This window comes from Magallana gigas, chromosome 3 (assembly GCF_963853765.1).
Source record: "Magallana gigas chromosome 3, xbMagGiga1.1, whole genome shotgun sequence".
NCBI lineage: Eukaryota > Metazoa > Mollusca > Bivalvia > Ostreida > Ostreidae > Magallana > Magallana gigas.
Window position 1 is genome coordinate 48,283,520 of NC_088855.1, and position 52,529 is coordinate 48,336,048.

The 52,529-nt window shown below is 33.4% G+C and overlaps 1 protein-coding gene and 4 long non-coding RNA genes across 8 annotated transcripts; 3 read left to right on the forward strand and 2 right to left on the reverse strand.

Moving 5' to 3' along the window:
- Positions 1-10,057: 10,057 nt before the first annotated feature.
- On the reverse strand, positions 10,058-11,364 carry LOC105343375 (uncharacterized). Its single transcript, XR_902696.4, has 2 exons — positions 10,758-11,364; positions 10,058-10,528 (listed from the first exon to the last, which is right to left on the reverse strand). It is a non-coding gene; the product is annotated as an uncharacterized lncRNA (long non-coding RNA).
- Positions 11,365-11,498: 134 nt separating this feature from the next.
- On the forward strand, positions 11,499-14,440 carry LOC109618889 (uncharacterized). 2 transcript variants are annotated; one of them, XR_010712320.1, is made up of 3 exons: positions 11,499-11,517; positions 12,637-12,738; positions 13,042-14,440. It is a non-coding gene; the product is annotated as an uncharacterized lncRNA (long non-coding RNA). The 2 variants fall into 2 exon arrangements; XR_010712319.1 differs by lacking the exon at positions 11,499-11,517 and having other exon boundaries at positions 12,597-12,738.
- Positions 14,441-15,841: 1,401 nt separating this feature from the next.
- Positions 15,842-18,125, forward strand: LOC117693056 (uncharacterized). Of its 2 annotated transcripts, XR_004604295.2 has the most exons (3): positions 15,842-15,860; positions 17,050-17,152; positions 17,492-18,125. It is a non-coding gene; the product is annotated as an uncharacterized lncRNA (long non-coding RNA). The 2 variants fall into 2 exon arrangements; XR_004604294.2 differs by lacking the exon at positions 15,842-15,860 and having other exon boundaries at positions 15,867-17,152.
- Positions 18,126-21,441: 3,316 nt separating this feature from the next.
- LOC117693058 (uncharacterized) lies at positions 21,442-22,502 on the forward strand. Its single transcript, XR_004604296.2, has 2 exons — positions 21,442-21,580; positions 21,853-22,502. It is a non-coding gene; the product is annotated as an uncharacterized lncRNA (long non-coding RNA).
- Positions 22,503-26,733: 4,231 nt separating this feature from the next.
- On the reverse strand, positions 26,734-43,631 carry LOC105329404 (lysosomal phospholipase A and acyltransferase). Of its 2 annotated transcripts, none has more exons than XM_011430645.4 (9): positions 43,473-43,631; positions 40,562-40,718; positions 40,294-40,412; positions 33,224-33,322; positions 32,788-33,015; positions 32,075-32,365; positions 29,036-31,578; positions 27,642-28,507; positions 26,734-27,146 (listed from the first exon to the last, which is right to left on the reverse strand). In XM_011430645.4, the coding sequence occupies exons 1-7, from the start codon at positions 43,567-43,569 to the stop codon at positions 31,352-31,354; spliced, it is 1,218 nt and encodes a 405-aa protein (XP_011428947.3). In that variant the 5' UTR covers positions 43,570-43,631; the 3' UTR covers positions 26,734-27,146; positions 27,642-28,507; positions 29,036-31,351. The 2 variants fall into 2 exon arrangements, with proteins under 2 accessions (XP_011428947.3, XP_065936173.1); XM_066080101.1 differs by having other exon boundaries at positions 27,642-28,522.
- Between the last annotated feature and the right edge of the window lie 8,898 nt (positions 43,632-52,529).

Below are 52,529 nucleotides of genomic sequence, written 5' to 3' on the forward strand. Positions count from 1 at the left end.
CCGCCTTGATCATGAGCTTTTGTTAATGTTTACTAAATTAAATTTTCGAAAATGTAATTTTTCACCCAAAATTGCACATTTTTTGCCTATTTGATTTTCTTATCCATTATGATATCTATCACAATCAAGTAATTTTCTGCTGATCTGAGAAAATATTTCAAGGTGTAGTGAGCCACCTTAAACTGATACGGCATGATCTCCATCTTCTCCAAGAGGGAAAAGTTAATTAGAGATAAATTAAAAAGTTAACACTTACCTTTATCAACTTTTAAACTGAAGTAGGCTCCAAGTAATCTCGGTATACTATTCGATTCTGTTTTGCCAACAAAGCTGGTTTGCCCCTCTTTATAGTATTGAACGCCCCACGTGGTATTGTTTACAAACATTGACTAGCGGCTTGCCTTGACATACTTATGATTTCAACAGTCATGAGTCATGTATATGATCACGCAGGCATTTTCAAATAAACATTTATAGAATATTTGATTTCACTAATGTTAGTGCAAGTTAATTTTGATTTTTTTTAAAAAGTTCTTTTATTTTCTATTTACAAATACATGTTTCATGTAAACAGTATCCAAAATGTTACAGCCAATGCGTAATTACTATATACAATACATATTTCTATACCAAGTTCTACTTGTATTTATGAAACACGTTTAATAATAATTTTTCAAGCATGCTTTGTAATAAACACAGGAAATTTTATTTTGGGAATACGTTATCCAATAGGAAGGCTCTGGATCATTGTATGTTATGTACTAAAGTTATTTATATAGCTGACAATATCAGATTGTCCGGGGGTTGTATGTATGATATGCTGTTATTAAATATCTCAAATCAATCGTCACAATTTGATTGAAGAATATATTACATCCATAGAATCGAGATAGACATAGATAAACTTATATGTTTTGAGTAAGGATATTACGTAAGTACGGAAGCCCATTTAGGACCTATCAAAAAATATTTTTGAATTTGATATAACGAATTCTTGAATTTGTTAAAACGAATTTAAATCGTTATAACGAATTTTTGAATCCGTTATAACGAATTAAATTTGTTATAACAAATTTTAGGAATTCGTTATAACGAATTTAATCTGTTATAACAAATTCTCTGAATTCGTTATTTCAAATTTTGAAATCTGTTTTAACAAATTAAATTTGAAATAACGAATTCTTGAATTCGTTATTTCAAAGTTTTGATTCGTAATTTCGGTTTTTTAAAATCGGTCATAACCTATTTCATCCAATTTGTGGTAACAAATTTCATGTTATGGGGAACAAATTAAACGGGGTGGACTTCATTTGTTCCATATTGACGTACGACGAAATGTGCCGATCAATTAATCAGCGTTAAACGGCGAAATGGTAAATGAAGTAAACTGGCGTAAAAACAAAAGTGGAGGAATATATTGTCACAGCTGTTGTTGTAACCATGGTAACAGATGTAACAATTCCAAAAATTGTTTAGTCAATGCTATTAATCAATGAGCATGCTGATTTATTAAATGGTACTTGCAGCCAAGCCAATGTCGAACTTATGTCATAGAATTTATTTACCAGAATTTAATGCAAAACCGCACCGAAATAGATGCAAAAATAATGGAGTTACGCCTCTTCAAAGAGCCTATTTTTAAAATTTGCTATTCTAATCGCCTTACCGATGAATACGATATCTTTAAACGCTGGCATGGGCATTACTCATATTTACTTTGGTCGGTGCGTGTTCAAATCCAATAAAGCTTGAAGGGCTTTATGATAGATTTGATATGCACGCTCCATAGGCGTCGGAACCGGGGGGGCTAGGGGGGGCTTAGCCCCCCCACTTTTTTTTGCAAAGTTATACCTAACCATTAGAAACATAGCATGATAGAGGGTTCAGCCCCCCCCCCCCCCACTTTTTCTCGCAGGAAAAATTATTGTTCCCAAATCTACCTTGAAAGATTGAAAAGTTAGATTCAGAAGCATACGAGCCCCCCCCCCCCCCCCCCCCCCCCCCACGGATTAGGAATTTCATGATTTTGGGGAGAAAAAAATTTGGGTAAGTTTTTTTTGGAAGTATAGGTATACTCCCCCCCCCCCCCCCCCCCCCCCCCCCCCCCCCCCCCACGGAATAGGATTTCCATGATTTTGGGAACTACTTTTTTCTCAATATTTCTGAGGATTAGTCTAGCCCCCCCACTTTCAATTTGCTTCCGACGCCTATGCCGGCTCCGACCGAAATTATCACCTAATAATATTCAAAGAATGATGCCTTTTTGCTTATATTTATATTATTTCCAATTTCTACACTTAAAACCAACATTTTAAAACCACTGATTTTTTTTTCATGCATAGAACATGTTATGCATTATTGCAGCAAATACCGTTTCTCGGTTATGCTGTAGGACACGCCCATTTTGTGTCACTCATCTTTTATGAAATTATTGGGCTATTGGTTTCAAAATTGATTTGTAATGTTAGCACAGTGAAGGACATTGAAAAAGGATGTGCGCATGCGTGAACCAACTTTCCATCGGGATTGGTAAACGTTTGGGAGGAAATTCGATAGCTTCTTGGAGGAACTTCGAACTGATGATAAGTGCTAATAAAAAAAAAAAAAAAAAACAAAAAAAAACAAAGAGACAAAAAACCGCGCCTTTTATATTATATAGTCATTAAAAATAATAGGAATGTTATGTACCTTTGGTGTACACTTAAAAAAGATTTAAATATTTGCGAGGACAATAAAGGCAATATTACAGGAAAACAATAGACTAGTAGCTTTAAACGGGTGGGTGCGTGGGGGTGGCAGGGAGGGGCCTTTCCTCATGCAGTTGCCCCCCCCGCCCCCCCTCTTTCCCAGCATTTTCGGAGCATGTAAAAAATTGAAAGTGACTGGGAGAAAATAAACAGTGGAATTCAAATTTGAGGTAAACTTAGCATTTCTATAGCTAACCCAACGGTCTACGATTTTCGAATTTTTGAAAAACATTTTTTTTTGCATGTCAAGAATTGTTTGGCGATTCTCCAACCCCCCCCCCACCCCCCCCCCTTTTTTTCACTTTTTTACGATACCACCTTTCTAAACAAAACATCACAGTTTCCTTACATATACCAGTAAGAGACAATTTGCTTTATATATAAACCAATATTACAGTATCTCATACAATATACCATTCACCAGGTTCTAGGTTTATTGTAAAAAAAAATCCAAGGTTAGGAGGACAGGGGTTATTGGGGAAGGGTATGGGTGGTAAGGACACCGACCCAATGTACCTCTATCCATAACCCCTCACCAAGGTCTGTGTGCCCATCACCAGGGTCTGTATATACCCATCACCAGGGTCACCGTACGTATTACCAGAGTCGGTGTACGTATCACCAGGATCTGTATACGCATAACCCGATTCAGTATACCCATCATCAGGACACCAGGGTCTCAATTCTTATCCTGAGGGTCAATGTTTCTTTGTGCTCATCACCAGGGTCTCAATGCCCACACCAGGGTCAGTGTACGTTTCACTAGGGTCTGTATGCCTATCACTGGGGTCTGTTTACAAGTATTTATTAATAAGGTCAGAGTGCACATCACTAGCGTCTGTATACCCATATCCAGAATCAGTATACCAATCACCAGGGTCAGTTTACCTATAACCAACGTTAGTGTACCCAATTACAAGTGTACATGTATACGCGTAACCAGAGTCAGTATACCCATCACCTGGGTCTCAATACCTTTCACAATATAGGTTTTGAGACCCTGGTAATGGGCACATAGACCCTGGTAATATGTATACTGACCTTGGTGATATGTCTACTGACTTGGTGATGGGCACACAGACCCTGGTGATACGAACACTGACCCTGATGATACGTACACTGACCCAGGTTATTTGTATGCAGACCCAAGTGATGGGCACACATCGTAATATTGACCCAGGTTATTCTGGTGATACGTCCACTATGCTATTAAAACATTTAAAAATCCTAATCCGTGGAGGTAGGGGGTTAGATGAACACTTAACTTCAATTCTACACTTTATTTCCTCCCTTTCGTTTCAGATTTTACCTGGTCCCAAAAACATTGGTGGTGGTGTGGGGGGGGGGGGGCAACTCTTTGTTAATTCACCTTTTATATGTAAATTTAAGAAAAGTGTGCTGAAGGGGGTAGTCTCGTCCCCACTGCCCCTGCGCCACTCCACACACTCCCGTTTGCTGTGCCTGTTGCTTTCCTGTAACATTGTTCTTCATTGTTCTCTCAAATACTAATATTTATTCAACATTTTGGTGTAAATCTAATGTACACAACATTCCTATCACTTTAATAAACATTTATAATGTAAAAAAAGAATTTACCTATACTTTTTGGGAGTTGATTTTAATAAACTCTCCTATGCAGTTACTCTGGCGAACCGAAAGTGAAACAGTGTTTGGACCTAAGCACAAATCAGCATCGCTGAAAAGACATAGATCTTGAAAATAATAGATAAATTCGGTGTACTGTATGCTGTACCATTGTTTTTCAAAAGATACGTATTGATAAATACCTTGAAAATAGTCAGATTTTATATAGTACGAACAATTTAATTGTTTTTTGTAGTTGTATGTATTTCTTACGCCAGAGTTCAATATCGTCTCGTTCAACCAGACGCTCGGCTGTCTCCGTAAATCTCCGACAAGCAGAAGGTCTCTCTTGGTAGTCGGAGATTAACGGAGACAGCCGAGCGTCTGGTTGAACGAGACTGGAGTTCAATATTGCTTGGATCCAGACGTGTACAATTTTTCGATTACTGATACACAGTTTGATGAAATTAATTATGTCGTTAAATATTACACAACATGATTCATATGGGATTTTCTCGAAATTCTTGTGTGCGTAATTCAAATACAGATTAGAAACTACTTGCCAGGCAAAATAACATATCGTTGATTTTAAAATTGATAATAATCAATAAAATCAACTCCCGACAGTACTTCAGTACTTTGATTTAAATTGTTCAAATATCAGTTAGAAGTTCCTCCAAACAGCTTTCGAATTTCCTCCCAAACGTTTACAGAAAATTTGGTACACGCATGCGCACATCTTGGTTATAATGCCTGGCTACGTAATTTAAAATATTATATCTATATTTTTAATTGTCCTTTACTGTGATAACCAAGCCTAAAAAATTTATAAATTATGAGCGACACAAAATGGGCGTGTTTTACAGCATTACCGAAAAACAGTATTGGCTGCGCTACGTAATACATAGCATGTGATATGCATTAAAAAAACAGAGGTTTTAGAATGTTTGTTTAAAGTGTAGAAATTGGGAATAATATAGATATAAGTATTAAAGTAATAAGGAATCATTCTTTGAATGTTATGAGTTGATAATTTCGGTCAGAGCGTGGTAAAATCTATCATAAAGCCCTTCGAGCTTTATTGGTTTTGAACACGTCCCGGCCAAAATCACATGAGACTAGTAAAACTCAAAGAATGATTCCTTATTATTAAATCAATTCTATTCCAGACCGGTATTTTTTTTTTAAATATGGCGTAATCTCACGGTTTGGTGATGAAATGAAAAATGCAGATATATGTTGATAAATCAACATGCCCATTGATTGATAGCATTAATTATATAAACAAATTTTTAGAATTATGCGCAGAAACCCGTCGAAACAAGTCTGTATATATTGTATTTTTGGTGAAAATGCGTCGCTACATACATAGCAGTTCTTGAATATTTTGTTTCTATCTATGTAGGAATTCTAGCAAAGCCGATAAAGTAAGGTGTCTTTTCGAATTATTACATCTGGTACCATGGTTACAGCAACAGCTGTGACAATATGTTCCTCCACTTTTGTTTTTACGCCAGTTTACTTCATCTGCCATTTTGTCGTTTAACGCTGATCAATTGATCGGCGCATTTCGTCGTACGTCGATATGGAACAAATGAAGTCCGCCCCGTTTAATCTGTTCCACAAAACATGAAATTTGTTACCACAAATTAGATGAAATAAGGTATAACCGATTTTAAAAAACCGAAATTACGAATTTAAAACTTTGAAATAACGAATTCAAGAATTCGTTATTTCAAATTTAATTTGTTAGAACAGATTTCAAAATTTGAAATAACGAATTCAGCGAATTTGTTATAACAGATTAAATTCGTTATAACGAATTCCTAAAATTTGTTATAACAAATTTAATTCGTTATAACGGATTCAAAAATTCGTTATAACGATTTAAATTCGTTTTAACAAATTCAAGAATTCGTTATATCAAATTCAAAAATATTTTTTGATAGGTCCTAAATGGGCTTCCGTACGTAAGCAATATTTCATTAGTTTTTATAACGGTATGTTGAGACATGGACATGTTTTGATCTAGCAGAGTTCGTCTAACAGAAAAGTCAAGGTCTTTGTCTGAATATGAATTATTGAATAAGAATCGATTTCTCAAGGTTGTTTTGTACAAAATTATAACTGTTTATGTGCAGGTCGTGAAAATGAAGTAAACACATTTACCGAAGTGCATGGAGTCGAAGCGGTACGAATGTGTCAATTTTAGCTATCTGACACGAAAACATGTTCAGTTTCTATAGACATACAGCGCGGTAACGTTGAAGCGATCTTTTGTACTAAAGTTGAAAACATGTTTGTTTACTGTCAGTAGGGTTTTTAAAATGCATATAATCTGCAAAGCGTAGAAAGTAAAACAAAAGGAAACACATGCAATGGAACAACAATATTTTCCAACAATTTGTTTATTTTGTGCATAGTACGTGAGATTTTAGTAATAACAAATTAAGTCAATAAACACCTTTTTTCCAGGTTTAGACGGTAGCGAGGTTATAGACCATTTCATGTTTTTGTTTGCAGTGTAATGGGGGAGGGGTCTGGTGTTTAGACATTTTAGTCGATTCCGCTGCCATGCAGAATTACATCACACACAGATATCTGTAATCGCTAAGATAAGTTTCTTGTACGCTTAAGTGAAAACATAATGCACAAACTCTAATAATAAAAAATCTGCGGCGAGTTGCTGCGATATCCACAAGAGGCCCATTGGCAACTTCACTCACTTGTTCCACCTCTGGGCAAATCAGTTCAACCCTAGCCAGCATAATCCAATGCAATTCTTGTCTACATTCATGTATTACACAGTTTCTATTTTCTTCATTAGAATTAGAATTTTCGCTTTGAAATTGGACCCCTACATTTGCAGCTTAAAGTGGAGGTTTTTTTTTTTTAAGAAAGACATCCATCCTATTCCCTTTATTTATAAGGATGATTGGTTGTGCTTAGTTTGGTGACGTCGCAGGAGAAAGAGTATTCTTTTTGTGACCCCGTTCTGTTGGTTCGAATCCTCAATTGTTGCCTCTTCTGTTGTGTCTGATATCGTGTGTCGTGCATTCTTTTTCTCGGGATGGAAGTGTTGCGTGTCCACGTCATTCCATAGCTCTTATCCATCCTTTGGAACGGCTAGACTGTCTAATCATGGCAAAGTTTTGCTATGATACGACAGTCCGGGCGTTCCATACTTTCCACGACATGTACATGTATGGTATTAGAGGATATTAAATCAACGAATGATTCAAAGTACACTTAAACATGCATTATTACTTTGGTATTTGTAAAAAAAGTTTTGAATCTTCAGCTATACTGATACTTTGCACTTACTGCATAAGCCTATAATATAGTCTGTCCCAAGATATTTATGAAGGACATTTGGTCGATTTTTAATAAAAATATAAATACATGTGTACCTGTGAAAGAAGTGCAATTAAATTCGATGAAAGGAAAAATTTCCAATATATCTTCATTGACATATTATCATTTTTCACTCTAAAAAAAAATCACAGGATCGAAAATAAGATTTCTTACAAAGATTTAAATTGGGAAATGTTTACATCTTTTCTCCATTCGGAAGTCGATCGGAATACCTCGCGCAATTTTTTAACGTTATCTTCCGGGCTCCCTGCAATACAAAATCCCCGTAGACATCACATTTCTTAGCCTTGTATTGAAACCCGATAAGCTAATGGAGGCGTTTCAAATGAGAATTTTTTGATTTTTTTTCATACTTTTGAATGAACATCGTTTGAACCCTGGGGTATTTATAAATATCGAGTAACGAAACAAAATGTGAATCGAGGATATCTTGGGACAGACTATAAATCAGATTTTCCATTGTGTTTCTAACATTAAACAATGAAGCTTAAAATGTATTGTTGCAAAGGTTTGTATTGGATGTATTTTCTAAATTTCAATAGTGCTACATGTATTACGAGAGGGCAAATGTTTGCTTACATGTATATAGTCAGCAAATAGAGGTTTTTGACCGTTTCTTATTTTTGATGACTACACTCATTTTATCAATTCCATAAAGCCGGTGGCAAAGCCTACGTGATTACTTGCAAGTTTTTTAAGGAGAGATAAACACAATAAAAAAAGACCCTCAAGCTAATTAGAATGTTTATATGGCCTTATTTTATTCACTTAACCTTATTATGAGCTGAGTCGTGACTGTGTATTCGTGTTTGTAAAATCTAACACCTGTTTTAAAATAAATTAGTAAAAAAAAATACATCAGACCTTTTGAGTTTTTTTATTGCAAAATTATTATATCATTGAATATGATAAGATGAAACGCATGTAATCATCCCCGTATTTGTCTGTAATTGCTCACGGTTTTGCTAGTACATTGCAATGTATGTAAACAAAGGTTTAAAAGTGCAGTAGATTGTACAACTTTGAGTGAGTACTTCCGAGTGCAGCAGACAAAGGAGGCCGCTTACGTGACGTAACACAACACCAGCAATTGTACTGTCTATATTCAATGCACAATTCAAATAATGATGCATGCTTTGGTGCAAACAGAATTGTTTTGATAGTGATCATATTACATCATCATCAAGAACATTACTGGTGCATGTATTTTGCCATTTGTCTGACAGTTTTCTATCACAATTCATCACAGTAAACATAGATTGTTTGCACTAGAAACGTTTTCTTTTTTAATGATAAGTACTACTATCTTGTGAGGCACTGTGAATGCTGTTAATCGTTCAATTAATCGTCTGTGTAAAATATGACTCTCGATAGAAGCAAGTATATCCTTATATTGACAGAAAACACACGATCGATCAGCCATTGCTACATCTATTGCTGCAGTCTGCAATAACTTCTCAAGAGACAACTGATAATCGTCTACATTTTCATACGTAAATCTCTTTAAACAAGTTGATATACGTATCCTTTCTTATTTCTCATTTGTAATTTTATCACTAAAAACTCTGCATGCTTTCAGAATACTAATAAATAATATTGCTGTGAATAATACATAAATAGTAAATCATTAGTAAGTTCAACTAGGGTTTACTACGACTTCCTTTAGTATTACATTGTTTTTACTAATTCTCCCTGTGTAGGGAACTTGCTTTGGGCAAATGGTTTCATGTGGACCAAACTGCGTTGATGTATATATAAACGGCATGAATAATAAGTGTTTGCTTTGAATTAACAGGTGAAATATAGGGCCTCAGGTTGTTTGTTGTTGTTTTTGTTGTTGTTGTTTGTCTTTCATTGGTAGATATTTAATGTTTTGCAACATTTGTATTTTAACATGCCAATCTATATTTTGCACTGTTAATGAGAATTACAGTTATAAGTCATCAAAATTGTATTTACTCTGCATTTCTTTTTTGAACTGTCACTTAAACATTCAAACAGCTCAAAATTCGTTTGCTAAAAATTTTGAAAACTTACACATGCTTCCAGCAGTAAGGCACGACATAATTCTCACATGAAGATATTGTAAAACTGTGAATTTGTGAAGAGTACTGTACTGTACTTATATATAGATATCATGGACAGACGGTGAAAAGGCTGTAGTAAATTAAACCATTAGTCCTGCTCTTTCTCACTCGACAGCAACTACTACATGTAGTTTATGAGTTCTAGTGCTTCTAACCTTTATCAACAATAATCAACAGTATTAAAGGTGTTAAATGGGCTATAGTTGTACAAGTAATATGTGTCTGTTTTATATACAAAGATTTTTTTTTTTATAAAACACATAATTAAGGTCTCTTTCCTTTATTCTTTTCTATTGTACATGTAATGTAACATTTAGTTGACATGTTATTTATCAATGCACAATTCATCATAAAATATCATATCTCATTAACTACATGTGTACATTATTATCTTGAGCATTACAGAGCAGCTACAACATTCACAAAACATTAATGTCCAACTGTCAATGCATTTCTTCCTGTAGTTGGGAGAAAGGAACACTCCTTTATCAGTTTTTGTACTGGACACTTTCAATACATTAGTACAAAAGAGCCAGGTTCACACCCATTTGATGAATCGGTAGTGCATCACAGGACGGAAAGGTTCCCTCAGTGGTTGGTTCTTCTCCAACTCGTGTCTGATCTCGTGGATGTGACGTCCATTCTTGTACAGGTCGATGCCGTTGACGACGTTTTTCTCGGGGTGAAAGTGTGGCATGTCCACGTAATTCCTCAGCTCTCGTCTGTCCATGATATCTATATATACGTATAGTGAAAACAGACAAAACTTAATTTTCGCCTTATATACCGGTATTTCAAACATATGCTGTTTCATTTCGTGTAATTGTGATTATTTTGTTTCAATTTTGCGTTAATTAAAATAAATGATAAATTAAAAAAATAACACATTTTGAAAAATATAAAACGTTTACAATTTAAAAAGCTATTTATGAAAGTTAACTAATGAAGAAAAATAACAACTTACTTCAGTGTTTCCAACCTTTAGATCTTGAAGAGAATGGGTGTGCACGCTGGTGTTGACACAATTTGCAGACATCGTATTTATATACATATAAGGGTATGTGGATTGTAAACAGGAGACCAGGAAAAAACCAGATCTGGACGGAGATATCCGTGTTGACTAAGTCGGCGAAAATGAAGTTTTCCGACCTATAATCCCCAGGGGTCGATAACCCATCATTTTATCAGTCAAATCGGGTTCCTAATTAAGATATTGCCTACGTGACTGTCGGCGATGTTTTTAGGATGGAAAACAACAAATGATGCTAATTATTTTATATCAGAAGTTGAAGATACTCTACAATTACACTGTCTTTGAGAATGGAATGAACACTTGGAATTTCTTTATTATTGAAATATAATTGAAGTTTATTCATTGTAAATAAACCTGTATCTAAGATTTGAGAAAATTGACTAAAAGGAAACAATGTTCACCTTTTCTGTTAAATTGCAAAAGCGTTCAGTATTGTCTACATCTTATATACGAATAACTTGTACATATCTGTATGTATAGCTCAGGGATTTTTGAATGAAAATCGTTCGAAGTCGGAAAGTCAATGCCCTGTTCATGTTTGTGTGGAAGAAACAGACTGTCAAGGCCAGCTTATATAGAGTATACAGTACAAACAATTTCTCTGTCTACTGACTCTGCCCCATTCAGAAAATATCAGTGTGCTGGTCATTGACACAGTTATTACAAAGAACAGCCAGAACGCCAACACTACGTGAATAGACCTTTCGCTTCTGAAGTTAATCAATTTCACTCTCTCTTGTAATATAAATGCCATTAATACTTTCAATGTTCTTTATTGTCCCATTAATGTATAATATACAAAAAGTGTCCTTAAGGAATGATTTTTGAATGAATCTTTTCATAATGTTCCGAGGAAAAAAAGATTTGCTTTGAGTCACTATCTGACTCATTCACCGGGTACAGCCGACAACAAAATGAGACTACCTATGGTGACGTGACGAAATGAACGTCAACGCTCTTCTGGTGACTTAGCTTTTGAAAAAGCGGCCATTTACATTGTTTGTAACATCCTCATCCAATAATTGTAGCAATTATTAAACTCAAATTTACTTTTTAAAAAATTGAACCATGCAATATTTCAGAAGCTCTTTTTAAAAATACCGTTATATATCAATCGAACTTTATTTTTCTTTTTTATTTGAAGACATTTCTGCAGAGCATGCACATGACAGTCTCTGTGTATCATTTTCAGAATAAAATGCAAATGGCATCGTTTTTAAAAGGGGGGGGGCTAGACGTATCTGAAATCTTGACCCCCCAAAAAAACTAATCCGCCAATCTCCAAAATCCTAATCCATGGGGGAAGGGGTTAGTACTTCTATTCAGATGTTAATTTTGCGTATAACACTACATTTCTCTATACTCCAAATAAAGTGGGGGAGGAGGCTCCTTCAATATGCGCCCTGCCCCCTCCCCAAAACCCCTCAAAATGTCCGCATTCATGTAATACGTTCAATATTACATGATTTAATTTCGTAATTTTATTATATGTATACGATTTTTTTCAACAATTTACTCTATCTGTTTTTATAAGAATGCAAAGAGCACGGTCCGCAATGAATAGCCATAAATTGAAATCATTTGATTTTTAGAGAATTTTTTTAAAATGATATTGTCTGGGCTTGAGTCTTGAAAAATATAATTTGTCTGCACACGAAGATAGAGGGCAGATGTCATTCTTATTTTTCTTTTGCACTCCATGCAATATGTAAAATAGCAAAAGTAAACATGACCTACATATATTGATATGTTTTTTTTTAAAGCACGTGACAACTAAATAGCGACAGCTGGTGTTTCTCTGTTTTTCTAGACTTAGATTGTTTACAAACACGACATAGTATATATAGGAACGGGCATCGGATAGTAAAACATTCAAAGCTTGACTTATAAAGTGATTCCAGAAGAAAAATAAGTAAGTACATCTATAAACCGATCGTAGAAATAGAGGTATAAATTTGTTTGCATGTATTACAGTTTAAAAATCTTATTTCGTATGATGCATATATTTCTTTGTATAAATCATTTTACATGCATATAGTTGAAATTTTTACTTATGCGGCCATTTTTATTGTTTTAAATACTAGTATTATTAGGGCTCTTTATTTTTTATTGAATACATTTATTATAAAGCTGGTTTTATCTTGAATACAAGAATCAATTTTTCAATAAGTTTTTGAGAATTGGAAACATGTTTATTTTCTTGACTTGTTCGTAGAATAAAACCCTGACATCATGGACAGGCGAGAGCTGAGGAATTACGTGGACATGCCACATTTCCACCCCGAGAAAAACGTCGTCAACGGCATCGACCTGTACAAGAATGGACGACACATCCACGAGATCAGACACGAGTTTGAGAAGAACCAACCACTGAGGATTCGAACCTACAGCACGGGGTCACAAGAGGAAGTCTCCACCCCCGTCGGATCCCCATCCACACCTTCGGGGTCTCTCAGCTCGATATTTCGGTGGACGTAATTGCTATTGAGATCAACGTGAATCGATATTAACTCTATTGAGCTATTTTAAAAGAAGTGAGTGTGATGTACGTAAAGCACGTTTGACGTGGACGCGTAAGACTAGTGTGATCGACGTGAAACGTTATGTATGTGTTTGTGAATGTACAATGAATGGTTCTAGAGATGTGTATGAACAACGAAGTAACAGTCTTGATGACAGTTCGTTCTTGTGATACTAACTATGCAGTCTTTTTGCATTCAGTGTTCTTGCTGGACTTTTGCAATTTATTATTGTTTTAAATTTTTTATATGATTGTTTTGTTATGATATGAATGTATCTTAAAATACACAACATTACGCCTATTGTTATCTCTCTATAACAACATTATCTGTTGGTGTGTCTAGCCACTGAAGGAACGTTTCCTGAAAGTATAATATAAAAATGTATGAATTTATCTTCTGTTAAGTTCATACCGTTTTCGCATATCAGTTTTTAAATTTATTTCTTTGATTAACATATCAATTTCTATATCGTGAGGTTTGATATAAATGCTATTACTATGCAACTTGCAAAGATTCTTTTGAAATAAACAATATATTAATTGAAGAGGTGGTGTGGTCAACAAATTAATAACTCGTAGATCTTCCTTAAATTTTTAAATAAGATAATTTAAGCTATAAACTTTCTTCAAATAAAGAAAAATTCCATATACACTTATCATCTTTTAAATTTGCATATTTTCTTATATCTTTATGCCAAGGTCTTCTTCTTATACCCTAAAAATGGCAACAACCGTCCAGTCCTTTTCATCATGCGTAATAGGGTTAATATAACCTGCACTACGACCAGGAAGGTTTGTTGGAAAGTGCACGTTCAACTTCATCAAATAAATTCATTTCATGAGTATTCAAAAGTCAAGACCAGCGTAAATAAAATGCTGACAATTTTGCTGTCTTTTCTATCTATTATAAAAGGTTGGACACTAGAATAGTTCACATCACAAACGTTCTAAAGGGATTTAGACGTTAATTCCAAATCTATTGCCAACTTTATGTTCTCCAGTTACTCATTGTTGTTTTCAACATTTGCTGTCATCTCTGTCATATATTGCTTGTCAATATGTCTAAATTAATAAAACGATACATTTCCTTAAATAGCTTTCTGTTCACTTATATGTACATGTACATGTCACGTAGTATTTTATTACACTTTAAAATTTCTTTGTATGCTTTTGCAAAATAAATGCCTCTACACGTCAATGACGTGATTCATATACTGTAATTTATCTGCAAAGAAGAGTGATATTGTAACATTTTATAAGGTCCAGATTTACCTAGCAAAATGCATGAATACTAAAATTCCTCTTACAACTTCTTATTGAAAGAAAGTCCAGTGTTATAATTAACTTAGCCTTTCTTGATTATAGGTGAGCTTATTTTGCAGATGTATGAGCTCGTAGTGAGTGTATTATTGTTGACTCGTTCATTAAGAGCAGACGAGAACATAGACATTCAACACAAACAGTTCAAGGTCTTATGGCGTCTCAGCCCGGCTACACATCGCATTGTTTACATGGTTTACTCATATTTCAATCATAGAAAAGTGTCATGCCAGCAAAACGTACTCAATAGATAAATGATGTTGAAGCAACTATCACATTCAGCAGCACATAAAACATCTGAACACTTCATAAACCTGAACGGAGATGGGCTTTTTGATCATGATATAATTTTGTTACATATATCTATTCAAAAATTTTCTATACATTCAAGAAGACCCTGCAAAATGCTTTAGACAAAGTGCCCTTTTAACTAAAGTTATCTATTATGATCGAATAGCAGAGTCAAATGAGTACTCGTTGATTTCATTTAAAACTGGGTGTCTTTTTCTTGCAATATACTAAGTTATGCTACTGTATAAAGCTATATATAAAGCCTGCCTTTTCATCAAAACTTTTAGATATTTTATTATCATAAAACACCTTATGATTAAAATAGGAAATAGTTTTGGTCACCTAATTGCCTTATGTGAATTTATTTAAACGAAACTATGAAAAGTTTTCATCCACATCAAAACACAGATCCATTCTGAAATATGTGAACGGTGATTTTATTTTTGAAAATTTAAATGTTTTTTATCTCGAGGTCAGACAGAGAATTTTCAAAAGAAGTTGCTCTGGTTTTTCGACATTGGTAAAACAATTTGTCTGTGCACACGAAGAGAGAGGGTGGAGGTCATTTTTATTTTCCGTCTGCAATTCATTCAATTGGCAAACAACAGACAAAGAATGGATATGAGGACATGCATACATATTCAGATTATTCTAGCAAAATAAACAAGAGCTTTAAAAAACATGTTTTTTTCATTCACGAGACTACTTTACAGTGAAAGCTGTAGTTTCCCTGTTTTTCTCGAATTAGATTGTTAACAAACATGGCGTGTTTCCTTTAAAAAATGGGAAAAACGGAAACTACATTGAACCCGGAAAGCTATCGAGATATACCCGTTATAAAACTCTTCCAGACAATGAAAGTACCATGGGGTGCCAAACCATTATGACAGTTGCCATAGGAGGTTTTTTTTATCAGTTTTTGTTATAATCCATAGCTGATCCATTTCTCATAAAGAATAAGATTCAGTGATAGACCAAATCGTTGAGTTAAAAGAAAATGAAATGATGATGATGTGACGAAATCAGTATCAATTTGTCTTTTACTAATTAACAATTTTTTTTCAATCGATGAGTTCATAACTAATAATCAGTCACGAAATCATTGACAATCAAAATATTAATTAGTAAAAGACAAATATGTTCACGTCAAGATTTACAGTATGATTCCTCAGATCTAATACAGTTTACCTCAATTCATAAATAGCAAAACCAAAAATATGGTGCAGCAACATTTACAACAACATTCCTTTAAAACTAGAGAGTTAATATATAGTTACTATGGCTCATCACCATTTTGTCTGAAATTCTCGAGTCTTCAGGTTTGTATTGCAAGATAAGTTTCTATGAGCTCATTTTGATTTTATTTCAATCTTAAAAGTTGCTACATGGCTCACTTACTGTGTAGTATATTTTAATCTGCCACTGAGGAATGACTCTATTAAACAAAATGGATACTTCTGTATGTGAGTCAGTTGTTGACTCGTTCAATGAGTGCAGCCGACAACGGGAGAAACAATGGTGACGTGACGGAATGAGCGTCAACACGTATAGCTCAAGGTCTTCTGGTGTCACAGCTTAATTGAAAAACGGTCATTTACATTGTGGGCATTTTCCCTTTTCCTTGAAATTCTAGTATTTTTGCAGCGCATACACATAGTATCTTTTTATCACTTTACTACAAGAAATCCAACATAATACATGCAAGTTTACGTGATTTAATGATCATTTGTCAATTTAGTAGAATATTTTAAATCCTTTATTTTGTCAATTACTTCCAATTACACGTATTTTTTTTTATCAAATCACTTTTAATTTCACATGCTGTTTCTAAAAGGCGCATCGAACAAAGTAGAATGAATCTGCATTAATGATTTGTTGACGGTTTTCAGAGAATTTAACTAATGATTTCATTTGGCCTTGACAATCTCAAAAGTTGAATAGTTTATCCGTGCACACGATGCTATTCTTATTTTTTTTACACCCCATGCAATATGTAAAATAGTAAAAGTAAACATGACCTATATAAATTGATATGTTTTTTAAGCATGTGACTACTTATAACTGACAGCTGGTGTTTCTCTGTTTTTCTAGACTGCGATTGTTTACAAACACGGCATAGTATATATAGGAAGGGGAATGGGATATTTAAACATTCTAAGCTTGACTTATAAAGTGATTCTAGAAGAAAAAATAAGTAAGTACCTGGGTTAAAATATTTAAATTTTGTTTGTGTATAGCAGTTTATAAATCGTAATTCTTTTTATGCTAACATTTTTCTTTGTATGATGCAATTTAGATATAGTTGTTAAAGTTTACAATGTGTGTGTCTGGACTAATGGTAACTTAATATATCCATTAATTGTTTTAATCCAAATTTATATACTATTGCTTCTAATGTATATGCCTCATGATGGTTCTTGCTCTTTAAATATATTGCTGTTTTTACCTTCAACAGACATCAATTTAAAAAATAACTTTTCCTTAAATGCACAAAACGTTGCAAAATCATTTATTTTCTTTATCTTGGTCGTAGAATAAAACACTGACATTATGGACAGACGAGAGTTGAGGAATTACGTGGACATGCCACATTTCCACCCCGAGAAAAACGTCGTCAACGGCATCGACCTGTACAAGAATGGACGTCACATCCACGAGATCAGACACGAGTTTGAGAAGAACCAACCACTGAGGATTCGAACTTATAGCAATGGGTCACAAGAGGAAGTCTCCACCCCCGTCGGATCCCCATCCACACCCTCGGGGTCTCTCAGCTCGATATTTCGGTGGACGTAATCGCTATACTGAGATAGACGTTTAACGCCATTGAGGTGGGTGTGAACCGCTGAAGAAATGAGCGTGATGTACGTAAAGCACGTTTGACGTGGACGCGAAAGATTACTGTGATTGGCGTGAATCGCTATCTATGTGTGTGTGAATGTACAAAGAATGGGTTCTTGGAGATTGTAAACGAACAGCGAAGTAACAGTCTTGATGACAGTTCATTCTTGTGATACTAGCATGCAGTTTTTTTGCATTCTAAATTCAGTGTTCTTGCTGGACTTTTGCAATTTATTATTATTATTATCAATTTTTTACTTAATTGTTTTGTTTACAATGATTTGTTCTGAATGTAACTTAAGTAAAATAAAGTTTTAATACCCACATCACGCCTATGGTTATCTCTCTGTAACAGTATAATCTGTAGGTAACTTAAAAGAAGTTCCTTGAAGGTAAAACATAAATCAACGAATTTCTATATGTGCTCTGATAATTCATACCGTTTTTGCATATAATGTTTAATATTTCTTTGTTTGAAGCATGGTAACATATCAGTTTCTAAATCATTAGGTTTGGCATAAATACTACACACGTACAGATGCCTTGGAGGTAAACAATAAATCAACATAAAGAGGTCCTGTGGTAAACAATTTAACCATCAGATCTTCCTTAAATTTTTAAATAAAATAACTTAAGCTTCTTGTATAAACCTTTATCAAGCAAAGAAAAATTATATTCAAAGAACCGTGAATTACACACTTGCCATGTTAAAAGAGTCTTAATCATCTTAAACGACATCATTAAAATCTTCAGGTTTTGATAAGGATATATAGGAAAATAGAAGAGTATGCAATAGATAGTTTGACATTTGACTATATGAACCTCTTTAAACCAAATAAATCTAAGAATTATTTTTTGATTTTGCGGTTACTGGATCAAATACTGAATTTTTGTTTTCAACATTTGCTGTCATTTTGTCACATGTTGCTTATCAATATGTCTAGTTTAATGACACGATACATTTCCTTAAATTGATTTTTTTTTCACTTATATGTGAAGTTTCTTCTTATGCATTTGCAAATGCCCCCGACGAATCGATGTAATTCATTATTATACTGTACTTTACATGGAACAATGAGTTACTAATATTGTTTAAGATCCACATTTACCTAACAAAATAAATGAAAACGTGAAAAATGTGTCCCTCTGGCAACTTCTTATTGAAAGAAAAATAGTTCAGTGGATCGATAAAACTACCATTTCTTGAATATTGCTGAGCTGTTTTTTGCAGTTGAGTTGGTGCATGTCAGTTGTTGACTCGTTCAATAAGTACATACGACAAGAGCTTTTACACAAACAGATCAAGGTCTTCTGGTGTTTTAGCCAGGCTAACTGTGATTGTTTACAAGGTTGAATTACTGAGATAGAAACATTTAAAAACAAGAGCTTGGACTTTGGGTAGTTGTGTCAAAGAGCAACGTGACGTAGACCTGTCTATTTCATTGCTAGCCACTCAGCCATGGCTTTTTGAAATCATCAACACTTGTCTGGCTTTAGAGCTAAGAATTCGCAATCTATGCATATTTTACTCAAAACAAGCGTCATGTTAACCCGTTTTGGTGCAAGAAAGAGATGTACGTCCTACCGAAAGTCTAAGGTCTTGATAGAATGGTTCTAATTTTATTAGATATATATTGGTTAGTTGTCTAGAACTTTTCCTAGACCATGCAAATTGTTATTGACAATGTGCGGATATAAAGCTGAGTCGAATGAGTACTCAATGAAACTGTGTGCCATTTTTTAGCAAAATTATGCTACTATTACATAAAGTGTGTATTTTTTATATATAAAAAAAGTAAGTAGGTATATTTTTCACAAAAACTTTTTATAAATACTCTAATTTAAAAATATATTTAATATATAAAAATATATAATATTACTCTTGTACGTATATCAATTTGGAAACGTTTATACTTTCAAAATATTAAAACTGCGTATTCATTTAAACAGAAAATGTTCAGTGGAACCACTTTGAACGGTAATTTGTTATTTCGAGGTCAGATATAGACTTTTAAGTAGTGGCAAACAATTTGTCTGTGCACACGGAAAGAGATGGTAGCGGTCATTCTTATTTTCCGCCAGCATTCAACTGGCAAACATCAAAACAAAAATAAATATAATATACATTAATATTCTATTGCATACTTATACTATTAATAAACTATTAATATATTTCATCGCAATATTAACAAGACCTTTCTGTGTTTTTCACGAGATTGCCTTACAATGACATTTCGCGTTTCTCTGTTTTTCTAGAATTTAATTGTTTACAAATACCGTATATTTTTAATAATGAATGAAACCTGAAAGTTTGTTAAAATATACCTGCTATAAAGCGCTTCCAGACAATGAAATTTACAACGGGGCACTGACCCTGAATAAAATCTCCTATGGGGAATCATTTAAAAATTCTCCAACGCTGATTCCTTTCATTGTGAGTCGATAGTGGAGTATTCGTTGAGTTGAAAGAGAAGGAAATCATCACGATGTGACGAGTTCAGCAGCAATTTGTTCAAGTATCTGGCTTCTCAGATCTTTTATAATTTACCTCGCTCACAACTAGAAAGAAAATGTGATAAAGCAACAATTCAACAACATTCTAATGTACCTAGACAAATAGTAACCCTAACGGAGAATCATTTTTATCTGAAATTGTCAAGTTTGAATACTCATATGATTCAATTACAACACCCCTTTAAAAATCATAGACAGGTACTAATAGTAACTCTAACCGAGATTCATAGATCCTCATTTATATCTGAAATTTCTAAGTTTGAATTCTTCATCTTCAGTTTTGCACTGCACAATATGCTGCTATTGTGAACGTTTCTTTGAGCTCGTTTGGACTTGTCCGCCAAAGTTGCTACATAGCTAATAACAATACGTCTCTTACTGTACAGTGATGATATCTAGTACCAGTCAGGAATGGTCTTATTGTATAAAGGGTTTTTACATAAAGTTCCATGCAAAATGGATACTGCTATTTGTGAGTCAGTTGTTGACTCGTTCAATGAGTGCAGCCGACAACGGGTGAAACTATGGTGACGTGACGGAATGAGCGTCAACATGTATAGTTCAAGGTCTTCTGGTGACACAGCTATTGAATAAACGGTCATTTATAATTACATTGTGTGCATCGTTCAAATATAATATACATATGATATACAATAACTATTAATATAGCAACGAACATACTCAGCACTACTTCATGAACCTATATTATACTGTTGATTCTACAGTGAGCTGTATCTTAAAAACAGAATTGAAATAATAGTGATATCCAGCGCATGCACATGGCAGTCTAGATGATTATTTTTCTGTCTATCATTTTACCAAAAGTATTGCAACATGATGCATGCAAAGTTTACGTGATTTAAAAACTGTTTGTCAATTTAGTAGAATAATTTAAATTCTTTACGTTGAATACTTCCAGTCCAAAAAAAAAATAAATTGTGATATATCACCATTCGTTAACAGCAAAATGTGAATCACATTGTTGATTTTTTAATGATTTTCAGAGAATCTAAAAAATGATTTCGTCTGGCCTTGACAATCTCAACAAAAGTTAAATAATTTGTCTGTGCACACGATAAATTGATATAGGTTTTTTTTTAATAAGCACGTGACTACTTATAACTGACAGCTGGCGTTTCTCTGTTTTTCTAGACTGCGATTGTTTACAAACACAGCATAGTTTATATACATGTATAGGACGGGAATGGGGTCGTAAAACAGACTATGATAAGCTTGACTTATAACGTGATTCTAGAAGAAAAATTAAGTAAGCACATATCAAATGATGTAGATATAAACATAAAGATTTTCTTATTGTATTTTAACAGTTGAATTTTTTTTTACTATTCATATATTTCTTTTTATAAATCATTTTACATAAAGTCGTAGAATTTTGCAATGAATAGATCTAGAAAATGTTTATGATTGTGAAGGACTTTTGATTTATGAAAAACCATTCTTTGTATATAGCTGTTTATATGTAAATTTATAAACAATGTTCTCTTGCAAATTTATTTATTTTCATAAATTTGATTTCAGAATAAGATTTCTGACATTATGGACAGACGAGAGCTGAGGAATTACGTGGACATGCCACACTTCCACCCCGAGAAAAACGTCGTCAACGGCATCGACCTGTACAAGAATGGACGTCACATCCACGAGATCAGACACGAGTTTGAGAAGAACCAACCACTGTGGATTCGAACCTACAGCACGGGGTCACAAGAGGAAGTCTCCAACCCTGTCGGATCCCCATCCACATCCTCGGGGTCTCGATATTTCGATGGAAGTAATCGCTTTTGAAATTAACGTAATCGCTAATGAGATCAACGTGAATCGCTATTGACATGAAAATACGCTATTGAGCTATTTTAAAACAAGTTGATGTGATGAACGTGAATGATTGAATGAATGAATGTTTATTTCTCTCAAACCATATCAATGGTACACGAGGTACAAAAAAACCAAAAATATTTACATGTACAAATGTACAAATGCATGGTCAAGTTAGGAAGAGTACAGAGTTAAATAAATCGAGCTAATATTTTTGTATCAAATATGGACAATTTTTTAATGAATCAATGTCATTGGTATTCATAAGGTTCTCACGATTGGTATTCACGATTCTTAGAAAATGTTAATGAACAACGAAGCTAAAGTGTGGAAGTAAATTTGTACTTTTGGTATGCAATATTTTTGTATTCTTTATTCAGTGTTTTTGCTGAACTTTTTTAATATCCCATTATCATGTTGTATTTGTTTGATAAACATGTTATTTTGATATATTAGAACCTTTTAAACAAGACCTTGGATTTTCAGTAGGGTGTAACGATCTATTTCTTGCGTCAAAACAAGTTAAAATGAGCTGGTTTCAATCAAAATATACACCGATTGCATAGTCTTCACTCAAAAGCCAGACAAATCCTGTTATTTCAAAGAGCCATGGCCGAGCGGCCTACAATGAAATAGACAGGCCTACATCCAATGCCGTTTGACACAACCACCCAAAGTCCAAGCTCTTGTTAAAATGGTTCTATAATAAAGTTCCGTTACACAACAACAGTTATTTTTCTAAGAGGACAACATAAGTACGTGTGTCATTGAAAGTTATTTTTGGTGTTCTGTTGAATTTACACCTTATTTGTTAAATAATTCTTTCGTTTGATACCAGGTAAACATATCAATTACTTATTCCTCATTAGAATTATTGGAATTAAGTATATATCAAACTTAAGGAGGAATTGTAAACATTATCATTTATACACGAAGGCATTGGTTAATGGCATTGAAAACGAGTTTCCGTACTACACTGAGTCACTTAAATTTGTATAAAGGTCCAGCTTTCCACACAGCAAAAATATACTGCAATTGTATGCATTTTAGTTTGGGGTGCAGTGCGGTGAGTAACATAGCTCTTTTGGTTATTGTTGGACTGTTTCTGGTTGTGAGTCACTTGTTGACTCGTTCGTTCAGAGCAAACGAGATGAAGGACAGTTCAGGGTTTTTTGGTGTATCAGCGGTTATTTGCTACGTTCGCCAGAACTTCGATCTCAACGTGTGTAATACCAGTGGATTCAATGTAGCTAAATGATACAACACCTATTACTTTCAACATCACATAAAAAAAGATTTAAACACATTTGGGCCCTCCAAAGAAGTACGTTTTGGGGGGAGAGGTTTTTTATTCTCTTTTGAGAAGTGGATGGGCGTAACCTACATTGATCCTGTCCATTTCTCAAAAGAGAATAAGGGGGGTTTGTTTATCAAAAACATATATCTTCCCTCTAACAAAGTAAGTTTTGGGAAAGTTGAACTTTTTATCAGTTTTCTGATATATTTTTGTTAAACATACATTTATTATTACATGTTAAAAAAAAGGTGTCAATTTTACTTGGTTTACTTATTTGAATAATCAGGGGCTTTAAGTGTCCAGAACTTTTGATTTCTTTCAGTTATTGATTTGAGCCAGTGTCCTTTTCTAGAATTAAAATAATGCTACCCTCATATTCAGATATAGATATAAATCTTAAAATTATCATTAGAACCTTTAATGTTAAATATATGGTGTAGTTTCTGTTACTTAATATTTAAGCATTTTTTTAATCTTCCAAACATCAGTTTTTATTGAATAAACATATAAAATATTATCTGAGAACGATTCTTTAAACTATGAAATATTCAAAATACATATATATCCATTTCATAAAAGAAACTTCAGCTTGGACGTTGATTTGACTTTGAACAATTTAAAATTGTTTTAGTACAACAGTGCAGAAAAGTGTAATTTTTTTCTGCAATAATCCCTGCAGCCTGCATGAATTATCAAAGAAAGCATTTATATTTATATACTTTTAAAATAAATCATTGAATTAATCATAAAGAGTAAGTAAAAGTAACTAAATTGTTGTCAATGTACATCAGTACGTTGAATAGAGGAAAAATAGCCAATGTTTCGTTTGAGGCTGACGTCATTTCGTGCAATTCGTAATATTTCATAAGTTGCTGGAGATTTTCCTATGAACTAGAGGTGAAAATGTAAATATAATCGGTTGATCTTTTTAAATTATATATAAATCAGTATTTTGCTTTATTTGATATTTTTTGTTTTCCAATATTTTATATTCATTATAAACTTTTTTTTTAAACAAGACCCCTACTGGCGTGCGACCAATTCTCGCCGAGTACCATTTCTCGCCAGTCATTGTGACGTCATTTTATCAACACATAAAATTATAGACGAAAAATGACGTCACAATGCACCGGCGAGAAATGGTACTCGGCGAGAATTGGTCGCACGCCAGTACAATTATCTTTCTTAACAAGGAATAGAAAATCTTGTAATCTGTTTATATGATACTTTAGTGTGATATTTTATACTTCCACTGCATGAGTAATAATAAAATCGTAATGTATATGTAATAATAAAATGGTAATGTATTCAGCTATACTTAAAAACCGAATCACAACCTAAATATAATCAAAGTACTGAATAACTGACGGGAGTTGATTTTGTCGATGTTTTTTTATCTTAAAATCAATTATATGTTATTTTGCATGACAAGTACATAATTTCAAGGAAAAAACATCCTTGCATTGGTTGTTACATAAGAAATGTTTTAGTTTCTAATTTGTATTTGAATTACGCACATTTTTATAATATGAATTTTTGGACTTTTTCGACAAGAATGTCGAGAAACCCCCATATGAACCATGTTAAATAATATTTAGAGTAAAATTAATTCAATCAAATTATGCATCAGTAATACAAAATATTTCTCGAAAATTGTATGGATCCAAGCAATATTGAACTCTAGTCTCGTTCAACCAAACGCTCGGCTGACACCGTAAATCTCCGACAAGCATTTACGGAGACAGCCGAGCGTCGAGTTGAACGAGACAATATTGAACTCTGGCGTAGGAATACATACGACTACAAAAAATATTTAAATTTTTCGTACCATTTAAAATCTGACTATTTTCAAGGTATTTATAAATAAGTTTCCTTGAAAAACAATCCTTTAGCATACATTACATCGAATTCATCAATCATTTTCAAGAACTAAGTCTTGTCAGCAGCGATGATTTGTGCTGAGGTCCAAACACTGTTTCACTTTCGGTTTGTCTGAGTAACTGCATAGGAGAGTTGATTAAAATCAACTCCCAAAAAGCATTCTCTAAACTTTTTACAACCGCGTTCAATCTCATTATTTAGCTGGGTTTAGTTCATTAAATTAATAGACACAATAAATAATAGCCACGTTTTAAAATGGTGTCTTTTGTTCTACTTTAGATGTTGACTAATGAATATATGTTGATGAATTTATGATGATCTAGACTTTCTCTAAATTGAGAGCTCGGATTGGCGTTATACCTCTAGAATAGGTTGTATTTACCTTCCATCTTCCCAAGAATTGGCTGTTAGTTCTCTTTAACGTAGGGATCGACAATAACCACAATTTACATATTTTACTCACTTTCTACGAGAGAGATTCAGAGAAATGAAAATAAAAATGGTCCTATGCTCTCTTTTGTGGTTCTTTTGGGCTATGAAGGATAGCTATCATTGCAGAAAAAAATCACACGACCCGCTGACACATGTTAATTATGTAATTGTTTTATTCCTTCATACCCACATGAACTACAATCTACCTTTAATTAGATAGTATTTTGTGGGGGAAGGGGTGTTATTAACATACACCTATTTACAAACGTAATTATAATATTAAAATTTTACAAATTTAAATTTCTTTTATCTTAACTGTTAACTTATTTACAAATAAACATACTACAAAGACTTTTTTCAGATGGCGCAGTATAGATGGAGTTTTAAATTCGTACGACGATCGGACTACATAATAAAACATCACATACTTTTAAAATATGCCTTACAATAAGCATTGAAAGATATCCACCTCTGTACTAGCAGATAATTTGAAGGTACTTCACCAATTTAAAAGACATTGGACCGCAGATATGAGAGATTATCTAATAGAAGCGCAAGTATGCCACAAAACTGTAGTAGTAGAACTATTTTAACGAGGCCTTGGACTTTCAGTAGGATGTAACTATCTATTTCTTGTGTCAAAACAAGTTAAAATGACGCTGGTTTCAAGCGAAATATACACTGAGCCATGGCTGAGTGGCCTACAATGAAATAGACAGGCCTACGTCACATTGCCAATTGACACAGCAACACAAAGTCCAAGCTCTTGTTAAAATGGTTCTATTTAAAGATTCTTCGATATAAGTTTTTCACTGCCATTGTAATTTATGTAATAAATTGTGGATGAAATACTTGCGGTTGAACTATATCTTTACATATATGGTTTTTTTTAACATTGATACAAAAAATTGTTATTTATATATTCATGAAATATTCTCGAGATGGCGTTAAATTAATAGGCAAGCAACATCATGAAAGATGAAAAGTTAAATTTATTTCAGAAACCATACACTTCGTGAACACCAAACAGAACATTGTAATAAACATGCAAGAAAAAGAGTCGTACAGATTAACTTTTCTGTCTGTCAACTACTTCATTACGAAGCGCTGAGCACTGGTTGCTCAGTGGTGAAAACTGGGAACACTGGTAGCAGAGGAGGACTGGGAAGCGAAGGAGGCGGAGCCAGCCACCAGATGGGCGGGGTCGACGGGGCTGGAACTGTTCGTCCAGGTGCGGGACACATTTTCTTGACCCATTTTATTCTTGATTTGATTTACAAATCGACCATTTTTGCAGACATCTATTCCATTCACGACGTTTCTTTCGGGATGGAAATGTGTCATTCCAATGTAGCTTCTAAATTCTCTCTGGTCCATGATCAAGTTTCTTTATATAAAGATAATTTAAAAAATTCATTTATAAATGGATTATTCATATTTTCAACAGTTTTGTTAGAATAACAAGATTGCTATGGTAGCATATGACTGTCTCTGCGATCAATATGCAAATTTTTCTTTTTCTTATTATGTCCATGTACAAGGTACTTTGTCGACACACCAAAAACCAAAATACTTATGTACATATGCCAATAACTATGTAAACGTGCAACATAATCAAGTCGACATGTAATTGATGTTATCGACTTCTGTCCCCTGTACATCTAAGTTATCTTACATGTATGCAGACACCGAATGCAATTGAATTATACAATGAAAATGTGCAACTTGCGACTTTCAGAAATCACTTCGATTTTCGGTCGAAAAGCCTAAATAATGATAGTGGCCTAATAATGAATCATTTTACATTTCTACCAAAAATAAACTCCATATCAATGTTAACATTATGCCACCATAGGCACAAATATCGTATAAAAGTACTTACTATATCAACTAGTTAGTACCAATGGAGAAAATACTTTAGGCTATAGTGTTTTGACGCGAATGTTTACGTAAATTGCATCACGGGATCAAAACGGCGGGAAGTTTGCAGGGGAGATAATCATACTTTTTAGTTGTGACGAACGATTTTTAAACGTTTAGAAATCTGAACAAATCCGTTGTCATGCATATTTTCATTTGTTTTTTGCATTTACATGTAAAAAAAAAACTGTTTTGATCCTATTCAAAGACTTCAATACACTTCATCGATTCAAGCACTTCTGTCACAGGAGGGCTTGAAGTCGCTGGACAACTCATGTAACCAATTAAAAATTCAAAATGCTAACGTTAGGTATTTCAATTATTTTTTTAATATCACTTGAATGTCTAATATATATATATATATATAATAAAATGAATTGTGCAACATATGAAATGCTGTAAAAGAGAAGTGTACTGTGAAACAGTTGACAAAGTCACATTGGCATGCAAACCATTCACAATAAATGCACTTTCCTGATGCTTGAAATATTTGAGAGTCAAAATATCCAACACCCCTGACAAAGTTTACATCACAAATCACTAGCATCGTCAGCTCTGATTTTTTTTCGGGAAAGAAAATCCTTTTACGGATCCTGTAACTGGGGAGGGGGATCCAATGGTAGGAGAGGTGGGTTCTCCCTCCGATCCGGCGCTGAGGGTGCGAGGTTTGGCGCTAGGTATCCCGTGTAGCTGTTGGTCAAGTTCGTGCCTGATCTCCTGGATGTGACGTCCATTCTTGTACAAGTCGATGCCGTTGACGACGTTTTTCTCGGGGTGGAAATGTGGCATGTCCACGTAATTCCTCAGCTCTCGTCTGTCCATGATTATCTAAATATGCCGACACTGCATATATAAATTAATTGCAATAGGTGAAACCATGGATAGAAGATGATCTTATAATTATTTAAAATGCAAAATGCATCTATTTACTACCGGATTCTTATTTTAAAAATACATGTATGAGGAATATTTAACAATATTGTTTGATTTTGTAATATCTAATTTGTGAACAGATTCTACATTTCATTTTTTCTCCATAATATTTCCATTTTCCGGTGGGGTTTTTTCTGTGATAGCACTACAAATCAATATTTTTATGTATAGCTAATACCTTTCATCGATGAATATTTTGATATTTAATCGTACAATTGCTGCAAATTGTATAAATATAAGTAATAAGAAACCATTCTTAAATATTATGAGGTGATCAAATACAATCGGGCGTGATCAAATATATCATAAAGCAAAATAAAGTATTCGATCATCCCGACTGTATTTGATAACCTTTTAATACTCAAAGATTCCTTATTTCAAAGAAAAACATTTTCTTCTCTACAATAACCATAAAATACTTACATGTTTACAAGTTCTATATCCCTTGCTTAAACTATCGAAGCCGGTGGGTTGCGGCTTTTTTATGTCTAGGGGCTAATTGGCGGGAGAAAAAAAAAGTTGCGCAAACGCAATCATTTATGGCTCCTAAACTTAACGAACTGTAAATTTTGTTGTGCTAAAAGTATCGGCCAAGGCTAATTTCAAACAAATAATTGTCAGAGCAAGTATTTAACGATGAACGGTCGAGGCTCCTCGAGCTTTTCCCTCGCACATAAAGGTCCACGACCGATTCCATCTGTTTCCCACAAACAAAAGTTTGATTGATGACAATAAGATAAATTGTTGTGCTGTAGAACTATGAATTTAAAGACGAAGATTACTCAGTGATACACAGAACCTCACATAGAGTTTAATGGAGGTTGGAAGCAACTTTCATGACTTTTCCCAACATAAGGAAGTTTTTATTTTTTTTTTACATTGATATACTACTCGTAACAGACAATGATTGTGATGATAGGATGTCAATAAACTCCCAAACGTGATCTGACAATGAAAAAAAATCTAACGATGCGTTTTAATATCATGTTGTTTAATGAACATAAAATGCACAAGACATGGATTTCAGAGTTCAAAATGAGAAATAGAGAATGCTCTGAAACCAGCAACACTCTACAGTATGTCACTTTTTGTAAGCATTGTCACATGACACAGTTGTATGACACAATTTTTTAGGGGAAATATTTCAGTGACAACCAAGAGCAACACTTCTGATACAGAAAGGCACATTGATTCTTTAAAATATACCAAAACAAATCTATTACTATTTTTGGGGTTTGTACCAAAGTTTTTATGAAGATAGTGATATAAATGGATATGTCCCATATCTATCTATTGAGAGAGTAGAGATATGCACCAGCATTTAGACATGTACAGTATGTAGACAATATGCACCAAGAGAAAATAACGCTCAAAGAAAAATTGAGCAAGCAAACATTTCATGTACAGAACAAGTATAATCTTGGGTTAATACAATATTAAATACATTTGAAAGCTCAAACACAAGTATACAGGAATCAATTGTGACATAAACAATCAAAAAGTGAGTTAGAATAAAAATTGTAGGGTGAAAAAACCCATCCCTGTGTGACGCCAATCTGTGACTGGAATGTTACTCTCTACTATCACAACATAACGAGTCCCAGAATCAAGAGCATAGACTTGGGTCAGGATTTCAACACATTTATAAATATCTTATTTACTATAAATGACACATGACACTTTGTAATTACTGGTAACATAAATGAGAAAGTTGTTAGTTTGCTATCTTTACAAAAGTGTACAAATTCTGACAAGTCTCATATCGCTTGCTGATTCTGGGGCTTGAAGAGCCTTTAGTCTGTAAATATTTTAAGAATTGCATCATGTCTAAGAATAAAGCACAATGCTACCTCTCAATAAAAACCGGTTTTCACTGATATTTGTACATATAAATTGCAATTTGGAGTAATCGTGGAGAGTATTATTAATATCCCTAGGAATACTTTTTATTTCCTATATATCTACAACCATTCACAGAAAGATGTAATGCTAAGGTAAAAATAATTGTACCTGCACCAGTAGAGGACTAATCAGACCTTCAATCACACTTAATACTATTCATATTGACATCAATAAATCTAATCATAACACCTCTACATGTACAACTTGTCTTCATTTATCAGAATTGATGAATAGGTAAAGAAGAGAAAATATATACATTCAAAAAAAACGGTATTCTTCATGTAAAGAAATCTCTCCTTCAATACCAGTTAGTGTTTAATGGTATACACAAACATAGTAAACATTATAACAGATCTCTAATCTAAGAAATGTATGACCTTTTCAGTGACAACAATAGGTTAACTTTTAGTTTTGTAAGTTTGATTATGGATTTTATTATGACCAGAACAATAAGGAAATTTTCTAATACATGTACCATATTTCATCATCTCTCTAAAGGTGAGGCATGACATTTTACTGAGGTATATATTTAGACTACAAGTACTTCAAATACACATGTACCTGTTTATACATAACATACATATATCCAATTAAAACATTTTGGCACAAGTGCATGCTTTAGACAGTAGTCTCATTTAAAATTCTGCTTTAAAATTGCCTATAATATATTCAAATTCACTCCCCCTCCCCCATCCTTCAGAAAAAAATTATAAGGTTTAATTAACCTATTGTATAAGTTTCAGATATATCTAATAAAAGATTAATGAATTTTTTTCGAACAATTTTAAGAACAAGGGCAGATTTGTAGATGCAAAAAATAACTCTTGTTAACAATCATCAACTGCCCACTAATACTTGTTTTAGGTATTGTAAAACCCCTGCATCTTTCAGCAAGGTCATGTGATCCACCCCGGGGAATTCCTTGTGGTAGATGGGTTGTTTCTGCTGCTTCTGCCAGTTGAGACAGGCCCGTAGACTACGAACATTCACCGTACCGTCTCCATTGTCTGGGATGATTTTTGGCTGAGAGTCGAACCAACTTGATTTATCATACATTAAGACACCTGAAATTATTGTCATAAGCCACTGAGTTACAATCACTTTAATAAAACCATTCTCATTATTTTGAACAACCCTGAATACATTTTTATATGCAGTGCTTTAGTAAAATAAGACTACTGTAGACTCCTAATTAAATGCGTGGAATTAATATTCACGTAAAATCGCAAAGAGCACATATTGCGGATATTATGATCTCCCTTTTATTTTCAAACAGATGTAAAATAAATGAAACTATGATAAAAAAAATTCCGCATTTTACATTCTAGCGATTTAATACAAAACAATTGAATCAGAATTAAGTACTCAAGTAAAATAAAGAATTTACAGTATCTACAAAAGTCTTTTAAGATACTTTATCCCTTAAATGCATTTGTATGGGATTGTGAATTACACCTTTACCATATAAATGGTATATGTGGTAATGTCATCATTGAAAAATATGTGGGATGCACTTAGATTAACACTTGAGTATTGTGACATTCCAAATTCTGGACAAACCTGGAGTCTTGACGTTGATGCCATGGAGGCAGTGAACTTTGATCCCTGGGGGCGTGAGGTCACGGATTAGATTGACTGTGTCTTGCCTCATGTACCAGCCATCCATGTAGTTAATATCCTGGAAGAACTGCTTGTAGTCGTTGACCGTGTAGTTCCTCTCTGGCTGCATGACCAGAATCTCGTCCGGACCCCACGCCTTGTCAGACGGCATCAACCAGGCGGAACTGGGCATGCTCCGCTGCTCCTCCCGAACCTTGATTGGTTTTACAAATACAACACCAAGACTATCACCTGTAAATACACAGGAAAAGGCTCTCTAAATCTTACTGTAAGTCATTATGACCCCTCAAGGTAGTGATGTAGCTCTGAAAGCAAGTTTCAATTAATGTGATCTATCACCAAGTATTCATTTCCCTTGTTATGGATTGTTAAATGGCAGGACTATTTACATTCAAAGAGAAATAACTCTCAAAAGAATACACTGAATAGATAAAGAAGGCTTCAGAGATAAATCACTCATGTTGAAACATTCTACTTATAACCAATATTTATATACATGTAGTTGAATTATTGGTATTCATAAAAATTATACTGATTGGATTTTCCAAAGAATTCAATACATCAAATAACATAATATGAATCAATTTTTAAAGTTGAAAATTATTTTGTTTTAGTTTAAGCTTTTTTTTTAATGTTAAAATCAGTGTGCATACCCGAAGCAAAGAGGCGGAGTGGTTTGATGGCCCCAACCCAGACCCCGGCCAGACTGATGTGGGCCTCCAGGTACTTGTCCTTCCAGGCCTGGGACATCTGGTTGTAGAAGTAGAGAGAGGTCGGGTTCCCCATACTGTGGGCCAGCAAGATTACCCGCGTGCTGTTGTTAATGCGATATGTATCCTCAATCAATGCCTTCATTTTCTGGTACAGCTCTTTAAACTCATCTTTAAAAATACAGGTATATATATCATTTCATTTAACAATTGTCTTTCTGACAACAGTATCAGCATAAACACAAAACCTAATAGTATGGTTTGTTTATCAATTTAATAGTTTGAAATTTTCCTAAATATAAGACATTAAATTTTGACAGATCTGAAGTTTCTTCATTGCCAGGGAAAACCCTAAAGTCACTGTGAAGACAAATCTCACTTGGTGCTTTCCTGAAGTCGAAGGGGACCCCTCGGACGGATACACCCCTCTTGTACCCCCAGGATACCATGGCATTCACAATGGGGGCAAAGTATGAGGCTGAAGAAGAGAAAAAAAAAATCGTGTTAGCAACTCAAAAGATGACAAAGCAATGGCTACAATTTACTCTGATGAACAGAGACTACATCAAATGTGCAAGTTTCTAAATGTACATGTCGATTGTATAACTAAAGCTCCATTTAAAGGACTATGTGTGGTATGGTCAAATATCTGCCCCCGATTTCAACCAATTTTTAAATAGTATCGTATAAAAATAAAATCTTCACAAATCATTGTATAAAGGATTCCTATAACTTTAATGTTGATTTGAGTCATCATTGCTCATTCGCTGTTTATCTATGACGTCACCTAAATGACCTAATTCTCGGAAATTTGCAAACAAATGAAAATATTCTCATTTTTGCACTATATTTTGCATTTGGAGGTATAGAGCGCAGGTCTGCTCAAGTGCGATTTTAACATATGTTTTTCTTCAGATAGTTATACACGTTATATTAAAAAATGGTACTTGAGCAAGCCTCGATGTTTCCCAGTCGAAAAACCATCGGAAAACACCCATATTTTGCTACAAAACACCAATTTATCAAAATAATGCAATCTTCATGACGTCATTCCTACATTATGACGTCACTGTGGTGATAACCTTTTACACCTTCACTTCCAATATGATTTTAACTATCTTTCACTTTATTTTTAAAGCTCTTTCTAAAACTTTGATTTTGGGGGCAAAAAATGCATAAAACCGCACATAGTCCTTTACAAAAGAATATTACCAGCACTTCAGAACACAATCACCGCATACAAAAAAAACCTGATACAGAAAACATTATAATATACTAGTAAACTAGTATATAGACAAAATGTAAAAATCAAGATTAAGATTCCTCAACAAACCAAAATTTCATTTTTTTTTTTTTTTTTTTTTTTTTTTTTGAGCACAAAGGTATTTATTGTTTTTTTTTTTTTTTTTTTTTTTTTTGATAATATATTTTATTCAGAAATACGCAACCCTTTACAATATCTGATTGCCCCGGGCCAGGACAAGCAGTTAAAAAATCTTAACTAATAAACAGATTATAACAATCGAATAAGTTCTAATATTTTACCTCTATATATTTTTGTTTTTGAAAAATTCAACATCAAATCCATTTCCTTAGAGAGAGATCTTTTGAAAAAATTCAAAAGCGTGTTACATGATTGAAAATTTTCATTCATTCTACATGTCATTTTATATTTATAAATTACATATGATACATATGATATAATTGTATTCAAAAATACTGTTTTTGAATTTTTTTCTAAATAGAATCCTATAATGATGTGTTTCCAGCATACATCGAAATTCAAAATACTATTCAATTTTTGCCACAATCTTTGTACAGATATACAATCAAATAAAAGGTGCTTAATGTCCTCCTTTTCACACGGACAGAATTCACAATTTGCATTAGACCTTGATTTACATTTGTATTGAAAGGAATTACAATTCAAAATATTATTTAACAACTTATAATTAAATTCACTAAGTCTTTTGTCATACATGTTCTTAACCTTTTTTTCATAAATATCTTTCCAATTATCTCTACCAATATTAAATAAATTGTTAAATGCAGATTGGTAACAAGGTGGTTTGAATTTTTTATGAAGCAAGTTTACATAGTAGAATTTACATTTCTTATCGAATATATCAAATGTTCCCTTATGAAAATTATAAACATTTCTTTTCAGTATTTTTGTATAAAAACAACACTTCATATCAAAACACTCACTTTTTTTCTTAATTACATTCTTTAAAATATTGTATTCACACAACCAATTATTTTTCTTCTTTAGATCATTTGAAAGTTCTTGTAGTGTTTTGAATTCACCATTTTTGTTGAATAAATCTTTAACAAACAAAATTTTACTCATTACCCAGTTTTTGAAAAATAATGATTTTCCCTTATGTTCAAACAGAGTATTATTCCACAGTGGTTGTTGTGCAAATGTTACATTTGAAAGTTCAGATATATTAATTAACCTTTTACATTCATTAAAACAACACAGCATTTCTTTATACACAGTAGGTAGATGTAACAAACATACAATATTTTCAACTTTTCTTTCAGACATTGATAGTATATAATCTGTATCTAACCCCGTGTTTTTTATATATCCTTGAAATATGTTATTAAGAATGCAAGATTCATCTACAAGTCGTTTTACCCACGATGCTTTTATAGCCTTAAGTTTCAGTTCTATGTCTACTAGACCAACGCCTCCGTCCTCAATTTTACCAATTATTGTATCTCGTTTTATTCTATCTCTTTTATTCCAAATAAAATTAAAAATGCTACATTTGATCTTTTTCAAGAAATCTTGATTTGAGAGGGGTAAAATCGACCCTACGTAAATCAGTTTTGAAATAGCTAGAGAATTTACTATACAAGTTTTTCCAAAAATAGTAAGTTTTCTTTTTTTCCATGATTCAAAAAGTTTTTCCATATCATCGTAATTTTTTTTCCAGTTTAAATCAAAACATTGTTCTTTATTATGTCCAATAAAAATTCCTAAACATCTTACAGCATCGTTTGTGACATTAATTTCGCCAATATTAGAATGTTTATCTTTAAGTTTTCCAAGAAGTATACATTGTGTTTTGTTTAAGTTAACTTTAGATCCAGCATGATCACAAAAAGACTTTACAGTTTCAATGGCTTTGTCTAAGGAAAGCATGTCTCTAAGTGCTAAAGTAACATCATCAGCATGTTGTAGATTTTTAATTTCTGTACTCATATTAGCAATTTTTATACCCTTTATATCATTATTAGTTTTAAGTTTTATAGCTAAAATTTCTGCAATAAATAAATACAATAAAGCTGAAATAGGACATCCCTGTCTTATACCACGCGACATTTCACATGTTTTTGAAATCCAGCCATTGTTTTTTATTCTAAAAATTGGATTAGTATACAGTATTTTTACCCATGAAATAAAATTATCTCCAAAATCAAATTTTTTAAGCACTTTAAATAAAAAGTTCCATTCTACCGAATCAAATGCTTTTTCGAAATCTAACAACAATAATAATCCGTCTTTATCATTCTCCATGCAATACTCGTAAATATCTAAAATAGTTCTGGCATTGGCGCCAATAAAACGACCTTTAATGTATGCAGTCTGTTCGTTACCGATTAAATTATTAATAACTTTTTGTAGCCTTCTTGCTAATATAAACGCAATAATTTTGTAGTCAGTGTTTGTCAAACTAAGAGGTCTGTAATTTTTTAGATTTTTATTATCTCCTTTTTTGAAAAGAACAGTAATTAATGCTAAACGTTGTGAGAATGACAATTCTCGTCTTTCAAATATTTGCATGAGCACATCATAAAATAAAGGACTAATAAGTTTCCAAAAAGATTTGTAAAATTCACTTGGTAATCCATCTAACCCAGGAGATTTGTTATTTTTCATATTATCTATAGCTTCTTTGCATTCTGCGAGTGTAGGTCTAGAATCTAGTATATCTTTTTCATTCTTCTTTAATTTTGGACAGTTAAAATCTTCTAAGTAATCACATATTTTTTCGTCTTCAATTTTTTTAGTTTGATACAGATTTTCATAAAATTGTGACATTTCCTCTAAAATATCAGAATTAGATGTAACGGTTTCATTTCCTCTATTTAACTCGTATATGGTATTATTTGTTTGATGTTTCTTTTCTAGTCCTAAAAAGAAATTTGTATTTTTTTCACCTTCACTTATCCATTTTGTTCTAGATCTAACTTGTGCTCCTTTAGCTATTTCATTATATAATGCATCTAAATCTGATTCTAATCTCCTTTTTAAATTCATGTCTATTGCTGAACTAGGTAAGTTTTCAATATAATCTATTTCTTTTTCTATTGATTTAATCTTATATCTTAAGTTGTTTTTAGACTGTTTGGAATATATTATAGAGAAATCTCGAACTTTTACTTTAAATAATTCCCATTTAGAAGTAGCGTCTAGAGAATCATCTAACTGATTAAAGATAGAATTAATACCTTCTTTATAATCTTCTTTTTCTAAGTGAGAAATATTTAATTTCCAGTAGCCTGAGCCTCGTTCTAATGTATTGAAATTGGCACATATTTTTAAATATCTATGGTCACTCATTCTTGTGTTATTATTATGCGTTCCCGGTACGTGCCTCACAACAAAAGTTTTTATCTGGGTTAGATTAATATTTTTAGCAAAGATATAATCAATTCTGCTTTTGGGGTTATTCTCGGAATCACACCACGTGCGTCCATCTTTATGCGGATTTTTAAAATGCCAAAGATCTTTAAAATCAAGCTGATTTAAAATTTCTAACAAACGTTTCGAAGATTTATCATTTTTCTTTTCCATGCAACAGTTAAAATCTCCACATAAAAAAACTTTACTTTCTTGTGGTATATTGCATGTGATGAAGGTTTTGAGTCTATTAAAAAAGGGTATTCTGGCATTATCACTATTTGGTGCATAAATGCTTACAAAACTTAATATCTCGTCATTTAATGTTACATTTACTAAAACTTTTCGTGCGTCTTCTGATTTATGTGTATTAAGTATTTGAACATCTAGTTCTTTTCTAAAAAGTATAGAGACACCTCTACTGTAAGCTGAGTCTGAAAAAGCGTGTATCGATTTACCATTCCAGTTAGTATCATATTTTTCTTTAAATTTTTCTATAAAATGTGTTTCCTGTAATAATAAAACATCATTTGATGGATTAATAAAGAATCTTTTTTTTTTTTTTAAACAATTTCAGAAAACAGAGACCTATATCGGCTTTCAATTTTTTTTGCCAAAGAGGGTATGGTCAAGTTTATGATTTTTAAATTAAAATTGTTTAATAAAAAATTTATAAACTTGACCAGAGTGAGACCCTCTTTTTGTACAGGAACAGTTTAGTTACAATTGGGATCCGTTCAAATTTAAGATTTTCCAATTTTTCTTAAATTTCAGTTCAATTTCTTGTTAAAAGATGAAAGTACCGGTATAGCAAATATTAAATGCGAATTACAGTTCACTTGTAAATTTTATATGTAGGTTTAAATATTATCTACAACTCTTAATTTTTATTTTCATAAATAATTTTTATCAAAAGTATTTTACATTTTATTTGGTCATCCTTAACATGTATTTGGCTCTAAATATTCTGTACCCAGTTTCTATTAACGATACAAAAAATTCATAAAAATGATTGAAAGCCGATATTGGTGTCATTTTTGTATAATTACATTTCAAAAATGCTTTTTATCGATCCATCAAATAATGCACTGGTGTGTTGAGGCACCTTAAAAATTAATCCATCTTAACAATTTCTGATCCTGAGCAATGTTCAATAATTCTAAATTATCCTGAATTTTTTTATTCGTACTATAAATATGCCTTTTATATGGACAAATTTAATTAGTCTTGTAGCGTTAATATTACACAAAGCTACTCATCATCCTGCTTGGCTAAGTGGCTCCATGGAGACCTAGTACCTAAAGATTAAGAAGATAGAGCCACCGATGGACCGGTACAACTGTTTTTTTAAATTTTATCTCAACTTGTATACCATATTTTTTCCATTTTATCCATTGTGGCTAAAATTGCAATAACTTTGTAAAATGCATGGAAGCCATTAAAAAAATTCTTTTTATTTTATTTCATTTATTAAGTTTGAAGGATAAATAACATTTTATTGATGAAAAAATACTTTGAAGCTGAGGATTGGAGGACCTTAATCCATGTCATGACATTGTGACCTGATCGTGTCCAAATGAAATAACAAACACTTCATTGACATGTCATAACAAGGATATCATTGAAGCCACTTGTGTATGATAGTACATGCCCATTGACTTAATGAGTAAGGGACACGACCAGAAGTATCCACTGATAGTGAGACAAATGTTCATATGACTATCCACTCTAACTTAATATTTGTCAAGTTTTTGTGGTGTGTGTGTGGCTAAACACATTAGGATGTTTGGATTTTATCTTATATAAAAATCAGGAAACCCAGGCCAGTGTTTGAAGTCATACTTTATACAATTGAACATTTGCTAAGCATAGGTATCAGAATAAGAGAAACGATGTACATACAACCTATTTTTAATCATTACATTTTAATGGAAAATGGTCCAATTGCATCATGGTCTATAAATACTTGTCTGATACCATAACCACTCAGCAAACAATTAGGTTAAAGATTTTCAGCTTGGAATTACATAATTAACAACATGCAGAAATATCCATGTTTACAATGCATGATTTACAGGGGCTATAAACTCAATGGTTCCCCAGTGTTGTTTGTTACAAGGAGGGGCTATCTCATACGGTTTTATACATCTATATCTGAACCACACTTAACCAAGAAAGGAATTTCAACATCTAAATGTGTTACTAATTTTTATCTCTATTCTGCTATATCTCTGTCAGTGGCTACATTGAGTAGTTTTTTTTTCTAATCTGAGGACCCCACTGACATGCATGTCCATGTAAACTGGGATACTCTCTGAGACATTTGCTGTATTTCCTTGTTTTCTGAGATACATGAATCATCATACATATACATGTAGTACATATAATCTGAGGTACCCTTTGACATTAATTGTATTCAATATTTTATATCTAAGTCAACATGGGTGTAATCTGAGCTTCCCTCTGACATGCAGGTTCACACAATCTATGGTACTTTCTGGGGTGAGTTCAATGTAAAATCAGGTATCCTGCCATACAGGTACAAATTATATGAGGTACACTATGACATGCAGGTAAGTGCAATCCGAAGGTACCATGAATCACGGTAAGCATGAACATGTCATCTGAAGTGCCCTCTGACATAAAGGTCAATTTATTTTTAGGTACCCTCTGAGTCTCCGACTTGAAGATCCATTTACTCTGAGGTACCTCAGAACCAAAAGACCACTCTGAGGTACCTTCTGATATGCATGTATACTCTACTGTATCTGCAGACTTTAATAGCCTTGTTACATTCGTTGACCATTACTTACTAACAGACAGCTGGGACGGGTCCAGCCACTCTACAGTGGATGTTCCCCCGAAGTTGCTGATTCTGATGTCTACCCCCGGGGTGTTACTGGTCGTGTGGGTAGTCCTGTTGTACACTAACCTGGAATACAAAACAACATGTCATCACTACAAGATTTCTCACACAGTCATGAAAGTAATAAATTAAATAACATGTACCATAGACTTCATATGCATCTCAATCGCTAAAGTAATAAATTTCTTTTGCTAAAATTTATTCCAAAAGCATACTTCATGTTGTCTGTGAAGCAGTCAATGACAACAGGGGCCAACTCCTCCAAGTTTAACCACAGGCTGAAGTAGTCAGCGGTCTTCTTGACACACAGGGAATGGGGAGTAACCGTCTTATTAAGCTTGGCTTCAAATTGGGTTCCTCCATCACCAGGAACTGAAATAAGACAACTGAATGCTAATAATGTTCTCCATTGATCCTTATTTAATTTGATCACATTTTAAAGAGCAAACATAAAAACGCTTCAAATGCAAGCTCAAACAGCTTAATTAGTTCCTACCACAATTTGTTAAAACTGTTGGTTTTTAGATATCCTCATTTTACAAAAATTATATCTCTGTTATATTTTACTCACAATTTTTATTTGCTTTGTTAGAAATAATAAATTACATGCTAACTGATTAATATTTACAACAATGATGTCATAGGCAGTTCAATTTTTGTAAACAGCACAAATTAAAGGGTCATGGTCACTATTTGGGTCAAATTTTATTTTTTTCTATTTTCATTGTTTATAATGCTTTACTAATACATTTCTAATGATCAACCAAAATTTGAGTGTCAGTTGTAGAGTTAAAAGCAACTTTAAGCAAGATACAGAGTTGCTATGTGCCATGTTTTGGGGTACTTTGGTTCATTGCTGTATACCTGTTAATGTTCTTTTTTAAGCTGATTTTTCTACCCGCTACAGTAGTCTGTACTGAACATAGATAAACTGTAATTAAACAATTCTTAGTATTTGCCAAATTCATTTTAGGTCTGAACCTAGAATTTTCTTTTTAACACTAAAGAGTAAACAAAAACATGACCTGAGCTTTGCTTTGCTTGCATAACAAAGAATTGGGATCTCTGTGTCTTGCTTAAAACTCCAAGACTTACACTTGATATAATCCCCAAAGGGTCTCATTGGAATCCAAGGGTCAGCTCTTAGTACCCCAAGGCTACCCTTAGGAAATCCAAGGATACTCAAAATCCCAAGGAACCCCAATGATAGAAATTAATAAACAGTGATACCCCAGGAGTATCGTTGAAATCAATGGTCACCACAAGGTACCCCAATGATAGAAATTAATAACTATTGATTCCCAAGGGGTTTCATTGGAATCAAAGGGTTGCCAACTGGTACCCCAAGGATACTGTAGGAACCCAAAGGATACCCCAAGGAAACACACAGATACCCAAATGATAAAAATTAATAACCATTGATACCCCAGCCCCTGAGGGGTCTCATTGGAATCCAAGGATCACCCTTTGGTACCCCAAAGAACCCAAATGAATCCCAAGGATACCCATGAGAACCCCAAGGATACCCCTGAGAACCCCATAGATACCTCAATCATGGAAAGTAAATGTGATAACCGAGGCCGGTCTCATTAAAAATATGAATCTGTATTATTAGGGTATTCTTGGAGTTCCTTGGGATATCCCTGGGGTTCTTAGAGGTGTGTCTGGGATACCAATGAGTCCCCAGGGGGAATGCTGGAGAAAACGTACCCAGGAGAAACATACCCAGGAGAAAACGTACCCAATTTATAGGGTATGTTTTCTCCTGGAGAAAACGTACCCGGGTACTTCTATCATTTACAATTATATGTATAAAGATATTATTCATAAAACGAATATATTTCTATACATCTATGCATTGAAATATGCGTTAAAGTAGCATTTGAAAATTATTTAATATGTCCAACCCCTTTAAAATTATAAAGTAAATTTAGTAATAAATTCATATACTTATAAAAATCATTCATTTCTGTATATTTATCATTAAGTACTATTAATTAGTATAATTAATTAATTCTCCTGGAGAAAACGTACCCTAGAGATTGGGTACGTTTTCTCCTAGGTACGTTTTCTCCTGGGTACGTTTTCTCCTGATACCCCCAGGGGTATCAAGAGTTTTAATTTTGTATTATTTAATTAGGGTATCCTTGGGGTTCTATGGTGTATCAGGAGTTATAAATCTGTATTATTAAGGTATCTTTGGGGTTCCTTCGAGTATCCATGCGGTATCCTTCGGGTACCAAAGGGTGACCCTTGCACCCTAATGAGACCCCTTGGGTATCAATAGTTATTCATTTCTATCATTGGGGTATCCTTGGGGTAAAAAGACGTGCCGATTGGAAATGCCTTACTGAGGCATTGTAATGATTAAACACTGAATGGAGAATAAATTTTGAACAAAATTCTGACCATGCCCCTTAAATGCCTAAAGAAATGCCACAATTAGTTACATTTAATAATCTAATTGTATCAACATATGAATAAGCTCGTTTTACCAGGTTTTAAAAATTCTTTTGACTAGTATTCTCTATATTAATTTCCTCTTGTTTGACTTCGAATTATCTCTTTTATGTTACGGAAAATGGTATTTTGCAATTCCTGTTTCCTAATTCTAAACTTAATTTAAAAATTTCAGCCTCAATGGTCCTATAAAAACAAACCCAGGAAGAAAACCCAATAAATAAATGAAGTTACACAACTACATGTAATACTAGTAAATTAACAAATAATCATGAGACACTCTGGAAAGGCATTCCTATAAACAAGTTAATCATGTTTTATCAGGACATATTAACCAACTAAATACAATCGTCTCCCGTCATTTTGATGATAGAAATGGGGATAGAAATTATCACCATGACAGAGATAATTCGAGATTTTTCATGTTTGATAATGGAAAAAGACGTTTTAACTGTTAAAGACTATATACATTAAAGAAGGTTTCAAACATAAATTTTGGCACATTATAACTTCACATTACACTGATATTACCCCTTATACAATCACAAACACACGATGCAAACTGTAGATGCAATATTAAAAATGAAATCGAAATTACCAAACATTATTTATAAATTTGTGATAAGTACAAATAAATATACATTATTTTACGATACGATGACTTACCTAAAATAACTGGATTTAAAATTCTACAGTGGACATCAGAAAAAATAAACAACGTAAATATAATTTTGATCAAAACACCACACGTTTTTGTTGACATTTTTTTCACTACCCAACTCGTTCGATCATGTGACGACGGGATACGAAATACTATAACAGTAAGCCGGATCTGACGGAGAAGAATTTTCCCGAAATAGTAATCAAAGGCAGTGAAATGTTCCAGGCCCAAAGCTCGCTTGACAAAGGTTGACACTATTATAATATTCAGTAGATATAGGATAAATTAAAATTATACTATATCATAGTGTCAAATATCATCAACTGAGCTTGGTGCCTGCGGTTTAGGCGGCCCACGACGGGGGGGGGGGGGGGGGGGGGTCAAACCTCGCCATTTATCCTAACCACCTCCTCTCCCTTTATATCTTTTACAGCTTACGACTTCAAACTTTTCTTTTTTGTTGGTTTTTTCTTTTGCATGCATATATCTTCCACTTCATTAATACCGGGTTTTTTTCATGGAAGAGGGGAGGTTTAATGTCATTTTTGGGGAGTTGATTTTAATCAACTCTCCTATGCACCTACTCGGGCAAAGCGAAAGTGAAACAGTGTTTGGACCGAAGCACAAATCAGTACCGCTGACAACACTTAGTTCTTGAAAATAATCGATAAATTCGATGCTATGTATTCTGAAGCATTGTTTTTCAAGAAAACTTATTTAATAATACCATGAAAATAGTAAGATTTTAAATTGTACAAACAGTTTAGATATTTTTTAAAGTCGTATGTATTCCTACGCTAGAGTTCAGTGTAGTCTCGTTCAACCAGACGCTTGGCTGTCTCCTTTAATATCCGACAAAACAGAGTCTCTCTTGCTTGTCGGAGATAAACGGAGACAGCCGAGCGTTTGGTTGAACAAGATATGAGTTAAATCTTGCCTGGATCCATACAATTTCTCAGAAATATTTCGATTACTGATACTATTTGCCATGCAAAATCACATATCTTTGAAATGATAATCGATAAAATCAACTCCCGTCAGTACTTCAGTACTTTGATTTATCATAAGTTAAATTAGCTTAACAATTTTGCGAATTCGAGGAGAGGGGGTCCAAACCCTCCAGATCCGTGCATGTTGTGTATACATTTGAACATATTTTATTGTTTGCTAGTGTGAATTATTGGTAACTTTATAAATGTCGTAATGTCGTTTTCCAATTTTTAATCGAAATTTCTTTCAGTAGATCAACTCAATATTATAATTCTAAGGAAGGCGAGTCTTCGGGATTATTAAGCTATTATGATATTGTAATTGTTCAAAATTGTAAAATAAAAAACAAAAAATGCCTTTTTTTCTTGTTGCAATGGAATCCATCCTCATTTTCTTACAGCTTACGGTAGACACAATTATGTGCATGTATCATTACAAAGTCCACTTACATGTACATGCCGGTGTAGTGCTGGTTAATTGTGATTGCGAGTTCGAATTTTACCGTGGTCAAAGAGTGATAACTATCTTCAATTTTATAGAGTAACATATGAAATTGTTCAAGTTTTAACTGATCCTTGCATATTCTATAATTCAATTCTTTGAGAATAATCATATACTTTTAATGTTACGCGCATGGGATCTGTATAAACATTTTAATGATTAACGACTGATTTCATCCACGAGAACCCAATTATTGGTCTCTCTCTCTCTCTCTCTCTCTCTCTCTCTCTCTCTCTCTCTCTCTCTCTCTCTCTCTCTCTCTGACTGAAGCACACTGATGTGTATTCTAACAATTACGCACTGAATTTTATAGTGTGATCACATCAGCTACTCGTACATAAATACGTGAGAGTTCCCTCGCTTTTGACACACTTTTATACTTAGGTAGCTTGACAGCAAAAATCAACTCACTAATATATTTTTAACATTTAAAATTACAGAGTTAAGTTATGACATCTCAGAAATCTATGTGGTCTTGACAGCTTTTAGTACATCTTTATAGTTACTCAGATATCTCGTGTAAATTCTTGATTACTTTCTTTTAGAACTCCCTCATTTTACACATTTTGGTTGATTTTTCTTTAATAAGCAGGTATGTATTTTCATTACTTTCAATGCTGATATGAACTATTAGTAAACTCTTTGCCTTATTTTTCACTCTATAGTTATTCAAGCGATTAAAATGGCTGGATATTATGACAGGCATTTTTCACAGGAGGTGTTAGAAGCTTATGAGGAGATCACAGGATATATCTTCTATGACCGTTTTGAATGTTAATACTAAATATAGTAATGTACATGTACTTGTATGTTGATATCTGCTGAATAAATATATACCCAGCCGCTCGAAATATGTGAACAAGTGTCTTTTACTAATTAACAATTTTTAATTGTCAATGATAAAATTGTTAATTAGTAAAAGACACAAGTATTTAAAAAATGGAGCATTTCTTTGAAAATAAAAAAAGGTTTAGTATTTAACGAGATTACAAGAGATATCTGTGCAACTTTAGTATTATTTATAAATAGGACTAACAGGATACTATTATATAAATAGTGCCTGTTTGGGAGGGTAACAGTTGAAATTGACACCCCGAGAAAACCATTGTCAACCGACGCGAAGCGGAGGTTGACAATGGTTTTCGAGAGGTGTCAATTTTAACTGTTATCCTCCCAAACAGGCACTATTTATTTTGTTATACTGAATGTCTTAATTTTAAAGAAAACTTTTAAAACTGCTTTTACATAGGAATAACGTGAATTCTACGGCGAACCGTACGCGCATAATTTTCGCGCATGTAACAATTTTTAATGTTACCCGTTGCTAAGTGCGTTGCTAACGCTGAGGGTAATAGAACGGATTATGAACTGCGTCTAAACCAATCAGATTTCAGTATTTAAAATGAAAGTATAACAAACCATTTATATCAGCATGATATGTAGATATCTGCTGTCTTAAAACACAGTTTCTTGGAGTGTTTGAATAAATATCTAAAAAATGGTATATTTCTCAAAAAGATAATACTAGTAGTAGCTGATCATGGCGTGATAAGATTTGAGTTAATATAATACTCTTTATTCATAGGACGGGCCTCCTGCAATGTTTATATATACCTGTACTACCAATATACATAAGAGTCTATATATATATATATATATATATATATATATATATATATATATATATATATATATATATATATATTTCAATACCCAGCAATTTGAATTGATTAAACAAATTTGTCTAAATTAAAAAAAAAATGAAAATAAAAATTAAGCTGCTAGTAGCTGACAAGACCAGAGTTGTCTGAATAACTATAATAGTGAGTTACGTGTATGACATACTGTAGTGTTTATATCAGCAATAATAGAGCAAGAAATCTACATTATACTGTCTCAAGTTCAAGTGACTTCTATTGATTAAACGAATTATACCCGGTATGTAAAAAATGATAAAGTAGCAAAATAAATCACCAGGAATATTGTTGAGGACGTACTAAAATGGTAATGTATATTAGCATTATAAATATATAGGTATATGCTGTCTGAATACCAAGCAATTTTAAATGTTTGAACAAATATTTCAAAAATGAGGCATTAATCACTAAAGCTACGGGTAGCTGTCGAGATCTCAAGAATCAAGGAATATCTGAGTGGTTATATTGTGATATCACGTAGAGGACCTACCAGAAAGGTGGTAAATATCTACTGTCTAAATACTCTGATACTTGAAATGTTTGAGGAACTCTATTAGAAAATAATGCATTTATCACTAAACTTACTGTATAGGAAATATTTGCCCCCGTTTTATTTTCGCCCCTTCCCCTTCGCTGTCAGCGGGAAAATTTAGACTCGGCAAATTTCAATGTCTTAAATTATATCTCTTTAAACACAACTATGTCTGGGCGAATTCAAGACGGGGTAAAACCGTTTGCAAGTAAAGAAGAGCTATTAAAACGTGGGTCGAAAATAACACTGTATACCAGTACAATATTTGATGATTATTCTGTGCGTGAACAGCTAGATTTGATATCTTTTCGCTTCTTGTTGTCAGCTACTCATATATAAATAGTGCCTGTTTGGGAGGGTAACAGTTGAAATTGACACCCCGAGAAAACCATTGTCAACCGACGCGAAGCGGAGGTTGACAATGGTTTTCGAGGGGTGTCAATTTCAACTGTTATCCTCCCAAACAGGCACTATTTATTTTGTTATACTGAATGTCTTAATTTTTAAGAAAATTTTACTGCTTTTATATGGGAATAACGTGAATTCTACAGCGAACCGTACGCGCATAATTTTCGCGCATGTAACATTTTTTAATGTTACCCGTTTCTAAGTGCGTTACTAACGCTGAGGGTAATAGAAAATAATATTAACTGCGTCTTAACCAATCAGATTTCAGTATTTAACATGAAAGTATAACAATAGCTATTGACATGCGTAGCTAAAGTAGCTGTAATAACTACATGTAGTTACTAGAAACTTACGTTTCTCGCTTCTTGATTATATTGTAGTCGAATAGCTATACATGTATACTAGTTATTAACTTTTTCTCACATACTGTAGTTGTAATAGCTTAGCTTCTAGTAACTAACATTCCTTAGCTAGTAACTATAGTCACAATAGTTTATCACATATTGTAGTTGTAATAACTACATGTATTTACCAGTAACTTACTTTTCTCACTTCCTAACTGTAATTGTAATAGTTGTTACTATAGTAACCTACTTTTCTTACATCTTGTAGTCGAAATAGCAAGTTACTACTGACTTACTTTTCTCACGTTTGCAGTTTTAATTAATAGTTACTATTAACTAAACTTTTTACATTTTGCAGCTCACATCTAACTAGGCCTTGTGTTTGCAGTTTTGTAAGATTTACAAACGGCTCGGATAAGAGTTGCCTACCTTTGATCCTATTTAACATCATAAGTACAGGTTATTAAAAAATCTCATAATTGTAGAAAGCACCCAACAAGGACTGCTTCTTGGTCATTTTATTTCACACCCAATGACATATGTGCACAAGATGCACTTTGTACATTTTTTTTTTAATTTGACATTTCGACGCATGCAGAGATACAAGTAGATTACAAGTCCCCTTTTTGAACCTTTCTTCTTTCCTTTAGAAACGGGTTGAATTGTATACATTTCATTACCAGTTTCAGCATCCGATAAATTAGGGGGGGGTTACAGGCGGTCATTGATTCATTGGAATTAGGAAAGTTCGAACCAGCATGAATATTTTAAAGCTTTTTACCCTAGCTGCTTTGCACTTCAGAATCATACAAACTACGCGAAAACTTGTCATGATTTAGGGCATATACAAAAAGGATGCGATGTAAAAGTATTCACTAAACTCCATCTTTTAATCATTGAATTTCTGTGTGTCTTTAAGCGTGTTTGTATAATATTACAGTATTCCAAGTAAATTTGAATTCCGTATCAAAGAGGCACTTTTTTATTTTAGGAGGCTACCCGCCGAACATGGGAGGTGCTTGTTGAATCTGGTAGATCTATAGATGTCTGTCTTAATCATCGCTATAGATACAGCTAGAAACATAGGAAAATGGAATGAGTGTTTCATACATCTTTTATCCACAATACTAGAATATCACAAATCGCTATTCTACGATGTAGCTCATTTGCATTTTATTTTTGTTGCTGCTGATTTTTTTTTTGCGGGGGGGGGGGGGGGGGGGATGAATTACTAACAATTCATACTAAAAAATGTATATATTGATACGCAATGGAAGAGTAAGTCGCGATCGGGCTTTTTTTAAAAATTAATTTAAAATTTATTCATGCAGCTTCGATCGAATTGATTGACGCGAGATGACCACTGTGTCTTTACAAGGGCGCACGTGTCACGAAATTCCAATACAGAGCTAAATTAGAATTGATCAGCAAATACAAAATAATTGATGTCCGTACAACCACTGTGAGTGTGGAGGCATTGGAAGATGGCGGGATGCTGGGAAATATCGACACGATTCTTCAAAGGAACGGAAACTGTTGTTGAACTGTTTAAATATATTATTGGCTCTCACTTTTCTTCTAATTATGTAAATAAATGATGGAGCGCTATTGTATGAAGTCAATTCTTGTATTAAATCGAAACTTAAATAAATTAGCACCTTCAGTTCCATTCTTTCATTGTGAGTTTGAAATGAAGTAAAACAAAAGAGAACCATTAATTGAACGTTAAACAGAGAAAGTTCAAAAAGGTTTATTTGTAAGGTGCAAACATCAATGTGGCATACTATACCTTATTCTTAATCAAATCGTTAATCAAAAAACTTACATGTATTTCTCTCTTTTTCTTTGGCCACAAATTGATGGAAGGATTCAAAGGCGGGCAATGCTTCGGGCTTAAATTTTAGACAAATCGGGTTCGCCCATTTTCTGTACGATGTCATATACATCTCCCATTCACTGTACAAAGTCATATACATTGAACGCAAATTTAAGCTGGACGATGTCATATACACGCCAATTCGCTGTACCATGTCATGTACTACGCACATTCACTGGACGATGTCATATACACGCCAATTTGCTGTACAATGTCATATACTACACACATTTACTGGACGATGTCATATACACGCCAATTCGCTGTACAATGTCACCCACTACTACCATTCACTGTACAAAGTCTTATACAATGAATGTCATATACAACGCCTATACACTATATGATGTCATGTACAACGTCCATTCACTGTGCAATGTCATATACAACTCAATTTCATGGTACGATGTCAAATACAACGTCCAGTTGCTGTACAATGTCATATAAACTGTCCGTTTACTGTACATTCTGTTAAATTTATTCTAAATACCATTTCCATTCACGTTACGACGTCAACTACAATACCCATACACTGCAAGATGTTCATTTGATTCCAATTTATTGCATAATGTCATGTATATGACAGAATTAAAATGAGTTGACACTGTAAATGACATAATGCATAGTGAATTGGCAGTGTATACGACAGAATTACAATGAATTGACATTGTAAATGACATAATGCATATTGAATTGGCAGTGTATATGACAGAATGTACATTGCATTGTCAATGTATATAACATTATTTACACTGAATTATAATTTACATTGAATTGGAATTGTATATGACAGAATGTACAGTGAATTAACGCTGTATAAGACAAAATGTATAGCAAAAAGACACTGTAAATGACACACAGTACAAAAATGAGCATTGTATATGGCATTAAGATTCTTTGAATTGAAATTGTACATGACATAAGATATAGTGAAATGACATTGTACATGACATAATGTATAGTGACGTGACATTGTATGTGTCATAATTTGTACAGTGGAATGATATTGTATATGACAGAATGTATAGTGAATTGACATTGTACTAGTATATGACATAATGTATAGTGAAGTGACATTGTATATGACAAAATGCACAGTGAATTGGCATTGTATATGACAGAATGTACAGTGAATTGGCATTGTATATGACAGAATGTATAGTGAATTGGCAATGTATAAGACAAAATGTACAGTGAATTGGAATTGTATATGACAGAATCAATGTATAGTGAATTTGCATTGTGTATGACAAAATGTACAGTGAATTGGCATTGTATATGACAGAATGTATAGTGAATTGGCATTGTATAAAACAAAATGTACAGTGAATTGGAATTGTATATGACAGAATGTATAGTGAATTGGCATTGTATATGACACAATGTACAGTGAATTGACATTGTATATGACAAAATGTACAGTGAATTGACATTGTATATGACACAATGTTTAGTGAATTGACAAAATGATCAGTAAATGAACATTGTCAAGACAGGATGTAAAGTAAATTGAAATTATAGTGTATATTACAAAATGTACAGACAATTGGCATTGTCATGACAGAATATGCAATAAATTGCATTCTATGATAATCTATAACTCTTCAGTATATTATGATATACATTATACTTGAAGCTAGTTGCATTTGGGATACTTTACCGACAGCTTGTGGCGGTGCGTAAATACGGGTAGCATCTATATCTAGCGGTAAGCCTCAGTCGTACATGTGGCAGGTACCTGTTGTTGGTATATATACAATGCATGCAGCAGAAACTTATTTGTGGAAGTTGTTAACATAAACTGACAATGAATAAGACCTTTTAGCTATAGACAAATGGTGTAGCAAGCGAAAGTTTGGTAGCAAACGAAAGGTAGAAGGCAAACTAAAACATGGCTGCAAGCATATACTAGTACTTGTATACCTGTATATTTCGGAAGCTTGTAAATTTACTTTTTAGCAAGCAAAGGCTTTCCTTTCAGCTAGCAATTGAAGCTTTGCAGAAAGCCTAGAAGCAAGGTGAACAAGCAGACGTGCCCGAGAGCAAGCATAGTGTCTGCCAATATACTGGTATGTAACGGCAATTCATTGACGTATTCAGAAACACGCGTTTTAGTCCATATAGTTGGCAGCTAAAGTTGAGGCTTGAAGACAATATCTAGTAGTTACCTAAAGCTTCTTTTACATCCGTTGAAGCGAACGGCTTGCAGCGACTTTTAAAAATATGTGGCAACTGGCGAAAGCTTGAAGAAATTTAGGTGTAATTTACGATTTATAGACAAACTTACATAGCAGGACTGTCTGCAGAAATGAGAATGTCTACAAGATGTAAAGTATGTCAACAAGGATGAAGAAGATTGAATACAGGCTCAGCAGTTAGCATAAGTTTGGTGATGCACATTAAAGCGAGCAAAAGTTAGTCGACGTGTTCCTGGAAGCGAATTGTTTGTAGACATTCTTGTCAACTTGTGGTGGGCATGTTGTGAACATACCTAGAAGCAAGCACAACCTCACCTGATAGCAAGATAAAGCCGTGGACTACCGAAATCTCTCCGGATAAGGGAATGGTGAACTAATATTTATTGATTTATGCATCCTTTCTAAAAACATTTTCTTAGAATTCTTTGTTAATAAGTTGTTGCTGACAAACGTACAGGGGTCATTTTGCTCCAAGTTACCTGTGAATAACAGTACCCGGAAAAAGTTTGACTCGGT

Excerpts from the sequence above, each read along its gene's own strand:
- LOC105329404 (XM_011430645.4), bottom strand. The coding sequence starts at position 43,569 with ATGTCAACAAAAACGTGTGGTGTTTTGATCAAAATTATATTTACGTTG. Across the intron at positions 40,413-40,561 it reads TGCTTCACAGACAACATGAA|GTTAGTGTACAACAGGACTA; the intron begins GTATGCTTTTGG and ends TTTGTATTCCAG. Across the intron at positions 32,366-32,787 it reads ACTCCGCCTCTTTGCTTCGG|GTGATAGTCTTGGTGTTGTA; the intron begins GTATGCACACTG and ends GTGTATTTACAG.